General features: G+C 42.5%; 7 protein-coding genes and 1 pseudogene across 13 annotated transcripts in view; 5 read left to right on the top strand and 3 right to left on the bottom strand.

Moving 5' to 3' along the window:
• The window catches only part of LOC114783588 (vasodilator-stimulated phosphoprotein-like), a 9178-nt gene extending 2252 nt beyond the window's left edge, over positions 1-6926 (top strand). Inside the window, exons 2-13 of one of the 2 annotated variants that reach the window (XM_028969095.1) lie at positions 1497-1668; positions 2604-2784; positions 2853-2907; positions 2990-3320; positions 5366-5478; positions 5634-5682; positions 5771-5810; positions 5890-5932; positions 6019-6075; positions 6255-6327; positions 6430-6487; positions 6751-6926. In XM_028969095.1, the coding sequence (XP_028824928.1) occupies positions 1497-1668; positions 2604-2784; positions 2853-2907; positions 2990-3320; positions 5366-5478; positions 5634-5682; positions 5771-5810; positions 5890-5932; positions 6019-6075; positions 6255-6327; positions 6430-6487; positions 6751-6785 (1207 nt within the window). In that variant the 3' untranslated portion in view covers positions 6786-6926. Of the gene's footprint in view, positions 1-1496; positions 1669-2603; positions 2785-2852; positions 2908-2989; positions 3321-5365; positions 5479-5633; positions 5683-5770; positions 5811-5889; positions 5933-6018; positions 6328-6429; positions 6488-6750 lie in introns of both variants that reach the window. The other variant, XR_003748515.1, reaches the window with a different exon arrangement.
• An 832-nt stretch (positions 6927-7758) lies between these two features.
• Positions 7759-10747, top strand: LOC114783595 (NHL repeat-containing protein 3-like). Of its 2 annotated transcripts, none has more exons than XM_028969104.1 (7): positions 7759-7949; positions 8596-8739; positions 8823-8973; positions 9058-9258; positions 9348-9439; positions 9536-9648; positions 9845-10747. In XM_028969104.1, exons 1-7 carry the CDS (start codon positions 7857-7859, stop codon positions 10089-10091), a joined length of 1041 nt encoding a protein of 346 aa, XP_028824937.1. In that variant the 5' UTR covers positions 7759-7856; the 3' UTR covers positions 10092-10747. The 2 variants fall into 2 exon arrangements, with proteins under 2 accessions (XP_028824937.1, XP_028824936.1); XM_028969103.1 differs by having other exon boundaries at positions 8593-8739.
• A 1309-nt stretch (positions 10748-12056) lies between these two features.
• LOC114783581 (BRCA2-interacting transcriptional repressor EMSY-like) lies at positions 12057-23246 on the top strand. Its single transcript, XM_028969081.1, has 21 exons — positions 12057-12258; positions 13023-13071; positions 13176-13289; positions 13397-13496; positions 13583-13657; positions 13762-13937; positions 14132-14287; positions 14607-14863; positions 14949-15183; positions 15263-15484; positions 15562-15711; positions 16215-16388; positions 16473-16609; positions 17011-17187; positions 17268-17460; positions 17607-17771; positions 18025-18174; positions 19477-19619; positions 19713-20240; positions 20963-21337; positions 22417-23246. The coding sequence occupies exons 3-21, from the start codon at positions 13184-13186 to the stop codon at positions 22612-22614; spliced, it is 3717 nt and encodes a 1238-aa protein (XP_028824914.1). The 5' UTR covers positions 12057-12258; positions 13023-13071; positions 13176-13183; the 3' UTR covers positions 22615-23246.
• An 11294-nt stretch (positions 23247-34540) lies between these two features.
• On the top strand, positions 34541-45141 carry LOC114783594 (kelch-like protein 24). The gene is made up of 8 exons (XM_028969102.1): positions 34541-35377; positions 40921-41033; positions 41884-42751; positions 42957-43141; positions 43215-43333; positions 43427-43615; positions 43818-44006; positions 44510-45141. The coding sequence occupies exons 3-8, from the start codon at positions 41901-41903 to the stop codon at positions 44702-44704; spliced, it is 1728 nt and encodes a 575-aa protein (XP_028824935.1). The 5' UTR covers positions 34541-35377; positions 40921-41033; positions 41884-41900; the 3' UTR covers positions 44705-45141.
• On the bottom strand, positions 35121-40104 carry LOC114783592 (transforming growth factor beta activator LRRC32-like). Of its 4 annotated transcripts, XM_028969101.1 has the most exons (4): positions 40003-40104; positions 39758-39889; positions 39051-39141; positions 35121-38004 (listed from the first exon to the last, which is right to left on the bottom strand). In XM_028969101.1, the coding sequence occupies exons 3-4, from the start codon at positions 39135-39137 to the stop codon at positions 36157-36159; spliced, it is 1935 nt and encodes a 644-aa protein (XP_028824934.1). In that variant the 5' UTR covers positions 39138-39141; positions 39758-39889; positions 40003-40104; the 3' UTR covers positions 35121-36156. The 4 variants fall into 4 exon arrangements, with proteins under 4 accessions (XP_028824934.1, XP_028824931.1, XP_028824932.1 ...); XM_028969098.1 differs by lacking the exons at positions 39758-39889; positions 40003-40104 and adding an exon at positions 39492-39700; XM_028969099.1 differs by lacking the exons at positions 39758-39889; positions 40003-40104 and adding an exon at positions 39492-39544 and having other exon boundaries at positions 39051-39224.
• Positions 45142-48262: 3121 nt separating the features above from the next.
• Positions 48263-54510, bottom strand: LOC114783586 (myelin protein zero-like protein 1). 2 transcript variants are annotated; one of them, XM_028969092.1, is made up of 6 exons: positions 54334-54510; positions 53567-53736; positions 52619-52832; positions 52189-52318; positions 50552-50657; positions 48263-50313 (listed from the first exon to the last, which is right to left on the bottom strand). In XM_028969092.1, the coding sequence occupies exons 1-6, from the start codon at positions 54404-54406 to the stop codon at positions 50212-50214; spliced, it is 795 nt and encodes a 264-aa protein (XP_028824925.1). In that variant the 5' UTR covers positions 54407-54510; the 3' UTR covers positions 48263-50211. The 2 variants fall into 2 exon arrangements, with proteins under 2 accessions (XP_028824925.1, XP_028824926.1); XM_028969093.1 differs by lacking the exon at positions 50552-50657.
• Positions 54511-55149: 639 nt separating this feature from the next.
• LOC114783591 (proteasome assembly chaperone 1-like) lies at positions 55150-58337 on the top strand. Its single transcript, XM_028969097.1, has 7 exons — positions 55150-55352; positions 55881-55990; positions 56062-56219; positions 56357-56419; positions 56893-57091; positions 57709-57839; positions 57920-58337. Exons 1-7 carry the CDS (start codon positions 55228-55230, stop codon positions 57995-57997), a joined length of 864 nt encoding a protein of 287 aa, XP_028824930.1. The 5' UTR covers positions 55150-55227; the 3' UTR covers positions 57998-58337.
• Positions 58338-67109: 8772 nt separating this feature from the next.
• The window catches only part of LOC114783587 (protein C-ets-2-like), a 4691-nt pseudogene continuing 3156 nt past the window's right edge, over positions 67110-68644 (bottom strand).

Raw genomic sequence — 68644 nt, 5'->3', positions numbered from 1 at the left:
GGATCGGGATTCGAACCGGCAACCTTCTGATTACGGGGCTGCTTCCTTAACCGCTAGGCCACCACTGCCCCCTGGGAGTCACGTTACCACATGTCCGTTAAAATTAAAAGCCATGGCCACGCGTGAGATTAGACCTTCAAGAATGTTGCCCTGTTCCAGTCCGGCAATAACTTGCAGTGCATGTAGCAAATTTCTTGTCACATAATTCCATCCATGTGCCCGGGAGCAACACGGAGATGTGGTAACGTGACTCCCAAATTGCCAAGATGGCCACAGGCCAGCCGCTCAGTCATTGATTGGCATCCGTCAACTAGACTCTGCTCCTTCTCCATCTCAACCCGTAAGACTCACCCTGCTCGTCTCCTCACCTCTCAACTCTTCCCTCTCATCCTGTCCCTTCCCCAAATTCAACCTAAACGCGAACGACATCCGTGTGGCATTGCGGCTCATGCCGGTTCTCATTCGCATATTAAACCGGTGGAAACTTACCTGAAATTCCTACACATGTTCTTGCCAATCGAGAACGACCCACCGGATGGCAGTATACAAATTACCTGCCTCATTGCGTCCTATCGCACCGGGGTTTCTCGTTTCGTCCAACACATGCTCATGTTCTGGGACCGCGACATTCCATCAGTGAAGTTTTTTTTTGATTACTTGCTTCACTGTCTTCAGCATGCATGCAGTGCGGTCCAGTTTATGGTCCTGTGTGATTTGTATACTGACATCCGGTGGGTCGTTCTCGATTGACAAGAACACATGTAAGAATTTCAGCCGGCAACATTGGAACAGAGAAAAAAACGCATTGATGTCTGAATACATTGCCAGCGTACATTTTTATTTATTAATGGTCGTCATCCACATTTGATTTCTTGGCTTTTATGAATACTTGAATGCAGTCAAAACATGTGACAAGGGAAGGTTTTTTAGGACATTTCAAAATCACGAATATTATCCAATGTTGTCCACGTTTGCGTTCACAACATGCTGCTAATGAAAGTGAAAAATTACGGACAGGTTGCTGTGATTGGACAAAATTGCAAGGGGTTGTTAATAGTTGAGATCATGACAGCTGTATTTGCACTATTTTACTTTGCACATTTGTTATTCATTTCGCTAGTTAATCGCTGTCTGCCTCATTGTCTACATGTCTTTTGTTAAATTTTATTCTTGCACTGTCTGTGTCCCCTGCTTGCACTTGATGGAGCCCAGGTTGTCTGTTGCACACGTGCACTTTGTCAGTAACGTTGTTTAAATGTTACATGTAGCACCAGATTCCAGAGAAACATAGTTACTGTCTGTAGCTGAAATGACATTAAAACTCAACTTCAATGCAGTAAGCATCTTGTGTTTCACAGTGTCCTACCCAGTTTTAAGTCTTCACAGGATCACAAGAACATTACACCTTTCATTATTCTGATGATAAAACAGTGACTGAGTACAATGTGATGGTGACACTGAGTCAACTTCTGTCGTTCCTGTGTCTGTGACCTTAGTGAAACCAGTATTTGCCAGGCCCGGGCCACTGTCATGATGTACGATGACGCCAACAAGCGCTGGGTCCCGGCGGGCACCGGCGCCCAGTGTGTCAGCAGAGTTCAGATATTCCACAATCCTGGCACCAACACATACAGAGTCGTGGGCCGCAAAATACAAACCGACCAGCAGGTATGACGACCGTCGAGGTCACGACCTCTGTTAAACCTCTGTGTGTTTGCTGTAACAATAATCAGGTTTATGTTAATGCCACATATATTCCAAATGTGGGTATTTTTTTAAGTACACTGTGTGTCAGTGAAGATGTATAACGTGCATTTCATCAAGTATGTACAGGTATGAAAAGGCTCTTTGTTTAATGCAACTTTGCTGACAGGTTTATCTGTGAACGTGCATTGTACGCAGGGCTCTGTGGTTGTCACGTGTCCCATTTGTCAGTATGTTTTTGCTGTGTTGATTTCCATTTACTCAGTTCTCATTATTTTACCCCTAGTTCTTTCGTTCTTTCAAGAGCTGTATTCTAACACTTTCTGATGTTTGAATAGTTTTCTGATGTTCTAAATGTGGAGCTTGTTCGGTCGTGCAACATTAAAGACGCCCTCAGGATTTACAAAAAATATATGAAACATGAAAGAAACACAATGTTTCTTGTGCATGTGCATGTGACACATTAACGACATTGAAATAGCCCAGAATGAGGAAATCAGTCATCAAGTTCCTACCGTTTTAAAAAGAGAAATAATTACACTCCTGCAAAAAGGGTACATAGTTTTTCTTTTATCTATTTATGAGAACACCTTTAACTTTTCACCAGGCTTCTGGCCCTTATTTCTTCACTGTTCACATGGCATTGGTTTTCCCCTGCCTCTAGTTACCACCAGCAGCACACTGGACGTTTTTTTGACACCACGGGGTTTGTGTCTGTCTGTACTAGCTTTGCTTAGCTTTTTGCTAGCAAAAAGCTAAGCTTAGCTTTTTTTAGCTTAGCTTTTTAGCTTAGCTTTTTGCTTGTCCAAAGATGTTTATTATATTATGGTTCATGTAGAGTTCCACGTCAACACAATATGCATGATGATTAACATTTTTTTTTCTGTACTTTATGATAGGTGGTCATCAATTATCCCATTGGAAAGGGATTAAAGTACAACCAGGCCACACCTACTTTCCACCAGTGGCGAGATGCTCGGCAAGTGTGGGGGCTGAACTTTGGGAGCAAGGATGAAGCCATCCAGTTTGGTGACAGCATGACGCATGCCCTCGACATGATGAACGGAGTGGCGGAAGCAGGTACCGTGCGCAAACTATTGAACGTCCAGACAGCCTGAGCAGCGTCTGATTGAACATCTTCTCCACAGCCCCACGTCAGGTGCAAAATGGACCCTCTCCAGAAGAAGTGGAGCAGCAGAGAAGGTACCATTACACAGTACAGTGACAGAAAACACTGAGAGTGTGACAGTCTTTAAGATCCAGGCTGTCGGACTGCGTTCACCAGGCTGGAGAAACAGAGACAAGAGCAGCTGGAACGTGAGCAGATGGAAAAAGAGCGACCCATCCCTCCATCCTCACCTCCACCCACATCCCCTGCCCGATCAGGAGGCCCCCCGCCCCCCGGGCCGCCTCCGCCGCCCGGACCACCACCGGCACCAGCATGTCCGCCTTCCGGAGCCGGGCCACCTCCTCCCCCAGGGCCACCTCCTCCTCCTGGACCTGGCCCGCCTCCCCCGCCGCCACTGCCCTCTGGGGGCGGAGGTGGTGACGGAGGAGGAGCCGGTGGTGGGCTGGCCGCAGCCCTTGCTGGGGCCAAATTACGCAAAGCAGCCAAGGTTAGTACAATGTAATTAATATTAATATTAAGTGTTTTTAGGAGCCATTTAAAGTTCTTATGCTTCTTCACCTTTTTATTGATGTGATATCAGTGAAGTAGTTGCAAAAGTAGGAATCATTTCCAATGTACTGGAAGGGTTTCAAGGACTAACTGATCTACAAAGTCATGGTTTGGTTTAGGGCTGCAACAACGAATCAATAAAAATCGATTACTAGAAGAGTTGGCAACAAATTTCCTAATTGATTTGTTATGTCGCGCGCCGCGGAGATGTTTGATTATTTTAAAAAAAACTTAATTTGAGTGCGGAGTGGAGTGAACACACTCGGTCTCTCTCGCACACAGATGCTAGCAGAGTTTGGCGCCTCAAAAAAACAAAAAACAAAAAAAAAAGCGGAGGTAGAGGACATATACATGGCGGAGGCAGAGAAATCTGCGCGAAAATATGCAAAAGCGACATGGCATGGCACAGGAGCACCACGGCAATGATCCAGCACCTGAAACGCAAACATGTTGGAGTGTTTGAGGAGGAAGAAGGGAGTTCAGCAGCAGGGGAAGTCGCTACAGAATCCTACTTTTTTCCGTTTTGAAGTGAGGAACGTAATGTCCCTGGTGCTGGTGTTTAACTCGCCGCGGAGGAGAACTAGATGGGGACTTACAGCGCCACCTACAGGTGTGGAGGGAGGATGAAACAGCGTTCGGACTGTTCTCTGCGTCTCCGCGTGGACGACTCGCCTATTGTGTCCCTGAGCAAGACACATAACCCTAAGTTGCTCCAGGGGGACTGTCCCTGTAACAACTGATTGTAAGTCGCTCTGGATAAGGGCGTCTGATAAATGCTGTAAATGTAAATGTTTACCCGTCATCCAGCTTGACAGGCATGACAAGTTAGCGTTAGCGCGTTAATAACAGTAGTAAAGCAGGGGTGCTATAGTTTTCTTTGCATTAAAAGACTAAAGACATGTTTTTATTCACTAGACTTTTTTGGACCATTCATTTTTCTATCTGTTGTCATGCATACACTGCAAAAAAAGCTTTTCTTACCTAGTAATTTTGTCTCATTTCCAGTCCAAATATCTAAAAAATCTTAAATCAAGATTACTAGACAAGAAAAATGGCATGAGAAAATTAAGTGATGCTTAAAACTTCTGTTTGAGATTATCTCATTAAGATTAGTTTTGTTACCCCATTGGCTTAATTCTGAGATATTTTATCAGAAAACAAGACATCACTTCTTATGTGTAGTAAACACATGATTTAAGATTTTTTAGAGATTTGGACTGAAATCAGGACAAAACTACTAAGTTAGAAAAGCATTTTTTGCAGTGTGTGTGTGTGTGTCAGTGTTTGTGAGTTTATGCGTCTGCGAGTGTGTGCATCTGCAGTGTAGTGTAGAGAACAAGTTCTGACATTCAAACAAATCCTCTTAAATTTTCTGATTTGTATTGTTCTTTTTTTTCTTTTTTTTATCATTCTGGCAGCTCATGTGGCACTTTATTTAAAAAAAAAAAGTCTATATTTGGCAGATGTAAAGCATACATGTGTATGTTTTTGTGTTAGTCCATTTTTTTTTTATTTTTATTATAACAGCTCAAGGAGCAACATGTTTGTGCACTTTCTAAAGATTTTGGTTCTGTTTTTGAATAAAAGGTTGAAAATAAATGATTGACAGATTAATCGATTATTAAAATAATCGTTAGTTGCAGCCCTAGTTTGGTTGGAGTTTCTTAGTGGGGTTCTGGGTCTTATTAAATTGAATTGTAAATCGAGCAGATAATGGACTTTGGTATGGTCCCAGTAGTGCACAGGATCTTGAGGAGTCCACTGAACAGGCCATGATGTTGGCATACACGTGAAAGTGAAGTGATTGTCATTGTTAAACACAGCACACAGTGCTCACAACGAAATGTGCCCTCTGATTTTAGCCCATAATCAGTGGGCAGCCATGAAAGGTGCCTGAGGAGCAGGGTGTGGGGACCTTGCTCAGTAGCACCTTTTATGCCGCTCATACTCTTAATAATATGCCCTATCACTATGCCTATGTAGGATGACAGTGGTAACAGCACACCGAAGCCAGACACCAGCAGCAGTGGAGGAGGTGGTGGAGGAGGTGGAGGAGGAGGCCTAATGGGAGAGATGAGTGCCATTCTTGCACGCCGGTTAGTCCTTCACACAATACAGGACCCACAGCGAATCATATTTATTTAATGAGCACATTTATAATAAGATTAACCACAGTAACAATAGTAAATATAATAACTTTTGCACATAGTGTGTGTGAGAAAATGTGGAAAATTATATTGTGTCCCTACAGGAGGAAAGCTGCTGATATCCCAGCACCCAAGAAGGAAGAGCCAGCCAGTGTAAGCAACAAAAAACAATTCTCTGTAAAGTAAATTTGCCACAATGCCAATTGACATGTAAATAATTTGGGTGGTTGTATGACTACAGGATAGCAAAGAATCCTCAGCTCCTAAACCTGTCCAAAGTGGTGAGTGGTGATTCATTTTTCCAATCCACTATCATCACATCAGAATAAATTGTTACATTTTCTCACTGTTTTATTTTAGATTCTGTTAAAAAGCCATGGGAGAAATCGGCCACCTTGCCAAGGTAAAAAAAAAATGCAATATTTTATTTTTTCTTATGCGTTAGTATTTCTTGAAAGGTTCCCCCAGATGTCTCACCATTTTCAACAGGTCTAATATAGCCCCCCGTGGTCAGGAGGTCACATCATCCACTGCCCCGGGATCCAGGTATTCCTCCTTTGTGTTGCTGCCTCAGGGTTCAAAATGCCACATTCTGGAAACCATTCTGGATGCTTATACTGTTCGCCTTGTAATAAAAAAGTGCATTTATGCACGTATGTGTTCCTCAAAGTCTTCTGCTGTGTTATTTTCTTGTTTAACCTCACAATACTTCCGAACACTGACAGGGTGAAGCCGTCAAATCCGAGTGCAAATGAAACAGGCACAATGGATGAGTCTCAGTTGGAGGATTTTAAACAGGTAGGTGACATAACTGGAATGGTATTATCTTTTTCAGTATAGTAAGAAGCATTTTATTCCACATTAGTTGTGGTGAGGCTCAAACAATGTGTGGTGTTGTAGAGTATCCTTGAGGAGATGCGCAAGGAACTGCAGAAAATAAAGGATGAAATAATTGAGAGTAAGTATATTTTTTTGCTTCACCAAACCATTATGTATAAACCATATATGTATACTTATATAGATACATTATTAGCAGATAGGTGTTATTGTTTTAATTAGAAAATCATGAAATTTTAAAATCTACTACTTGATTGGGACTGATGGGCAAATATTTTACTTAGATTCTAAAAACAAATGACTTTTTTTCTTTATATTCTATTTGTCTAGATGCTCCAGTGCATTTTAAATATGTGTTTCTTGTGTTGTTATCCCTTCTTCTAGCCTTAGTTCAGGAGCTGCAGAAGACTGCTGTGTAGTCTCTACTTTGCACAGAGCAGACTGGCACTGCAAAAAGAAGTAGAGTTTTATGACATATTTACATCAATTGTTCTGGAAGTTTTATTTAAATTTAAAATATTTGGAATTTGTTTTGCAATAAATTGATGCCTTTTTCTGGACGTCTGGGGGTGAAAATTACTACTTTCTTTCAGCATGGATTTTTTTTTCTTTCATGCTTGCATAAAGTTAGTTTCTACAGTTGTGTGGGTTCTCTCTTTAAATTACATTATATTTATTACAATTTGTGTATTATGAATTGTAAAATTGTCATACTCCTTTAAAATGCTAACATACAGAACTAACATACACAGTATATAGTTATAAATGGTAAGATCTTATTATACAGAATACACAATATTGTAAACAAGTGAATTAAAGTGAGGTGGTTGTCATTATGATGTACAGCACACGGTGAAACATGTCTTCTGTATTTAACTATCACCCTTGGTGAGCAGTGGGCAGCCATGACAAGCAGTGTGCAGTGTGTGGGGACGGTGCTTTGCTCAGTGGCCACCACTACCCCACTGTGACAGTGACAATAGCACTAACACTCGCACAATTATTTTTTTTCGACTAGCACTTTACAATTTCTGAGTTCTTTTTCTGACAAGTTAGGCCTTATCAGGGCTCTTAGTTTTGTAAACTCAAAATCTATAGAAACCGAACGAGAATAGCTGGTGTATTCCTCTTTGGGTAAAAGCGTCTGCTAAGGGAAGTAAAGTAAATAGCAAACATCTACAACCCCATAGCATGGAAAACAGCTTGACATTTAAATGTCTCGCCATGGTATGAGACAAATGAACAGATTATTTTCCTTTGCCGACATATGATGACTGACTCTGTCCTCGCTATTGCTTTAGTAAAAATAGATTCGGCTTTTGCATTGCGAGTCGGTGTTCTCGCCGCAAACGAACGTCTCTGCGGATCAATGCAACGTGACCGTCACGTGATCAAAACAGGAAGTAACGAGAACCGCGGACGCGAAGAAGCGGTGGGCTTGTGTCAGCGTGGAGTGACGTAGAAAACCGCTTTTTATACGGAAACCTTGAATGAAAAGGAAGAACCACTCGAGTTTAATACTGCTCATGATGGCTGCAGTGTTCTTGTTAATGGTAGTTTTATACAGCACCATCTTTTCACCGGTAAGCGTACTTCTTCCTCATAACACGTCTGCCATTTTGGTGGATACCGGTGCTTTTTGTGTTTGATAAAGTGTTACAGTGTTGGCCACTTGATATGTCTGCTCCATATGTCCTCTATATTTAAATTACTCTATCATTAAAAAAAACAGCTCTGCCCGTTATCATTCGCTAACTCGAATGTCAAGTGCATGTCTGGAAATTCTACTACGTACTTGTGGTTAGAAATGTGGACATATCAATGAGAAAGACGGATATATTTCGTCAGACTGCACATGCAGGAACATCAACCTCATCGCTAAATGCTGAAAGATCGCACGTATGCAACACAGTGGCCATTCACTAAAAACGAGGTGCAAAATAAAAGGGAATAACACTATCAAATACAATTTGTGTCTGTCTTTTGTCAGATTGATGAATAGTTTTAGTTTCCGTTGTGCAAGTCATCTGTAAATTATAAGTAAAAACAAAATTGGGTGGAGCTGACAGGGCTGCATTTAAGTGACTGTAAAATATATAATCTGAGGTTGCATCAAATGTTAAAAAAAAAAACGAGTGGCCTCAACTAAGTTTGCTTGAGATAAAGTGGTTCCAGATCTGAGTTTTGGATTAGTGCAGTAAAGCAGAGCACGATCCTGTACTCCAGCAGACCACCACTGCAGCACTGAAATCTGACGCCGGACAGATGGGGAAACCTCTGTACAAACTGGACATCGCTTGGCCTAAATACACAGAATACTTCACTGGTCAAGTGTTTGGAGTGGCGGTCGACCATATCGACCATGTTGCACAGGTGAGTGTCAACTCACATAGCCCTCAAACTGACATATTTCATCTGCGTAGAACAATAGTAATAATAAGTGGGTTTCAAAACAGAGGGGGGAAAATGTACCAAAAGTGCTTGTCTTCAGCACCGATGGTGACTTCCTGCAAGCTTGGAACACCAGTACATTAGAAGAACCCCATGGAATATTCCTTGCCAATGCAACTGCAAACCCCACGGTGTGGATTACTGATGTGGGAAAAGGTATTTTCTTATGGGAAAAACTGATTTATGTTTAAAAAATCCATGCTGTGCACATTTCATTTTTTTTCTCTTAATTTCCCTTAGGTGCATATGGTCATACTATCAAGCAGTACAGCCCTTCAGGAAAACTTCTGCAAGTTCTGGGCACGCCTGGAAAGCCTGGATCTAACCTGAACCCGCTTCAGTTTGACCAGCCTGCCGAAATTTTCGTCCACAGTTCAGGGGAGATTTATATAGTTGATGGTGATGGTGGCATGAACAATCGTCTCATCAAATTATCCAAAGGTTCTTATAGATGTTGATATTTATCATGATTACAATTTAATTTTAAAAGTTAATGCTCCTGGTGTTTTCTAACTGGATGTCCCTCTCAGATCTTCAGGTCTTGTGGATGCATGGCGAGAAGGGCCAGGGCCTGGCGCAGTTCAACATTCCCCACAGTGTGGCCATAGATTATTATCAGCGTGTATGTATCTCTTCCTCTGGAAGCTATTGGAGTACATTTTGTGCAATTTTCTTCCATGCATTTTCACCTAACATTTCCCATTTTTTTATTTTGCAGGTGTGGGTTGCAGACAGAGGAAATAAGCGAATACAAGTGTTCAATTCTGTAACAGGAGACTGGCTTGGATCATGGGGCAGCTGCTTTGATGATGATGCACCTTACTCTGTGAGGTAAGACTAAAAAGGCAATGAAGTTGTTGATGTGTGTATGAGATTATTTTACCCGCTTCCTTTTATTAGTGGAAAAAAGGAATACTATATTACTGAAAAGTGCTAGATTACACATACTAATACTATGCTTATACTATGTATATAACTATATAAGAGCAGCTTGAACTAATAGGGGGACACCCCTCTGATTTTCCAGGTTGACTGCTGACCAGAAGTATTTTGTTGTGGCTCAGTTAAACACCAATCAGGTATCCCTGCTGGAAGCCCCTCCCGTGGGAGGGATTGGTCAGTGTAGGGTGACCAGTGTCATACAGCTTGCAGAGGACATTAAACCCCACCTAGTGGATGTTGACCTCAAAACTGGGGCATTGTATGTTGCAGAAATTGGAGGCCAACAGGCACAGAAATTTATACCGTTGACTCGTGGCAGTAGTTTCCTCTGAATGATTGTTACGGTGAGATACATTTTTCCATCATGGTGGCAGACAAAACACATGGGACAAGAACCATTTATGGGCACAGGCATTGTATGGCAAAATAAAAAAATGCAGTATTTGCACAGAGGTGATATGTATGAATTAAAATAAATGTTTTTTTTTTTTTTTTTTTTTCATAATTAAATCTACCTGTTGAATTTGTGTAGTACTCTGGATTCTTGCTGTAATATTGTGTTAGTGTTAATGAAATGCACATGATGCTGTATTTTATATTGATTATGCAGATTCCCATCACACTGCAGCCATCATGAGCAGTATTAAACACGAGTGGTTCTTCCCATCCCATCAACTGATTGAATTAAGTTTGACGTTGTTGTGCAAACTTGCTTTACTATAATTTTTATTGCTGTTATTTTGAATCTGTGAATTGCTTTTCATGCTATTTGTGAATACTGTGATTGTGCAGTTCTTTTCATTTAAATTTGATTTACAGAATCATTTATTTAATTAAATAATTACTCACTATTTTACCTGCAAGTGATGAAGTATGTGGTGCAGATTTCAACTATAAAATTCAGCTTATTATACACCAAAGACATATCAAAGATATCTATGTATACAACAACCAGATTTTCTGGAAATAAATAATGTTTTAATGCAGACATTTAAGTTTGGACTAATTTAACTTATCCATGATTAATGTGCATTTTTAAAAAGAAAACTTTCCCCTGAGATAATAATAGTGATAATAGTGAAGTGATTGTCACATGTGATACACAGCAGCACAGCACACAGTGAAATTTGTCCTCTACATTTAACCCATCACCCTGAGTGAGCAGTGGGCAGCCATGACAGGCGCCCAGGGAGCAGTGCATGGGGATGGTGCTTTGCTCAGTGGCACCTTGGCGGATCGGGATTTGAACCAGCAACCTTCTGATTACGGGCCCGCTTCCTTAACCGCTAGGCCACCACTGATGATGATGATGCTGTTTTATCATGTCTTATGATTGATGTTGAGAATAATTTATGTATTTGGTGACATTCATCGTTTCTGTTGAAGCAGTTCCTAAGACTTCTGGGATCAATGCCATGTTTAGAATAGAACAGAATGCCATTTATTGTCACTGTAGGCATGTACAATGAGATTAAAAGCAACTCCTTCAGTGCAGACATGTATGTAGAAAAATACACAAATTGCACAAATTACAAAATGACGGAATAAATGACTAGGTAAGGTTTTATATACAGTGTGACGTAGTGAGGATTGCACATTGTTTCAAAAGTAATTCACAGTAATGCTGAACAAGTACAGTGTCTTTAGACGTGTTTGTAGTTTCTTGTGTATTAATAACGTTATTTTTTTAGTTTACCGTGATATGCAATAATAAAGTTTGCTCATCTGAATAATTAATATAGCCTTCGTATTTCATAATAAGTGCTTTAGCTGAAATGCATATATCTCAGCATTTAACAACAGCAACTACATATAACATGGCAATGATCAAGTTGAACGAATTTGTACATTTGTTCAAAACCGCTGGGGCACTTTGTACAGTTACAAATACCAAATGTAAAAAAACAATAATAATCAAACGTACCACGTTTTCGAGGTTTGAGTGGACTATATACCCTATGGCACAAGAGTTTCTTGCGAATTATTAAATGATCACTGAATCATTTAATAACGTGCATAAGTTATTCGAGAAATCTGCGAAGCTCTGACACAACAACAGAACCCGTACAAAAGCGCGTCAACAGCGCTACTGGGGGTCCGTGCATTGATTGTAACAGAATTGCCCAAAACATAATGAAATAGAAATACGTAGATTACAGATTTTTGCATTGTTTCTTATATGAAACTATTTAAATTAAGCTCATCGCACCTCTTCATAATTTTGTATTCATTTTAATTACACCCATATTTTGAAGGAAGTGTAAGACACAGTCAGGCACATTTGTGGACACCTCTGTTTGACTCAGGCCCGAATGTTTTGGCGTTCATTGATCATGGCGGAATTGTAGAAGAAATAGAAGATGATGCCCAATAAAATGGCTAACATGACCTAATCGGTTTAAATACAGCTACCCGCAGGAACACATTAATGGACTACAATGTTGTTACATCTGGATATTACGGTTTGGAGCTGTTGTGACAACGGAACTTCAGTGACCTGTAAGATAAACCTACCTAGCCTACTGATTAGCTGACTAGCATTCTTCTGCATTTGAATGTCAGTGTTTACAGACAATGTTCTGCTTAGACCTGATATATTTTATTCTTGTGGGCAAATTTGAAGACGTTTGTGACTGTGCTCTATAACTAGGACGCGGCGGGGATTTTTCACAACATGCTACCTAGCCCCCGGTTCGACTGATGCAGTCGTTTCGTGAGAGAAAAGCCACAGCATTTAACCTCTTAGATGGAGACTCACGATGTGCATCCTGAGAATGAGTTTACATCGTAAGATCCATCAACGAACCTGCATGGTGGGCAGGAAGGTGTCTGCACAAGAGCCTATTAGATTTTTTATTAAGCGGTCAAACGCACATACACTTGTCTACTTTCTGGACGTCTCAATCTGCCTTTTAAAGTTCTTGAACGTGTGAAATGGTTCGTGCAAGGTGCACTCCACTCCAAATAAAGAAAACCGAACCTAATTTAAAGCACTGTACTGTGCCTTACGAACCATCGGTTGTCTTGATCTCGGCCCTGTAAACAAGGGAGCTACTGAGACGTGGTTGCAGCGTCGCAATTCATTCTTTCCACGCAGGTCGTGTTCATTTTGTGGAGGTGATATGGTTTACTTGTAGTTGTAATTTCAATATCTGAATTGCAGGAATAGCCATTCGTGACTGTAGTTCTAATTCGGTTGCCCTCGCGACCTCTGTGCTCCCCTATAAAGTGGAAGTTTTTAACTGGTCGTTTCTCTTTTGAAGCCTGAAGCAGTTTCTTACCACCTCGCTGAGCAGCAGCGCCCTCTGAGAGGTGAGCGACGCAGAAGCTCTTGTTCAAAACTTCCAATTCCATCTGCCCACCAAGTTCTGGTTTAAAGAGAGCAAGCTGTTTATTTGCATTTTCTGTGTTCTCAGACAAGTTGATGATCCAGCAGGAGAAACCCGAGCTGGTCGGCACTATGCCTGTAGTGTGGCCCACCCTCCTTGACCTTGGAAGAGATGAGTGTAAAAGAATCCTCCGCAAGCTTGGTAAAATATCCATATTGGCAACACCAGTTCACATTTCAGTCTGTTGCCATGCTGGATTGAAGGAGCTAGGTGTTCATGAGAAATTCAGTTGATCTCTCTGTCTGCAGAGTTGGAGGCATATGCAGGTGTCATTAGTGCTCTCAGGGCACAAGGAGATCTCACAAAGGATAAGAAAGATCTTCTTGGGGAGCTCACAAAAGTTCTCAGGTACAGGTCGTGATAAATGGTGTAAATGGTATAAGAGAATGCATATGCTGATATGACACATCACATCACCTTGCTTCCACATTTAGCATCTCAACAGAGCGCCACCGTGCTGAAGTCCGCAGGGCTGTCAATGATGAACGCCTTACGACCATCGCACATCAGTGAGTTATAGCGTCTTTTAATTTTATATATGGGAAAATGTTATAGGGAAAGGGTAGATTTCTTATATGTTTGTTGTCTGTTCTGTTCTTTTACCTCTTTGTAGTATGTCTGGACCAAATAGTTCTTCTGAGTGGTCCATTGAAGGGCGGAGACTTGTCCCTCTCATGCCCAGGTTGGTTCCGCAGACGGCATTCACTGTCACTGCCAACACTGTAGCCAATGCAACAGCTCACCAGAACTCATCCCTTCTCCTGCCTGCGGAGACGGGCAACAAGGAAGGTAACTAATTCACGCAAGTGAAAATATCTGACTTCCTGACATGGTAGTGTAACCGAATACGAATGCATGGCCTGAATGTGTGTGGAGCACTTAAAGGATAAGAAATTTGTGTCTAAAGCTGGAGAGCCCCTCCTGTACATGATGTATTTAAATTGTGTGAATGCTAAAACTTTGATTTCGTTCATTGCTTGCAGTGGTTGTTTGCTACTCCTACACAAGCACTACATCCACACCCACTAGCGCCACTGCACCAAGCGGAAGTGCAGCTGCAGCTCTCAAGTCTCCCCGGCCAGCCAGCCCTGCCTCCAATGTGGTGGTGCTCCCCAGTGGCAGCACAGTTTATGTAAAGAGTGAGTGGAACTCCTTTAAACTTTTTCTCATCTGCCATATTCCTGGTTGTCTCTATCCTGGAGAGGGTGAACTCACTACCCCCCCCCCGGCAATTTTTATTGCTGTGCAATCATCTCTTGACACCTTGAATGATGTTTTTATTTCTTTATATGAAATGTGAAAAGGGACAGAGCCCACTAATGCCTCTCACACTACCTGCTTCCTTATTCCTCCCTTTTTCCGTCATTCTAAACACTCCTAATAACTCTTGTAGAAAATACAGCCCTTTGTCTTTATTGTATTTCCCTTAATGGTCATTTTCTCTGTAAACCTGGTCAGGTGTGAGCTGCACAGAGGAGGATGAAAAGCCCCGCAAGCGTCGGCGCACCAACTCTTCGGGCTCGTCACCGGTGTTGTTAAAAGAAGTCCCCAAGGTGGCCCCTCCCATCTCCAAAACGATCACTGTCCCAGTCAGTGGCAGCCCTAAAATGAGCATCATGCAGAGCATCGCGAACTCCCTTCCACCGCACATGTCACCGGTCAAGATCACCTTCACCAAGCCCACCACCCAGACCACCAACACCCCGACGCAGAAGGTCAGTTCATAGCTCATGCAGCGAGAGAAGATGCGCCTTGCTCTTCAGGAGTAAAGTGTCTGTGTTTTTTTTTTCCCCCTTCTAGGTGATTATTGTGACAACGTCTCCCAGCTCCAGCTTTGTGCCCAACATCCTGTCAAAGTCACACAACTATGCAGCAATGTCCAAGCTGGTGTCCACCTCCATTCTGTCGTCCTCCAGTCAGAAGCAGACTGTGGTTATCCCAGCCAGCTCCAGCCTTTCTTCAAACCCCAGCACAGTAGCTGTGACCTCTGTGGTGTCCTCCACGCCATCTGTGGTCATGTCAACATTAGCACAGGGTATGTGTGCTAGTAAGTTTGCCATTAAATCTGTTTAAAAGCACTGAAGAGGTGTGTGTGTTTGTGTGTGTGTGTGTAGGTGCCACCTCTGCTGCGGTCAAAGTGGCCTCAGCAAGGCTTCCCTCGCCGAAGACCCTGGTGGGTTCCCCGACTCAGATCATCGCCCAGTTTCCCAAGCAGCACCAGCAGTCCCCCAAACAGCTGCAACTGAGCTCACCCATCTCCTCTCCCGTGGGGTCTGGCCAGACCTCGACAACGCCCCCCGGCAGCAAACCCACCATCCAGATAAAGCAGGAATCTGGTGAGCATTGCCGGCCACGCCCCGTCCCTGCATGGCCCACCGTACAGGGCAGTAAATGTAACTTTAACACGTTTCAGGAGTGAAGATCATCACCCAGCAGGTGCAGCCCAGCAAGATCCTCCCAAAGCCTTCCTCCACCCAGCTGCCCAGCAGCAGCACCTCACCCATCATGGTCGTCAGTAGCAATGGAGCAATCATGACCACAAAGCTTGTGACAACACCCACAGGTGCGATGATCACAGTTTCAGTTGGGGTTAAATGTCAAAACACTAGTGAGCAGCACCACTCAAAAAAGTTGTTTAGGACTGCTTGATGCCACAAAAGCCAAATCTTTGCTTTTATATCGGTCTTGTTGGTCCCCTAATACTGTATCTGAAGTCTTTTGTTTCTCTCTGAACGATGAAGCAGAATGGCCAAAGCTCTCTACACCTATCACTGTTTCTAGCCACTGCAGGACCATAGACAGGGAACTCATATTAATGTTAGGGGACCTTTAAACTCCTGGTCAGTTAATGAAATGTAGTTTTCAATCAATTGCCTTATCTTCATTTTGCAGTTTAAACTTGCAAATTTAAGTCTTAAGATTTGTGTACATTAGCATTTCATCATACTTAATCTCCCATTGAGAAATGGTTAAAACATTTCACTGGAGTACACAATGTGTTTTGATGGTCAAGATGAATACAGATTTGGAAGACATCATAGCATCATTTCATTCTTTTTCCTGAAGGCACGCAGGCAACCTACTCCCGACCTACAGTCAGTCCTACCGTAGGAGCACGAATGGCAACTTCAGCAGGTGGGGCAACCTATGTGAAGACCACCAGTGGCAGCATCATCACCGTGGTGCCCAAGTCTCTGGCAACACTTGGGGGAAAAATAATCAGCAGTAATATAGTGTCTGGTAAGGCCATCACGCTTTTCCATTATGGAAATTCTGTCTGAATTTTGAACTTCACTTTTTTCCTCCCTCCATTCTCAATTTCAGGGACCACCACAAAAATAACCACTATACCTATGACATCTAAGCCCAACGTCATAGTGGTCCAGAAGACAACAGGAAAAGGAACTACAATCCAAGGCCTGCCTGGGAAAAATGTCGTAACAACTCTGTTAAATGCTGGGGTGAGCAAATGTCGCCATGTCTGCAATAGATGAGATCCAGCATGAGCAACACATGTCATGTATAGGGGAATGGTAATAAAGTCTATACAGTCTGTATAATTTTATACTGAACCCTGTCTGGGTGTTTTTGTTTATTCCATTTCCAGCTTTGCAACTGGCTTTGACATATCAGCCATACATTTAACCAGTGGAGGTTTTAACTTTTATGATGCTTCACCATTGTATTTTTTTCATTTTATCTATTTAGCTTTATTTTTTCTTCATTTTTTTGAACACTTGACAGTAGAAATGCATATGAAAACATGTCACAATTTCCTGACACAGTAGTACTCCTGTACGCATCATGCAGAGCATGTTAATTATTTTTTTGTCATTTGTTTTAAATCTATCCCTGTGAACAGGGTGAGAAGACGCTGCAGGCAGTTCCTGGAGCAAAACCAGCCATCATCACAGCCTCTCGGCCCATAACCAAAATGATTGTCACGCAGCCTAAAAGCATGGGCTCAGGGGTACAGCCTACAACCACCACCAAGATAATCCCTACCAAAATAGTGTATGGACAGCAGGGGAAGACGCAAGTAAGCTGGACGTCCTTCGCCTCATCAGACACACAGTGGTGAATCGAGCGCTTATCAGCATCTCACCGTGTTTCTTCCAGGTTCTCATCAAGCCCAAGCCCATGACTTTTCAGACGGCCGTAGTGAGTGAACAGACCCGGCAGCTGGTGAGCGAGACGCTGCAGCAGGTTTCTCGAGCGGCAGAATCAGGCCTTGCCTCTGGCCAGGAGGGGGCGCTGAAAGACGATTCTACCACGGAGAGCAGTTCCCCATCTGCCGAAACGCTGCAAAGCGGTAGCTGACCACAGGCTCATTATTAAGCAACCTATTTATTGGTTCAGTTATTAGTTATTCCTCAGGCCTGTTCACCTTATAATTTACTTAGGGTCCATTATTATTATTTATTAAGAACAATTTTGGGGGGATCTTTAATGTTACAGAGCTTCAGCCAGTGGTACATGTAATTGCATCCAGGGGCCAGGAATGGCCTGAGCATGAGGTTGCTATGGAAACAAGCCCCACAATTATTTACCAGGACGTGTCAGGAGAGTCCCAGTCTGCCACTTCCACAATCAAAGCTCTGCTGGAGTTGCAGCAGACAACAGGTACAGTTTAGTTTTCCTCTGCAGATTAAAATGTTTGATTGTAGTAACCTTTGCCTCTATTACGTGTGTGTGTGTGTGTGTGTGTGTGTGTGTGTGTGTGTGTGTGTGAGTTTGTTTGTGTGTGTCAACACTACGTTACATCATACTGATCAGCTGTGGAGCTTTATTTCGCACCAGGAAGTACGGGGCTTTCCCTGCTATTCCCCTTTCATTTGTAGATTTTTCTTTAATAAAAGCCTTGTCTTTAATACAGTCAAAGAGAAGGTGGAGCCCAAACCCCGTCAGCACACAATTGACTTGAGCCAGATGGCTGTCCCCATTCAGATGGCCCAGGACAAAAGGCAGTCCCCTGAGCCCCCAGGACAGGGGGAGTCAGAAGCCTTGCCGGACCACCCATCAGCCGGTATGAGCCCTCCTTTTCTCCTGGGTTAGGTACCAGCAATTTGTGTGTTATGGAACTGTTAGCATGAACAGCAGGGATTTAGGTGGGCTTTCCACCAGGAGTCAGCCCACATGACTTAGGAGGCTGGTGTCATTTGATAACATGTAATCTTGTAGGGTTTTTCTTTTTTTTTTTATTTTATTTTCGTTTTCGTTTTCCTCCTTTGTGCCAACCCTGCTGGAAAGAACAGAGTGCATGCAATTTAAATAATATTGTTAATAGTGAAAGTGAAGTGATTGTCATTGTGAAGCACAGCACACGGTGCACACAACGAAATGTGTCCTGTGCTTTTAACCATCACCCTTAGTGAGCAGACGTGACAGGCGTCCGGGGAGCAGTGTGTGCCCTTACAAATCCATGTCAACCGATATACTTGGCTAGGGCTGTTTATGTCCTGAAATAAACATATGTAAGCACATATTTTGGCTGTGTTAATGTTATGCAAGGCTATGTATACATGTTGTTATGTATTAATAGTGTTTCATATGAAACATTAATAATGTTTCATATGTTCTAAAATTATCCTTTCGGTCTAGATTACTGCCTTCAGTTTCTTTTTCTTAATTTTCTGCCATCTGGTATTATGAAAAAGTACCTATTATTTTCCAGTTCATAAGGTATTTTTATACACACACACACACACACACACACACACACACACACACACACACATATATATATATATATAAAATATATATAAAAGCATATTTATATATATATATTAGTATATATTAGTTCTGTTTTCAATTATAGGAACTTGCATTTTCTAGAAATGTTTATTAAATGTGTTTTTGGACTTGTCATAAAGAAACAGAAAAAGTGTCACCATGTAAACAAATGGGTACAAGCAATGTTTTGGGAATTGGCATTTTTCTAAATAATCAATTTAAACAGTGTAAATGTACATTTACTGCAGCATTGAGCATCATTAACCCTAGAAGCAAAAATGTATGTGTCTTTTAACTTGTGTGTTTCAATCATTTTGTCCAATAGATGCTATGTAGGTCTGTAGTAAACTGAGAGTTTTTCAATATAAACCTTTTATTGGTGCGGATGAGAATACAACATGATAAACAGCTAACTTTAAAAATAAATAAAAGGATTGTTCATAATCTTTAAAGCCAATCAGCAAGTATGTATCCAGTCTCGACATTTTTAATTCTTATTTCATACAGTTTTAGAGGCTGAGCGTTTGGACAATGACTAATATTAATGATTTCCAACAGTAAAATATTGCATTTTTTTTCTCTTCCTCTACTGCAGGCAAGACCTCCACAGGCAGTCCTTCAGTTGGCACTGTGGTCAGCGAAGTAACTCTGTCCTCCAGCCAACCACAGGTGGTTTCGTGCCAAACCACCGGCCCAACGTCCTCCATTGTGACAGTCACTCGTCTAGTGCCACCACAGGTGAGAAATTCCCCAGAGAGCTCTCTGCTGGTGACCAGCCCTTGTTTTCTGTTGCCCGACACCAAGCTCATTAGGATCTCTTTTCTTCTGCAGGTTGGAGGAACCGCCGTGATGCACAACAAACAGACCGAGGAGCAGGTTGTGGAGGAAGGGGAGCTGGAGGGTGACACTCTAGATCCCCAGACAGGGCTGTTTTACAGGTCGTCACAGCCATCTTCCCAGCCTCCGTCTCAGCAGGGAAGCTCCCAGGCAGCCCAGCCAGAGCCAAGCCGACCCACTCCTCACTCCACACAGCCTCAGCAAATCAAACCTCCACCCTCCTCCTCGCCTTCCACCTCTTCTCCATCCTCAGTCAAGAGAGCTCCTGTACCTCATGAGCATCCACCACCCAAAGCCTCCACACAGCCGAGCGCTTCTGTGAAGGAGAAGCCACCCCTGGCCTCGGGTGGGCAGCCTGTGGTCCAGGTCCTGTCTGTGAAAGCTCCCCACACCCCCCAGCTGCCCAAGCTGCAGCAGGCACCCACCTCACACAACAGGCCCAACATCCACACTCAGCTCTCCCAGCCACCACCCCTGCAGGCACACCACCCCGTGGTTTCGGATAAGACCTCGTCTGGCCAGGTTAGTGCATTTATGATGCCCCCCGCATTCACTTGAACTCGAAAATTTGGCTCCTCAATGAAATTTTCACTGAAGGATGAAAAGATTTAGATTTTGCCACTCCAAGGTCACGATTATTCAATTATTTATACTCATTTCACACGGATTAAAGTTTTCAGTCACCGTGACAACTGAGTCCACTACAGACCCTCACAGGCCAAACACATCTCATCGTTTTAGCGACACTCCACAAGCATCTGCAGAATATTGTTGAACTTTGACCTCTGACTCATTAATGCGCAACCCACGGTTTTGGTTGAGTTTTCGGTTTACAAAAAAATAAATAATACATTTGTCAGATATTTTTTTGCTTAATCCATGATTTCAGCTGATTTTCTTGACCTCGTTTTAGATTTACTGTAGTAGTATTTAACTGGACGTAGCTGCATCAGTGCACTGGGACACTAAGCAGGGCACTCAATACCAGTACAGTTTAGAGGGGTGAAACTTCATTTGATTATGATTATTAATGCCTCAATAATTGATTCATTATGATGTTCAACCGTCCACCAACCGTCACGTCTCCATCGCAATGCATCAATAATGCAACGATTTCAACACTCCATGTACAGTTATTATATGAGACGGCAACAACGCATGTAGTAGAATGTTGTTGGAGGCATGCAAGTGCATAGTGGCAATTTTAATGCCACCAAAAGTCATTTTTTTATTTGCCCTAACAGGTTCAGCAGCCCATCATCACTCAAGGAGCCACTGTGACAAAAATCACTTTCGGCAGCCACCAGTCACCCCCTGTCTCCAGCAGCGCCGAGGCAGCAGCCAAACTCCTCCCTGAGTCCAGCTCTGGCATGAACCCAGAGAAATCCTCTGTGTCCGACATCCTCAAGATCTCCATGATGGAGGCGGAGATTGACCCCAGCGCAGAGCCCATGGTGGTGGACTCGTCCAGTGACTGTGGCTCCTTCAGCTCCACCGCCGCCTCGTCACTCATTAGCAGCTCAGGGTCGGCCCTCCACCACCCCAAACAGCAGCATGGCCAGTTTAGCCGCATACAGAGCCTCACCGCCCAGAAGAGCAAAGATGTGGATGTCATAGAGGTACCAGTGACCCTCAGACCCACTTCAGAACCTGGTGTTCATATTTTTTTTATAAACAATCTTGCCCTAGTTTGGCTTTTGTAGATGCCATAATATACATACAAAAAAACACAGCACACCACCTTTCACGCTCACACTATTCATCAAAACACTAGAGTACACAACATTTATACAATTGTTAAAGGTCCCCTGTCATGACTATTATGACTACACCAGCCATTAATAGGAGTTCCCCTAGCCTGTCTATGGTCCTGCAGTGGCTAGAAATGGCGATAGGTGTAAAGAGTGTTTTAGCCATTCTGCTTCACTGTTCAGAGAGCGGCAGCTCAGACGGTCAGATCTGGAATTTGTCCCCTTATGATGTCTTAAGGGGAAAGATTACCTCCCCTTTCTCATGCTTTTTCCTCCCAGAGAATTTCCTACCCCTCCCCTAAAAAAATCTCCAGTGATAATCACGGCTTCCAAATGTGCTCTGTGATTGGTTATAAAAATGAACACAAATGTATTTTTTTAGAACCAGTGGTGGTAAGAGTGGTAGTAGCCTAGTGGTTAACACACTGACCTATGAACTAAAAGACCCAGGTTCAAACCCCACTTATTACCATTGTGTCCCTGAGCAAGACACTTTACCCTGAGTGTCTTTAGGGAAACTGTCCCTGTAACAACTGATAATTTATTTTCTGAAAAAAAATGTTGACACGACTTCCTGTCTGCAGCAAACATTGTTGTTGGTGGATGTTGATGATGACCTAATTTCTGTGAATGCCCACTCAATTTCTATAGGCTGCTCTCTTCATTTCGCCCGTCTCCTCCTCATTAGCATTTAAAGCTACAGACACCAAAATGGTGTATCCTGAGAAATCTAATTGTGGGACTTGATCAAAGTGGCTGTAATTCTGCACCAAGGCTGAATCTCAGAAAGAGACTTCAGATACGGTATTAGGGGACCAAGAGACCGATTTAAAAAATAAAATAAATTCACAATAGGGGATAAATAATCAAACACTGGTATTGAATTAAAAGTCAAGTGATGCAGATTTTGGATGCATAATATAAAAAATTGGGTCCTCTTTCTCCAGGTTATCCCACAGTACTCCATAATGCCCGACTCAAGTCAGTCGAACGTTGTGGTGGAACCCAGCGGCTTCCTGGAAATCACTGACTACACCAGCCAGCGTCTAGATGACGAGAGCATGATGGAGCCGGAGGTGGACAGCAGCAACGACGAGGGAGCGGCTGCCAGCCCGATGGAAGGCTGCGCTGACCAGTCGCAGTGAGCGGCTCTACGTTCACAAAGACCTTATTCCCACTTCTGTAGAACATTGACACACGGTTGGTTATTTTTTTAAGCTTTTATGACACTTGGAGCCTTTGTGATGTCACATGGTCAGAAGAGCTTCACAATTGCATTTTGTGAAGGGAAGGAGCTGCTGAACAGAAAGGATCCTGAAGAGACGAAACAGGAAACTTAACTTCAGAGGCATTTAGAAAAGAGGTGAAAACATGTTAAATATCTTTTTGTACTTTATTGCCTTTTAGAAAAGCAGTGTTCATAAGGAAAAAACGAAAATACACTTTTTGTGGTGGCTTCTCATTAGTGTCCACGTCGCTCATCCATTTATTTAAGAAGACTTTCGATTCATGCTGAAGTGCCATAGGATGTTAAGTGGTAAGGCTACTTAAATTTCATTTGACGTAGACAACGTTGACGATGGATATTTTTGCTGTAATTATGCTCACTCACGCAATTGTTTTTTTGTTTAGATGAACTAATGTTAAAAAACTAAAAGTTACCCCCCCCCCCCCCCCAAACCCCCTGCCTACCCACCCCCAACATCTCTCGTTTTAAAGGATCTGTAACCCAGGCCGTGGAACAGCTACTATTGTTTAACTCTATCTACGTTGAGTATATCTTTTGGTGCAGACTGTGTGTTTTTTTTTTTTTGTTTCCCCCTGTTGGCCAGTTCCACTTAAATGCTTGTAGGCAAATCATTCTCAAGTTTGTTTAAAAAAAAAGAGAAAAAGAAAGAAAGAACAGAAAAATGACCATTTTGTTCTAGTGTTCTAAACAATGTTTGTCTATCTTGATGTAACATTTTGAATTTTAACTGTATAAAATTTACTATAAAACCTTTGTTTTTGTTCAGTTTTGTGTCTGTGTGTCTGTCTGTGTGTGTGTGTGTGTGTGTGGAAGGTTTAATCATTTACTTGTATTTGCATCTTTGTGCAAATGAATCCTCCTATGGTTGAGGAAAGTACCATTCTGAAATCGACTCTAAACACAGAGCAATAAGGGCAGAGACTTCTCGGTGGATCCCAGCACCTGCCTTTTCTTCCTGAGAGGTGTCAGCGCTGAGATGTGGTCATCTTGGTGGGAGACAAGGTGTTTGCCCCCCCCCACCCAGCCTGTTGGGCAGTGGAATAAGACAAGCAGTGTTTTTGTGTAAGACAAGTCCTCTTTAAGCACGTTAATAACTAGTTTATCTCCATGTAATGAGTCCGCGGTGGGGCTTTCCTGCGTCCTGGGTTGTGTTTGAAGCTCAGCTGTCATTATACTGAATAAGGAAAGTTAGCTGGGTCATTTCTAAATGGCTTTTGTTTGTGGGCGTAACAGTCTAGACTTTATCAAGACGTTTCTCTCATTTTCAGTTTCATAAAAACCGCTTGAGATGTCATGCAATCGGGGTTAAAGACCAATGGAAACCCCCCCCCTTCTTTCAATCGAGGCATATATGTGTGTGTACTCCTCTCATGACGCCTATGAAACTGAACATGAATTACGCTCCGTGCACATCAGGTAGTTTTATGCTTACAACGTTGTCTGTCCATGCATGCGGGGCCTTGGTCGTCTCGTTCTTGTTAAGGCTTAAATAGTAACCAGAACATGAAGGTGTTTCGCTCTCGCTGCCTGGGTCAATATACAAACATTTAAGGCCTCAAGTCGCATATTTGAATAGAAGTCTTCAGATGAATGGAGGCCCATGCCTGGGGTCTGTTCTGGAGTTAATGGGGAAATATCCCAGGAAACTCAACCTTGGGTTCACCTTGCTGAAAGAGCTGGTGAGTGGGAGCTCCTCGGGTGAAATATCTTTGTGGGAGTAAACAGAGACGCAGAACGCGGGAAACCTGATCCCAGCATCAACACTTTCAGTGACTTGGCTGTTTCTCTCCCTTTGTTGTCGCAGCTCTGTGGCATTCGATAGCTCGCCATTCTTCTTGGTGTGACTCTCCCAGTGGCGTTCTCTCACAAGAGAGCAGCAAATGGGAGATTTTGTTCTACTTCCAGACTTGGGATAGCTGAGTCAGTCCTAGGACATATGGCTCTCTTTAGGGACATGCTGACGTATCAGCCCTCTCTACACGCAGCCTGTGGCCAGCGACTCCTGATTAATGAGCCAGATTGGGGTACGTGACATAAGATTATAAAAGCAACAGTAAAATTCCAGATGGGTGTTTTCTGCAATGCTGAAGGTCTCCTGCAGATAGGAATTTTTCTAAAAAGGAAATTAATATACGGGGGGGCGGGCTGATGTTGAACCTCCATTTCTTCACAGTGCATATTCATTCATTCCTCCCCTGGGAAAAAGATATCCAAGTATGCTGTAGCTTTGGTACCGGCTGTGAGTTGTAAATCGATTATGTAAATATTTCTTTTTTTTTATTTCAGGGTGAGAGGATCTTTCTCTTAAACAAGAGCAATTGTGATGTTCAACATGCCCAGCTGTTAAAAAAAATACAAGACTATTTAAAGTGCTGGAAAAACAGTAAAAGTAGTGGCGCAATAGAGTCTGACTTCCAAAAGTGGTCGTTTTGGCCCCAGATACAATGCCATTAAAACACCGTATGAAGAACATGTGAACAGGGATATACGTGATTTCCGTCACTGCCTTGTAGGTTTTTTACTTCCTAAAAACCAGTTCACTTTCAGGTAGTTGTCAATTACATGGCGGACAACCACATTGATTACTACAATCAAGGTGAATTCTGATCTTTAAAATCTGATCTTTAACCCATGACCACTAAAATGTTATGTTGAGACCGAGTGAAGGTTTGCACCAAACATGAAGAAGATTCCTCGATGTGGTCTTACACTTTACAGTGAGGTCACAGAGACCTCAAGCTCGGCTCGAATCGGCTCATCCTTGCTTTGAAAAAATCCACCAAAGGCCATCTTAACTTTTCCTTCACACACGAATTTAGCAAGAATCGCACCAACAGCAAATAAGTGGTCAACGTATAAAAAAGGTACTGTGCATAGAATATGAACTAAGAAGTAATGTAATATGTGGAAGTCTGATAAGACAAAATATTTGCCAATATCAGGCTGGCAAACTTTGGTATGATTAACAATATTTCTTACATCATGGAAAGCAGGAATCAAGCTTAGTTTTTATTGTTTTGTTTTTTTTAGACTTCTTGTCAGTCAGGATTATTTCTTTGATGTGGTGTATAATCTCACACATTGTAGGAGCCTACGTTAACAACTAATTGTATTCATTCTAGATGTTAAAAATAGTTTTTTTTTGTCCGTTGAGAGTATACATTTTCCCATTTCCACTTGTGTCCTGAGAGGTTTCACTAAACATTACTGTCTCTTCCAGGCTCTTTGATGGATTTTACGCACTACTTCAGCAACCAGGTACAAGAGTTCCATAGATAACTTCCTCCTGCTCGTTATTTATAACTACATTCATTTCTGCATTACTTTTAAATCATTCATCCTTCTTCTCAGTTATCTGATCACCTCGGCCCATTTGAGAGGACTTCAGAATGAAGAAGAGCTATTTTGACCTTAGTGCATAAGCAGCATTCAAACCACCAGGGCATCGTAACGCTGTCCATCACAGGAGGGAAGGGGGCCGTAAATAACCCCGGCTGTGGGACCCCTTTAACCCCAAATTTTCCATGTCGAGATGCAAGCAGTGTGATGGGAAACATGCTGCATGATGTTGACCAGAATACTGTATTTACATTACAAATGAGCCTGGTGGGGAAATTAGTACTCAGACACACCCTGGCTCATGCTCTACAACTGCCTCTCCTGTATATCCACATTAGTTAGTATGTTCCGCCACAAATGAACCTTGTGTGCATTATTTTGCTGAAGTGCAAATGAACTGTACCCCCCAGAATCATTAGTATTCGATTAGCATTCAACCTCTCTACTCATTACCACCCAGTTCTTGAGTTGAATCTATGCTGTTGTGTGCTACCTCTGCTACAAAGACAATGACGTCTATGTGAATATAAAATCACATAACCAGACAAAACCGCAAGCAGAGGGTGTGCTGTCATGCGTTTCCATTGCACAGCAGAAACCTGCGACGTCACAGATCTCACAAATATTATGCGGAATTGACTGACTCATATTCACTCTTATGAAACCCTCAAGCGTAATATGTGTAGGAGAACTATTTTTGACTCTGAAATGAAGGAAATACTGTATGTATTTTGTTCTAACTAATCCTCCAGTGGGCTGAAATAAGTCACTGAAACAATGACGCTTTGCTCTTAGGGGGAGTTGCAGATGCTATTAATGAGAATGTAGGGGCTCAGCATGGTGGGTAACCGGCCAGATGAGAATGTAGGGGCTCAGCTAACCAACTAACCACATGAGTAGCCAAGTGAGTGCTTGCGATTTTTACAACAATGTACTTGGAATAAAAACCTGCCCGATAGAGTAATGTAATAACACAGGACTCATTATTACATATAACACGTTACCAACTTTTTGAGGCATTTTTTGTAGTTTGCTCAAATTGCTCAAATTCCTTTGCCAACATTATTTTTGTTGTAAATACCTCTAGTAGCTGGAAATGGAATATCTACATAAAGGTAGAAAGATCCATTATCAGCAATGATTATCAGTTTAAATGGATGCTGTGTTCACTAATGCAGGTTTGTCGCTTTAAAGCTTAATTGTTCTTTAGAACTGACATCTACAATGCACAAGGTCTGCTGTGTATTCCTTTGATCTAAGAATTTTTTTTTCAAACAAATGTCATTATTTCTAACTATGTCAGTGACTATTGATTTTGCAATATTTTCAATTCAAATTAATTTAATCTAGTTACTAAATTATTCTAACCTTTTGAACAGTTGTGTTCTTTAAGAAGTTTTGTGTAAAGGAACCAGTTCAAATTCTATCTCTAATTCACTGAATTCATACCTTAAATTTACTGAAAGCCCATGCATGCAGAGTTCAAGTAAAATAATGAGCTGAAAGGGAACCAGCAGATTTCAGTTCTTGTCACACTTGGGTTGAGGTTTGGGCTTCTGAGGTTTAGGATTTATTTAGAAATCAGACCACTGTGGCTTTTCCTCTTTTCTCCAGGGCCCTATTAAGCGAATAGTTCCCCCATGTACATGTCTCTCGTAGACCTCTCTGAGATTTACAGCACCGGCAGCCATGCATTATACAAGCTGTCCAGTGTGACATGAGTTTGTCTGAGTAGAAATCACCAGAGGCCCGTTTGGATCACAAAACATGTTACTGATTCCTCTCTGTGCTTTGGAATAGATAAAACAAGAACAACACACGCTCATTAATAAACAGTCTAACTGGATATATATTCATATAATTTCGCACATGCAGGATAAGCCTGAGACGCCCACTTCCCCAGATACCCCAGTATGGGTGGGTCATGGGCCCTGGGAGAATGTGGTTGAAGTTTGACTAAGGGGTGCCATGTCCTCCTCATGCCACCTCACAGCTTGGTCCCATTAATATAAGTAAGCCTGTCCCACCATGGGTTGTCAGCAATGCTGGACTGGCATTTAATACTATATCAAAAGACCTTTTTACTTGGTTAAAAGCAGTGTTTTACAATGACAATCACTTCACTTTCACTGGTTCAACTCACCTCCACAGCAGGATTGCCAAAAATGCAGACTGGCAGTCAGTGTGATCCTAACCCACTTGAGACGGGTACATTGTGCACTTGTCTGGCATTCGTCTGGTCTGGCACCTGGGGAGTCTAAGAATGAAATCACGCCATCCAGAGCTCCGCTTCTAATGAAACACCAGAATAATTTACGCACAAACACCTGCCGGATGACCTCAGATCTGATAGCCGTTCACTAATCTCTGGATTGCATTTAAACGCGGGCTTTGAAATAGGGATTGAAATAGTTTCACTGTTGCTCAAGGCATCGGTGCCATTGTGATTGTGTGTCTCTCTTGGCGATCATCATGAGGAATGATGACACACAGTCGGTCTGCTTCATGTCACTAAAGTGCCTTGTGTGTTTATGCGGCCGTATCTGGATCTCCACTCACTAGGCTCTTACTCCCATGTAGGACTCACACATTCTGCAGATGAAGAGGATATGAGTAAAGAGCACATCATTTCACACGCTCCCTTCCCGCAGCCCATCCATCAGCTGGACTGCCATGCTCAGGCCAGACAGATGGGAGATAACGTTTTATTCACATTTAAAATTCCACAGACATAAAGAATTGGCCAAAACCTGCTCTGGGTAATCAGGTAAAAGCCAAAGCAGTAGAGAAGCAGCGGAAAAATAGCTTGACCAACTGGGTAAGAGGGTTAAAGACCATGTAAAGAAAATTCCAACACTTTACTTTACTTACTTAGCAGATGCTTTTATCCAAAGCGACTTACAGGAGGAATACACCAGCAATTCTCGTTCGGTTTCTATAGATTTTGAGTTAACAAAACTAAGAGCCCTGATAAGGCCTAACTTGTCAGGAAAAGAACATGCTCGGAAATTGTTAAGTGCTAGACGAAGACAAAAAATCAAAAATTATTTTGTGCAGTGTGTGTGCATGTGCGTGTGTTAGTTTTAGACTCGTCTGAAATACTTTTTGAACAACTGCTTCTTAAAGGTGGTGGTAGTCTCGGCTAGTCGAATGGAGAACAGAGGAGAACAACAAAGGAGAACAGAGTCGATTGGGATCGGAGACCCCGTGAAGAGGGTACCTACAGCTAGCCCTGTAGGTAGCATCAAGGATTTAAACTACCAGAAGCAGCTACCGGGAGCCAGTGAAGAGAGGTGAGAAGAGGCGTGACGTGGGTGTATTTTGGCTGGTTCAAAAAGAATATGATGTCTGGAAAAGTATGTGATGTGTACAGCTATAGTGGTAAACAGGTTTTCAGCGTATTTGTGTTTTGGCTTGATGATGCCAGAGTCACCGTTAAACATGATCCCTAACACCTTTTCACTGTAAAAGTTGTATCACTTGGTACCAGACCCAAACTCAGGTACATAGGGCCATCCAGCATGAAACTTTTAACTCGGGTGTTCCACTGTGACGACCCCGAACGGGAACAGCACAAGCGAGATGACGACGACTTTAGCATCAGTAGCCTCTCTCCAGAGGTGGGGTTTCAGTGACGCCACTCCAGCGCTTCTAGCATCTTATTTTAAATCTTATTTTTCCTCCTTTATGGTTTGATCCAAGGTTTGATTCATATCTGCGCACCCCAGACATTTTCAGAATATTTCCAGTCACCAAGCACTGGATCTTAAGGCAACTCACAAATGTCTTTTGAACTTGCTTTAGAAGTCTTATAGAGGACAAGCACTTCTTGATAATTGCAGTTTTTTTTACACCCACATAGGTAAAGTTTGAGCTGTGTCTGAAAGTATTAGAATATAATATTACTGATTCGTATGATTGGAGATATTACACTGCGTAATCATGGTGCTAGATTTACGCTGGAAATGATGGTCAGTGCTGGCTGACCCATGGTTGGCAGTATCCCACTTGGCCATTTCTTCCTGTTTCACTATCATACTTCATTGCGTTTGAAGGACTCTATACATTGATGATGAGTAATTTGATTCAGTGTAACCGACACCATCAGATATGCCAGAGATCAGCTGATGTGGAGTACTTTTCGACACAGAAGTAGAGAAGTACCTTGTGAATCCGACCCAGTGTTTGTTCCTCATAAAATGTTTGCTTGCAGAGGAAACCAATCGCATCAGCCTACAGATATCATCTTTTAGCTTTCAGAAAGTTCTGAGAACTTGATCCTTATGAAACCCAGGTTGCATCTGTTCCTTGTATCTAGCGCTCTCACGTTGTCAACGTTACTAATGTGATGGGTCTGCTTGCTCCTGGTGTTATTATTGTATTGGATTTATGGTCCCTCGGACCGCTGTTCGTGAGAGAAGGGCTGGCATGCCATGCCGCTGTTGTTTAGAGCTCATGAAAATGATGGCCTGACTCAAAAATTCCACGTAGCTATGTGTAATGCCCCTCTGGCGTGAGGCTTGCGAGGGGGGGTGTATATAAATTTGCGTGGAGGGGGTGGGGGGGGTTTAGCTTTGATGTCTGAGGCAGGGACGTGTGGGGGGAGGCGTCTTCCTTACTCAGAGGTGAGCGGTCATCTGTGAGTCAGCAGTAATGACCGCCGAGGAAAGTGATTGGGGTCTGCTTCCAATTAGTCCGCCCCAAACTAGCAGCGCTTCGCTCTTATCTGCAGCCACATCGTAAACACCATGAACAGGGGAATAAAGCAGGAAACTGAGATCAGAGGAAATGAAAAGTTTTTGTTGCCACTTTGGTGCCAGAAACAGCAGTGCTTTGATCAAAGCTCCTCTCATTGGTTGGCTCATTCGTTCTATGTTCTATAGCTCTATGCCATTCTTACAAAAAGTTCTCTAAAACAAAATGAATAGGACCCCATGTGTACTAGACTTGATATTCAGCTTGGAAATGCCCTCACTCACCCTCACATGGAAAACACATCAGTGCAGGGTTGATTGCGGCCACCTTCTTATGCAACACCTTGTGTAAGAGACAGTAATTCATCTCCAGCTGTTGGGAAAACAAGCCATTTCACTCCCTTTTTGGCCCTCTTCTCTCCAGCATTGTCCTGCTTAGAAGGTCTGCTGTCTGCCCTGGAGCTGTTAATGTCTGTAGAGGGACCAAATGGGACACTGAAAAATATGCACAGGGGTGGTCGGTGCTTTTTTTTGGACCAAGTTCAAGCGCTGTCTCGCTGGGCTCCCTTCCCATGGCTTAAAAATGTTGAAGATTTGCGTCTCTCCAAATCAGGGAGCTTTGGCTGTGATGGCAGCATTTCACACTCTTGTCTTCTCTCCACCTTTGGAGATCGCAGACGGTTTCCTACAGTCCTGAAGGTTTATGCTGAACATTTCTTATCATTCATTCATGTTAATCTGATGATGACAATAGTGAACAAAGCAGCCATGAAGCTACATAGAGGTGACTCTGAAAAAACATATTCATCAGATTCAACATACTTCACTTTCTCTTGCTACAAAAAAATAATTAAATCTGTTTTTAGCATTGGATTCTTCAAAATGGCTCCATTATAACCACCACAGAGTAGGTGTGTCCAGACTTCTGACTGGTAGTATATAACTAATGATTGGATTGAGGACAAAACAATTCCTGTTTTTTGAGAATATATATGTTTTTTTTGTAAAGATGTTGGTGAATGGGGGGATAATCTAATCACAGTTCCCTTGATATCAACTTTAAAGACATCTGTCAAAACATGGCCACATAAACTGTGTTCGTACGACGAGGAAGGAGAAACATTTCACAGCCCTTGAAAGGTCATGTCTTGAAAGAAAAATATATAAATCATTGAGAACACTTGCACTGGATGGGCGGCATGGGCAGGATTAAGTCAGGGGAACAGGGTCTCCTCATTGTAATGAGAGAGGGCGTTGGCCTTCCTACCGAGTCAATAGGATAATGTGTCTTCCTCTGAGGAATGGAGGTGCAGGGGTGCTCCTGTTTTTGACCACAACGGTGGCAGGGGTATAGCTGTGTACAGAAAGTCATGTGCACGACGTCGCCGGAGTGGTCCTGACCAAACCGAAAACTGCAGAGACACAAACACCAACAACCAGAGACCGAAAAAAACACATCTGTTCCACCAAAACCATTTACCCATATCTCACACTTTCAGTGACTCATGAAAACAGTGATTATCAGTATAAATAATCCGCTTTGGCGGGTTTAATCCCGCCTCACAATGACCACTAAGCGTCTCGTAAACAAGGCAGATGGCAGCTCTGCGTGGTTTTCATTTTCATTTCAGGAATCCCATGACTTTGCTTCACGCACACAGGCTTTGTCATTGGACAGCCTCATCCGTTGTCTTTCTGTGAAAAACGAAATCTTGCACAGTGGGTGACAAACACTGGGCACCAACGTATTTCCTCCAGAAGCACAAGAAATAAATGCGAGCTGTCCAACTTTTGTCTGACCTGGGCATGGTGCATGGTGCATGGTGCATGGTGCATGCTACTTAGTCATAATCTTTCAAAGTTTAACATCAACAGGAGATTTTTGCCTCAAAACTGAATCCAGTTGTTGAAGTTTTACAGGGAAAACTGCAAACTATACACAAAACAAACATTGCTATTCTGATGTGGTGATGATTTTTAAAAGTGTAAATATACAAAACTTTTATTTTATGTATTAATATTTCAAAATGAAAAAAATCCACTTCATAGTGCCTTGTATAACTTTTGATATAGAATATTTGGGGACATTTTGGGATTTGTTCGTTATGATATTCATTCATGGTTGACAGCCTCTGAAGTATGTCTGTGTGCAAATTAGTTTGGTTGAAACTTGGAAGATACCTGTACCAACACAGGACAAGCATGCAAACTCCGCCTGCACAAGGTCCGAGTTGGGAATCCAACTCACAACCTTGGAGATGTGAGGCCACGTCACTGAATGAAACTTTAATACTGAATTCTGATACAAGATAGCCTCTTAGAAGAGAGGAAACTAATATTTAATTGTCATGTTTCTGAATAAAAAAATGACAGATAAGCACTCTTAACTCTAAAATAACAATCACATACCCTATCTGTGGTACACTCAATAAATGTTTATGTAAATTCAAGTTAAATCAACAATATTGCTCTAATTATACTGTGAATAATTAATACACTTTTGCAAACTTACACATGATTATTTGTTACCGTTTCACTTCCACAGGAAACAGCTTGCTCTCACAGCGCACTCCTTCACATTGCACATCTTAATGGTCTGACTGAGGAGGACATGTTGGTTCTGTCAAGCATGTTTTTCCAAACTGATAAGCAGAACACACGGGTGGATGAAAGGACGAAACCCCAACAGCTGAGAGGTCTCATCCAAGAAGATCTTGGCTGGAAACTTTTCACACAGCGAACACGGAACCTGAACTGTCAGGAACCATAAACCCAGGATCTCTTGATCCAGAACAACAGGTTGGTGACAAAACAGTACGTCAAACTCAATCATCATGAGCCAGGGGATGAAGAGTAAGTGAAGTGTAGATCTTCATGTGCACATGTTCGTTGGAGTTAGTTTGTCTCCTTTAGACACATTCATCACGTGTCGATACAAGGGATTTCACACACCATCTTTGTTTGTTCTTTTTTGGAAGGATGGGATTGGGGGATGTTACAGACAACAGCAAGCAAACATTTTCTTTTTTTCTTTTGCAGATTTCCATTACAAGAACAAACCAAATTATGGGAACTTTGTTCGCAGTCATCACTGGAGCTCAACATCTGCTTATATGTTGAATGATCCCAACAGAAATCACTTATTAACTTCTAATCATATTTTTCAATTTTGCAAGGAAAATGCCACTATAACATGCCACCTCCAGAAAACAGAGAACTTCAATTGCATGGCGCTTTATGAGCCTTACTCATAAACAAAGAAATCAATTGCACATTTGTAATATGTTGGTGCTTGACGTGGTTCAGCCAAATACCAAGAGAAATTACCGCATTATCTACTGAGGGTCTTTGTAGACCTCAAAAAAATGTGTTGGACACTTTATTACAAACAATGCGTGGAATGCTTTCCGTAGCGTAAAATTTCAAAGCTCTCAAAAAAATTGTGTATAATTTCTCGGGGAAGAACGCTAATGGCACATTATAGCGTTATTTAGCTTTGTCTTTGAACAGACGTTGAGGTCTTGTTGCAGGAACAGGGCCTGTGGCATCGCCAAACAAAAGCCTTAATCTGACAGACTTTGGACAGACAATGGACGTTTTCTCCCCCGTCATGCAATTCTCTTCTTGTGCGGTGTAATTATCCAAGCTTTTGAACCCAATTGTGAACATTTCACCTGAAACTCTATCTACAGCTGAGATTTGGCGTCATGTAAGCACCGGTCCTGAGCGTCAGAAACTCCATATCATATGTCCCATAGCAAAGTAACGCCCAAAAAAACGTTCTATATTTTCATTTTTATTTAGAGGGTGGTTAAGGAATGCATAGCAGAGGCTGTCCTGCTCTGGCAGACCTGGCTCAGATTGTCTCTAATAACTTGGCAGTTTATATTTATGTGTCCTGAGGTGTTTCCTGTGAGCCTGCATCCTGTTTTCAGAGGTCAGCCTAACTGCAGAAAAACAGAGCGCCCCATCCCAGGGGAGACCATCAGAAACTCATCCTGGCAGCAGACAACAGAGGACATTACTGGACAAGAAGGGGGGTTGTGAGGGAAACGGACAATCCCAGCCCGTCTGTCCCAGCTTATGACTTTAGGGTCCAACGTTTGAGAGCCAGTCTGGGTGCGGTTTCCACATCTTCCTGGTTTCCTCTGGGTACTGGGGCTTCCTCATAGTCAAAGAGCCCAGAGAGTGGCAAGTTAGCTGGTTTGCGACTGTATGTCTTTATCCACTTTTTTTGTTGCAGACTTTAAACATTTGCTATGCTCTAAACTGAGATTTGTCCTAAAATCGACAGTCCTCAGAGACACAACCATGGTTCAGCAATCAAGATGCAATCAGTTGTTACAGACACGAATTGAAGACGGAAAACTGCGTTTGCAGATAATTTACTTATGAAAATACAAAGAGAACATAATTACATGAATTTACATCATATACACAAAAATCCTTCATACTTGTGGGACACAAAAACAGTTTGTTTCAGTTTCTGTGAGGACCAGGTGACCTGTCACTTTGATTTAATGTGACCTTTAGGGCTTTCTGGTTGGCCCTCGTCATGTGAACTACAATGAAAAGCAGAAGAGGTGATCGTCATGAGTCAGTGTGACCAAGAGGAAACAGGACAAGGTGAGTTTTTACGCCTCTGAATGACTAAAAATATGCCAGAAGACGGAGAACTTCCCTCACCGGGGATCTTCCTTCATCTATTTTAGAAGGTCTTGTTAATATAGATGAGAACACACTGTGCTTGTCCAAAAAAAAAAAAAAAGACCAGTGAATTTACTTGACGAGCCATATCAGTGTTTTAGATCGGAGTTTTGTGTACCCAGCCAGCAGGACACGCATTCTTGAAATGGCTGCCGATTTGGCAATTTTGACTGAATTACCTCTTAATCACTCCCGGCCGACCCTCAATTTCAATCAGCGGGCCAATCAAAAACAGGAAACGTAACTATAGTGCCCAGCAAGCTGTAAAAACAAGGCTTCTGCGGGCGTCCCATCGGCTTTACTTCCTCGGGTCAGATTTATAAACCAGTCGGCTGATATCTTACGCCACTGCATAGGAGAAGTCAAAGATCCTGATAAGCGTCCTCTCCGTAGTCACGGTGGATGGAAACGAACGCACGTGGAACATATCATAGGTCCATGCAGCTATTCACTGTCCGTTCCATAGAAATAGTGTCTCCGCTGGAATCTGTTCATATTCACATTCAATAGTTAAAGTGCAAAAGAAAATAAATACAAAAGATACATGTAGTGTCTACAAAACATTCTTATCCAATTTTTCAAATTGACCCTTAAATGTTGATGCCTAGTATGATGTCTATGTATAAATATATCCTAAAAATTTTCCATTTCTTCACATTTCTCACGCCATAATTCTTCATTCGAATCAGTTTGGTGTTTCACGCCTTAAAGCTGTCGTTCAGCCTGCACCTCTTGGAGTGACACAGTTTCAGGAGCAGCATCACCACCACGATCAGCCCCAGCAGTGTGGCCACGATGACGATGACGGCCAGCCGGCTGTTGTTCAGGGTCTGGCAGGGTTCCTGCGACGCGCCCCTGATGTCGATCTGGCCGAGCTCGGAATCTCGCTCGTAGGCACACGTCACTGCGTCAATGTCGGCAATGTCCACCTTGAACTCCTGGACCAGGGCGGGGAGCCACGAGTTGCTGCAGCAGTTGAAGGGGTTGGAACTCAGGTAGAGAGTTTTCAGCCTCTGTCCCAGCGTGGACACCGTGTCCTCTTCCAGCGTCACCAGACTGTTGCCTTGAAGGTTCAGCACTTCGATCGACGACTCTTTGTTCCACAACGGAACTGCTGTTAGTTTATTGAAGGACAAGTCCAGATAAGTTAAAAAGTACAGGTCCGCGTCCAAGGAACGCAGGTCGTTTTCTTTGAGGGACAGACGCGTCAAGGACGTCTCCAGACCAGAGAACGCAAGCGCGTCGATTTGCAAACTGGGGTTCCCAGACAGGTCCAGGAGAAGTAGAGGACTTCCGCGGAACGCGTGGGCCGGCACTGACGCCGGGCTGCTTTTGGAATAGTACAAGTAGTTCAGCGTCCTTATCGAGGACAGCGACACGCACCCGGGCGGCTCGTCCCCGCCTTCGTGGGCGCAGACGCTCAAGTCGTTGCGCTGGAGATGCAGTTCCCGGATCTGGGGCAGCCGGCGGAATATGTCGGGGTCCAGCCTGCTCAGATAGTTCCCTTGCAGGTACAGGCTCTCCAGGGCGCGGAGAGTGTCCTCCCCGAACGAGACGTTCCGCAGCTTGTTGAAGCTGAGGTCCAGGGTTCTCAGCGAATGCATGGGGACGTCTCCGCTCACGCCGAAGTCCCTCAGACAGTTGCTGCTGACGTTGAGCGTCTCCAGCTTCTGCATGCACTGAAAGAAGGCGGCCGGCAGAGCGTGGATCTGGTTGTGGCTGAGGTCGAGGTAGAGCAGCTCGGAGAGGTTCTGATGACCTGCGGCCTCCTCCTCAGCCGTGCCGTTAGTGTTGACGCTCATCAGGCGGTTCCGAGACAAGTCGAGAAAAATTAACCTGTTCCTGCAGGGCAGGACGGGAAAGTAGTGGATCTTGTTCTCCCGCAGGTCCAGGTAACGCAGCTGGTACTCCACATCGGTTTCCACCTCAGCTTCAAAGAGCTCCAGGCTGTTCTTACTGAGGTTGAGCGACCTGAGTCGGTGCAGGTTGAAGTCGGCGATGCAAGTTATGGAATTCGTGGACAAATTGAGATCGGAGAGATCTTGCAGCGCGTCGAAGGCGTCCTCCTCAATCTCGAGGATGACGTTGTTCTGCAGGTCGATGCTGCGGAGGGCCGAGGATCCAGCAAAAGTGTCCTTGTTGATTTTGGTGATGCTATTGCTGGCTAACGACAGGCTTGTGAGTGCTGGAGCCTCGCGCAGGAAATAGTCGCTCATGCCGGTGTACAGCCCATTACTGGAGAGGTCGAGCCGCCGCACCGCGGTGAGCGGCCCCACGTCGGACTTCTGCAGGGCGAAGGCTTCCAGGTCGTTCTTCGACAGGTCCAGCTCCTGCAGGTTGGTCATGTCCTTAAAGAGGTGCGGCTGAATGAACTGGATTTTGTTGGCGCGGAGGTTCAGGTGGCTCACGGCGGCGAAGGCCGCCAGCAGGCCGTGGGTGAGGTTTTGGAGGAGGTTTTGCGACAGGTCCAGCTTGCGGACGTCAGGGGGCAGCTCATCTGGGACGGCCTCCAGATTCATGCCGTTGCAGTACACAGCTGTATCATTCTGGTGAAAGAAGATCGAAAGGAGAATTAGAAGCTTATCTTCTGGCAGTGGTGGCCTAGCGGTTAAGGAAAGGGCCCCATAATCAGAAGGTTGCCGGTTCGAATCCCGATGTGCCAAGGTGCCACTGAGGTGCTGCTGAGCAAAGCACCGTCCCCACACACTGCTCCCCAGTGGCTGCCTACTGCCCACTCAGGGTGATGGGTTAAATGCAGAGGACAAATTTCACTGTGTGCTGTGCTGCTGTGCATCACAAGTGACAATCACTTTACTTTTCACAACTGCAACTGTTTTCAGCTTTACTGAGATTCCTAATAATCAATCAAGCTGATAAAGTGAACACAGCAGCCATTAAAACCCAAGAGTAATTGTTGCTGATGACGGAACGCTTTACATTTATGCAGATATTGCACTCGTTAACAGCCATTTCCAGCAACCAAGCACAATATTAACAATGTCTGCACAAGGCTGTACATCATTTTGATCGTATTTTAATGCAAATAACAGTCTTTTATCTATAGAATCTACTGCTACTAATACCAGCGCTTCGTGACAGATCCACACTGGAGACGGTTTCAAAAAGACCAATCTTAATTTGATGACTTCATTTTTTAATAATGCAGTATAGCGCACGCAATCCTGAAAATGTTTTCTCACACAGTCCTGTTTTCACTCCGGACGAAGCAGATCAACAGTTAAAGTGAGACGATTACAGCTCCAAGCCTCCCACATTTCATTTATTGTTTCCAGACTTCACGAGCCCCTTGGCTCTTCCAAATATGGCGCTGGAGCAAAAACATGCATTTGTTTATGTCCATACTTCCACCAGACAAAGCCAAAGCCAGCTGGGAACAGAAAGTGTGTGTGTCTGCTCCCAATTACTCAGACAAACAATGATGCTGTGCGCAGCATTCTTAGAAGAGCTGGAATTCCTTCTCTCCTCGACTCAAAAAGCGGCTTCCACGCTCCTTTCTCAAAGCAATGTACATGAAATTGTTTTATGATTATGTGTGTATGATCTGGCTGTATCTGGTCGCCATCCAACTTACCACTCGGCAACGGGAGAGCTGCTGCGGGTGTAAGGATGAGGCTGCTGCATCCATAAGGGCCAAAATCATCCAGAGGCGAGCTCCCATGGTGCTGTGAAGAGTCGAGAAGCATGTGGGTGAACCTCCTGATCTTCTGGCCCCAGTAAACTACTTCTTGTGGCAGGGTGGAGGAAGCTGCTCGCCAAATAACAGTCTGACCTATGACTGTGCACTTCAACATGATGCATGCAGAAATGTGCTCACGGCTTATTTTTTAACATTAAAATTTGACGTGGAAGGAAACACCCACAGACAAAAGTCAAAAACATATCTGACACAGATCTGACAATTTTGCAGAAATGTCTATCTTCCTGTCGTACGAAAGACAACACAGACCAAAGATATTAAAGTTACAAAGCGACAGATGCAAACTAATTTTGTCTGGAGAAAGCACTGTTTTACCTGTGCTGGGAAGCGCAACTCTCTCCAGCTGCTCCTGGGACCATCTCACATCCTCAATGGCTCAAGCTACCACCTTCCATCCTGCAGCATTGTTCCCCACCTCCTTTCCTATACTCCCCCTTTTCCTTATTTGGGATCGGGAAGGGAATATTCCCTCTCTCAGGAATTCCCCCTCAGATGACCACAGGTTGTGTCACGGCACGAAGGCCGATGGACAGGACAGGACCAGACCCCGAGGAAGAGGAGGAGGAGGATGCGGAACGTACCTGCAGGACCCATGTCGCGCGTCACGGGGATTCCCTTCTTCTGGCGTCGAATTCCTTCATGAGCGGCCACGAGCTTTTACTTTCTTTTCGCAGCATAACGAAGTCCGCGACAGGACACGGGCTCGTCCGAAACTTTAATCAAATAACAAGTGCAAAATGTCGAAACATCGATATTATTAAATCTATCTTTAAAAAACAATAAAATACACTGGATGAATTAAACGTTAATTGGATTTTAAACTCACCATAATTTATAAATTCAGTATTTTTGGAGCTGGTAAACAGTTTCCTTTAAGCCACCAGGAAGAGCAGCTGTACGGGTCTGTAGCGGGCAGGCAGGAGCCGACAAACCCGCTGGCAGGAAGAGCGTGAAACGGCGCCCCCTAGCGGCGAAAAGATGTAGAATTCCAAAAAAGGGAGCAGATACTTTATTTATTCATCCGTGTTTCTTTTCATTTTGTTATAAGAATGCGAGAATTAAAAACGACATCAATATTCGCCTGTTGAACAATAGAAATGCAGAAATGCGGATTTTTGATCTAACCTAAAAGCCAGGTAGCAGATCTATGACTAAATTCTCCGCTCAACTGGTTGGTTGACGCAAAATCATGTCCTGGAGGTCCTTAGAAAATTAATCAGGAATAATAAATTGTTAAATTTACAGCACAGCATGCAGCACGCCACAGTGCCACCTAGTGGATGTCATTTTAGTATTGAAGGGACAGATATCTACATTCGTCAATGTACATAAAGAATACTTGCTCTTGGAGGGCTATGGAAACTCGGTCTGTTTTCCACTATAAATATTCTTCTTTCCACATTCCAGAATTGCAATAATATACAGGATTGTTTTGCAATCGCAAACTAAAAATGTACGTACCTAAATCTCCATCAAATCTGCAGTAAAAGAATAGTATTGCAATGTGCTCAGGTCAAGTGTCAATTGCATACCAATTTATAAAATATAGAGTTGAACGCTAATTAAAAATGTCTGGACTAAAAAAATTAACATTTTAAAATTCTTTTGAAAATTTGTTCCCAGTAGGTGGCTACTTTGGCACATATGTAAAAAGTTGCTTGTCTGGGTTTTTCTTTGCCTCCACATTCTTTTCTGTGATGATGGGCGGTCCCTAATTGAACCACGCCTTTGTGTGGAAATGGAGCCAAGCTCCGCCCCCAACAGCCGTACCCTGCATATTAGACGGAAGTGCGTCCGTCTATAGGCTGACATGTGTGAGGGCTTTTTACATCACTTCAGACCATCATCTGGACAAAGGTGAGTCCTATACAACATACAAGGTTTTTATTAAAGAGTGTCCAGCATCAACCCATTACCAATGCTTATCATTTATCATTGCAATTCTTTATTCATCTCACGTGAAAACATTTTTAGAAAGCTTTGTTATGCACAATTTGTCTGCTGCATTCAGTTTAATGAAGTTTATTTTGTAAATTGCATACTTAATCAATACAAATGGGTAAAATTAATTGCACCGCTGTAAATGTTTAGTAGGTAAAATGTTTTTTTTTATAATTTGACGATCCACTTTAACACGTCGGACACTGCCGTAGTCCTTCTGTGATTCTCTCCTTCTGCATTACACTGTGTTGCCAGATCCGAGATTTTTCCTCGGACATGGCATACATTTAAACATATATATTTTTTGTTCCGTGAAATCACAGATGGTAATTACCTATAATAATAAAAATTACCTATAGCAGTAAAAATATATACAATCCACAAAATTGTCCAAAATAATTATTTATGAATAGAAAGATTTTTTAATATTTCTAACCAACTGAACCTCAGATCATCTCAATAATATGCTGCCATATAAGAGTCTGAACACAATCTTTATTGTTCTTCACAACTGAGTGCTAATTGTCATGATAAAGTGCAAAGCCTGTCACTTTGAAGCATTTTATATGGTTTGAGGGAGATTTTTCTGTTTTGGTGTTTGGTGTACTGTTTTTCAGATCTGGCAACATTTTAGGGCCACAGCTGCTGATTCTATTGACTGGCACTCATGTGCATCCTGCATGTCCTTATTGTCTGTGTCGATGTTATGTTTATGTCACATTTAGTCATGGTGATTTTGATTTTAACATAGAATTCATTTCTTCAGCTGTACATCCTTCCATTATGGGGTCTGGGACCATTAAAGAGGGACAAGATGACTGCAGAATAAAGGACAACTTCTGCAGCGGACCCTCTCATGCAGAGCAAGTCTTGCAGATCTTGAACCTCTATCGGCAGAGCGGCAGTTTCACTGACGTGGTGCTGCAGGTGGAGGAAAAGGAGTTTCCATGTCATCGTGCTGTCCTCAGCGCCAGCAGCAGCTACTTCCGCACCATGTTCAGCAGCCAGCTCCAAGAGCAGCACCAACACCTGGTGCAAATGAATGGCATCTCTAGCACGGCTCTGGAGGTTGTGCTAAATTTCATGTACGAAGGACTGATGAACATCAATGAGGGCAACGTGGCCATGGTTTTCCAGACTGCAGATCTTCTTGATGTCACTGTGCTACGGAAGGTCTGCATCCAGTTCTTGGAGAAACAGGTGGACCATTCCAACTGCCTTGGCCTGATGGATTTTGCCAGCTTCTACACCCTCACTCCACTGGCTGAGCAGTGCCAGAAGATGCTGTTTCAGAACTTCACTCAGGTTTATCAACACGAAGAGTTCACAAGCCTCCCCAAAGATCGAGTGAAGAAGCTGCTTTCCTCTGAGCAGATGCAGGTGCAAAGTGAGGAGGTGCTGGTGAAAGCCGTGCTCAAGTGGGTCCACCACAAGCCCACCAGTAGGAAGGGAGAACTGAAGGAACTGCTGGAGCTCGTCCACCTGCCTCTGCTGGATCCCGTGTTCTTGTTGAACTCTGTAGAGAGTGACAGCATCGTCCAGGACTGCCCCGAGTGCAGGCCTCTGATTCTTGAAGCCAGGAGATACCACATGTTTGGAAGAGAGGTGCATTCTCACAGGACAAAGCCTAGAAGGTCAGCACGAATGTGGATGTTGTCTGCTGACATTTTTAATATATTTTACTGACCACCAAAAAAAAAAGCAATATTATCTGATGGAAAAATAAACACAAATCCATCGTTATTTTTTGAAATATATATGAAAATCTATAACAATCAACTTATTGTTGCTGTTGATTAATTCATGATTATCAGGCAAAACTTGATCTTTCCTGTCTAGGTCATCAGACAGAGCAGAGATGATTGTCGTGATTGGTGGCTGTGACCGAAATGGCTTTTCAAGACTGTCCTTCACAGAAATGTTCAAGCCCACCTCCAATGAGTGGATGTCAGGCGCCTCTATACCCGGATACTCCAAGTCTGAATTTGCATGTTGTGAATTTCAGAATGACGTCCTTGTCTCAGGTAGCGCCCGGCACCGCGCTGACCTCCGGCCCGAATCCCTGTTGTTTCGTGAATAAATCCTCTGCTCTGCCAGGTGGTGCCCTGAACAGCGTGGATGTCTGGAGATACATGTCCCAGCTTGACCAGTGGGTCCGGGTCGGCTCTTTGAATCAGGGCAGGTGGCGCCACAAGATGGGCGCGCTTCTTGGGAAGGCAAGTTTCTTGCCCCAGGTGATGCTGGGCAACACTTTGCTCAGAAGAGCTGGATAACCATGACTTTTTTTTTTTTTCTTTTTTAACTTGTAGTTATACGTCGTGGGGGGTTACAATGGCCAGGAGAGGCTATCCAGCGTGGAGGCGTACAGCGCCTACGACAACAAGTGGCGCAAAGTTGCCCCCTTGCTGCTTCCTGTTAGCTCAGCTGCATTAGCAAGCTGTGCCGGTAAACTGTATGTGATTGGAGGGGCGGTGAGTGAAAAAGACAACTCAGACAAGGTGAGCATCCTAAAAAGATAAAGAACATCAATCAGTGTAAATTGAGCCATCAGCCAACTGGGCTCTTGTTTTTGCACGCCTGCAGCGTGTGACATGTCAGCTCCAGTCCTGTAATAAGCGGTGTCTACAGGCTCTCCTTGTAATTATGGAGGAACTGCGCTCCGCAGACTGGTGTTCTTCACCCTCCGTCCTCCTGTTGTAGGTACAGCGCTACGATCCATCCACAGACGAATGGGAGTGCATGGCCCCAACTCCGTTTTCACAGCGGTGCATCAGCGCCATCGCCCACAATGACATCATTTACGTAGTCGGTGGCCTGCTGGATGTGATCTACAGCTACAACCCGAGCAACGACTCCTGGGGCAAAGTTGCTAACTTGCCTATGAAAGTGGTATGTGGTTAATCACCTTCATGTAGTAGTTGCAGGATCAGCACTAATTGAACACGCAAACCAATATGAGAGTAGAAATGGGACGAGTTGACCAAGAATCAGCCACAACATAATAACCACCATCCAATGACGTGAATAATCCTGTCCAAGGACAGGGGGCAGAGGGAGGGACATATTATTCAGCAACTGTTCTACTGAACGCAGAAGCATTTGAGCTTTTACTGCAGCTGGGTCATAGCATGGTCCGACCATTGGTGGTCCAAGGAAGGAAGAAGGAGAACCTACACAATGTTATTAGGATAGTCATTATGTTATAACTCCATTTATGTGCAAAGAACAAGAGCTGGAAAAACCATTACATTTACATTTCTGCAATTTATCAGACACCCTTATCCAGAGCAACGTCATTCTCAAACCTCTACTGCATTTTAAAAGCATGAGTGCCCCCATGGTTTATAGGACATTAACGTTCCGTCTGTTGATCCCGTGTGCTTGTCTCTCAGGAGAGCTGTGGGCTCACAGTCTGTAATGAAAAACTCTTCATCGTGGGCGGCCGCGATGAGTGCGCTGCAGCAGTAGACGGTGTTTGGTCCTTCTGTCCTGATAGTGGACTGCTGTCCAAGGAGCTGCCCATGTCACGGTGTGTCAGCTACCACGGCTGCGTCACCATCACCCAGCACACACCTAAAAAATCCTGATGCAGACCACTTCCTGTTCAACTGGAAAAACGTCACCTGAGCGCGTTTGCTGCTCCAACCAGGATGAAGTGTGATTTTAATACTCTATTTGTAAAAGTGCCTCTCTTTAATTTACTCTTAATATTATATAATATATAATCTAGTTATTCTTCATGCTGTACAGCATTATTCATGTTGTGCTTTAAACAAAATGTTAAGTGAAATAAGACTTTACTCCTTAATTCCATGACTGCTTCAAGCACAGACTCACTAAAGGACAGCTACTTGTTAAAAGGATGTTATAAATGTGATTTTTATGTGTACAGTAAGGCATTGTTGATTGGCTCAAGGGAGCGTAATGCCAGAAAAATCCTGACAGGCCACATCCACACTGTAAAACATTCATCCTACATTACACTGTACCCATTTCAAAATAAAACATGGCCTGTTGATGTTCAGAGTGTGCAGAAGTATTTATTTACCATTCAAGGATGTGGAGAATGTGCAGGAAACATCTAGGACAAAAAAGATAGTGATTGTGAGATAATTTGATCGTTTGTATTCCTGGGAACTCTGTGTGGGTCTCAGATGTGCTCATGAATGTTGAATTACTGTCGTGGTTTGTGCAGATGGGGCTGAGGGCCAGATGGACAAGCGTCTCCAGTGCCCCTCTAATGTTCTGGTGATGAACTCCCCAGGGGAGCTGAGGTCTGCTGTATGTTCCCCTCTGTCCTGTTACCAAAAGCATCATGTCAAACCTTTATTTAAACCAGGATCTGCTCATTGTTCTAGATTTGACTTGGTTGCATTGGAAAAGTTCAGAAAAATACAAATAAAAATTTACCTTATAATAGAGGTGTGAACCTTCACTGGTCTCACAATTCAATTCATTTACAATTATCAGTGCCTCGATATCAATGCATCCCATACATTTTCACATGATGTTTTCAAATACAAGAGTTAAGGTCTTGTACACCAGTGTGGACGCTTTGATTTTCTCCAACATTAAGAAAAACGGTCTGTGTTCCATCCAGACTCACCCCCCCCCCACATACACACACACTTATGAAAGTGAAGTGATTGTTATTGTGAAACACTGCAGTGCAGCACAGCACACGGTGCACACAATGAAATGTGTCCTCTGCTTTTAACCATCACCCTTAGTAAGCAGTGGGCAGCCATGACAGGCATGCGGGGAGCAGTGGGTGTGGACGGTGGTGCACTCAGTGGCACCTTGGCGGATTGGGAGTCGAACCAGCAACCTTCTGATTACGGGGAGGCCACTAGACCTCCACTGATCCACTTATGGGGACACACCTTTTAGCTCGATTTTCCAATCACATTTAGTTTTTGTATACAATTTAAGTATTGGATCAGTATTGCCGATACCAACCTGAATTTTAGTTGGTATCGGATCAAATGGGAAACCAGTGGTATCACACATGCCCAGTTTGTGGTGATGTGACCTTAGTTCCGTTTGGAATTTAGATGAAAGCTGAAGTGGGGATCTCCCCCCACCCCAGCATGTTGGTGTTCAGATTACCTCTCTGCCCAGTTCCTTAGAAATTGTCGTCAGGTCACAAGATTCATGACAGTTTCCAAAGAATCACAAACATTAAACATTTATGATAGAGAGAGATAGAGAGATGGACAGATAGAGAGATGCAGACCTTTCATCCACCTTTCAAGAAGCTGTTTTTCACGTGCACATTTCCACAGTACTCGTTTGAGGAAATCCAAATTCTCCAGATCTCAATCTGATGTGTGGGATGTGCTGGAAAAACGTCACCTGAGCGCGTTTGCTGCTCCAACCAGGATGAAGTGTGATTTGTAAAAGTGCCTCTCTTTAATTTATTTAAATTATTCTTATTATATAATATATAATCTAGTTATTCTTCATGCTGTACAGCATTATTCATGTTGTGCTTTAAACAAAATGTTAAGTGAAATAATACTTTACTCCTTAATTCCATGACTGCTTCAAGCACAGACTCACTGAAGGACAGCTACTTTGATTTTTATGTGTACAGTAAGGCATTGTTGATTGGCTCAAGGGAGCATGCCAGAAAAATCCTGACAGGCCACATCCACACTGTAAAACATTCATCCTACATTACACTGTACCCATTTCAAAATAAAACATGGCCTGTTGATGTTCAGAGTGTGCAGAAGTATTTATTTCCCATTCAAGGATCTGGAGAATGTGCAGGAAACATCTAAAAAAGACAAAAAAGATAGTGATTGTGAGATAATTTGATTGTATTCCTGGGAGCTCTGTGTGGGTCTCAGATGGGCTCATCAATGTTGAATTACTGTCGTGGTTTGTGCAGATGGGGCTGAGGGCCTGCTATATGTTCCCCTCTGTCCTGTTACCAAATAGGGACAGTGGTGGCCTAGCGGTTAAGGAAGCAGCCCCTTAATCAGAAGGTTGCCGGTTTGAATCCCGATCCGCCGAGGTGTTCGTCAGGTCACAAGATTCATGACGGTTTCCAAAGAATCACAAACATTAAACAGAGATAGAGAGATGGACAGATAGAGAGCTGCAGACTACTCATCCACCTTTCAAGAAGCTGTTTTTCAGGTGCACCTTTCCACAGTACTCATTTGAGGAACTCCAAATTCTCCAGATGTGTGGGATGTGCTGGAAAAACAAGTCAGACTCATGGAGGTCCCAGCTCACCATGCACAGGATTCAGACCTCTGCTTTGGTAGCAGGAAAAGGAGCTAATCAAAACTTATTCGTACTGCCGGTTACTGGTTTCAAAAATAGCTAAACAGATTTTTTATTATTAAACAGACAGTAAACTATTTGAAACCTGACACCTGCCAACATGTTAGACTATTACACAGTTGTCAGGTGACAAAAGCACAGCGATTTAATCTGATTGGATGGTAGGGTGGTAGTAGTCTAGTAATTAAAAAAAATACTTGCCTATGAACCAGAAGACCCAGGTTCAAATCCCACTTACTACCATAGTGTCCCTGAGCAAAACACCGAACCCTAAGTGTCTAACCACAGTGGTGATTAGTCAATAATTAACCTCCCAAAACAAAATGCTTTCATATATATATATATATATATATATATATATATATGTCCTTTTTAGGCAACATATTAACCCTCAATGAAACTTAATATAAGAAAATCAGACCAGCAGCAGTCATAAAGGAAGAGGTCAGGGGTTCCCCAACTGAGGAACAATGATCTGACACCATGGTTAAATACAGTTTAGGGTTAATTCTGGTAGGGATCCAATAAGCTTCACCAGCTTTGGTGAAAAATAAGAGCCAATTTGAATAAGTTCTCAACAAGATATTTAAGCATGTGGCTGAAGTTGCACTAATTATTATTTAAGTTGCTGATGTATTTATTGAAAAATGGCTGTGGAAAGAGATAGTGGATTGCTTGTTTAGCTATTTTTCATATCAGGTTAAATTACCACAACCCATGTAAGTGTTCAATTAAATTTATTTTATAAAAAAAAAAAAAAAAAAAAAAAAAAGCCTTAGGTACACACGTAGTTCATACACAAAACTCATGTACCTAAACAGATCTGCAGTGATGTGATTTTAGTACGTACAGAGCATTGCAGTTTTTTCAGTTAGTAGATGAAATGCAAAAGGCACTAATTAACCACTTTTACATCGTTCCAGTTTTAAGACACAGAAAACGCACACGCAACAATGAGTCTCTTTCTACAGGACAACAATAAGGAAAGTTGCATTTGATACACAGCAAATAGTGCAGACATTGCAACACAACATTTTCAGCGCAAAGAATAAATGCCTTTACAAAACACCCACATCGCTACCCAGTTCTCATCACTACTGTGGAATGGTTAATAAAACTGTGGTTGAAGTCTAAAACTTTCATTTTTGATCGGAATCAATGACTTAGAGGGAAAAACTCCAGCATTTTTTAGATTTGGGAATGTCAGTCATCTCATTACATATAGCTTGCCAATGGTTTAAAGCTACACAAAAATAAAATAATAACAGGATACAACCCTTTATAAAGCAATGATAAGACTCCAAAAACAAGAAAACTTGGCAAATAAACATTTAAAACCTGAATATTTAAGACTAGAGAATATTTGGCGACAGGATAATGCAAGTCTGGGTTACCCTCACCATCATCACCTGGATAGGTTTTAGAAGAACTCGCTACAGTGAAAAGAATACAGTTTGTGGAAATAAGACTACTCCAAACAAGAAGGACAGAGGGCTGATATGCAGCTGAGATGCTGATCTGCAACCACTTTTTCGGCCCCGAAAATGTATAAAATCAATAATAATAATAAAACAAGGAAATCCATAAACATCACAGACATAGGATAGGATATGTCAGCTGCAAGGTGGTTACTAAAGCCATGCGTATCATGCAGCTATCAGCTCCAGAGGTTGCCCAGGCTTTTAAGACTATATGTAGTATACATCAATGTTCACATAGCAGTCAGTAGCACCAAATATAACATTTGAATATGAATACATATCTCACATAAGGCAAATGCGATTCGAATTATCTGTCTTTGCTGAGAGCTCAAGTCAACCAGGCAGTTTCAGTGCCGTCTGAATGCAAACGGCGATAAAACTACATGAATGAGCTGAGCCCTTTCAATAGGCAGTGGTGGTTTTGACTTAAGATGTTTCTAACCATACTGTGAACTGTGAATGCGGCATTAAAATAAATCCTATTAAAAAACGATTTCTGAAAATATAATACATTAAAAAAAAAATCTATCTATATACGGTTTGATATTTTTTGGCCCATTTTTGAAGCTTAAAGCAAGGATGGTTTGATTCTTTTTCAGACATTATGAAAACCACACATTTCGAACAGTATCACATTCCAGCATTAATGCTATTAATAGTCATGGTTTCTTAATAAATTAAAAAAAGCAACATTTTTGTACAATAAATCAAAATCATTTGTTTCACATTATGCTGTGGCCAAAATTCGTATCTGGTGGTGGTTGTACCAAGTGGTTAACAAGTGGTTAGTTCTTTAGAATGGTATTTACAATTCTAAGACAGTGTCAGGTCCGTAGCTACATTAGCATACACTTAATGCTGATTGGCTGAAATTAAAACCTTATAAAATGTACAGGAGGTCCATGCTAATGTTCTAAAAATCATATTTATATGTGTTCAGACAGGTTAGACAAATTAGCAATATGTAAAATTACTCAACGGAAATGTTTGGCAAAGTGTCTGTAGTGAAATCAGGAAAATCTACATGGAGGTGTGTGTGTGTGTGTGTGTGTGTGTGTGTGTGTGTGTGTGTGTTTCTGCCTGTGAATGGATCTGGTTGTGTTATAAGTAAGCCATGTCTATAACAGGAACCCTAAAAAAAATGGGGGATAAAAGACAAATGAAGATTTATCTAGATGATTAGATGGAGTTTGTTCAATGGCATTAAGTCCGTAGGAGCCCCTCCACAAATGCAATGTTTTAATACCGAAAAAGGCCAATATGATCCATCCGGAGACAGTCTTCAAGTGCAGCCTCACAGCGGGTGGCGTCATGGTTCAGCTTTTGCGAATGTCGGCGTAGACCACTGGCTCCATCTTGTGGAATGAGTTTGCGTTTTTGGTACCGGAGTGATCGAGCTGAGCGTATATCACCGGTCCCTGTGGGAACGAGGCAGGAGGTGAGTGACAGTCTGCATTCCACTTGAAAACAGGTCTGATTCCAACAAGAAGCAGCTTGCGTGAAGTCGGCGTACAAGTCTTTGCAGGAAAGGTCTTAAACAGACATCCAGGGGGAAAAATAAAAGATCTGCCTGCACTTGCCTTTTCACCCAGATGCAAGAGAAGATACCAAACAGGAAAACAAACCAACCCCAGCAACACGTGATCCAGGTCCTACCTGAACTGGGGCCGACGGGCTGCTACACCGCGAACCCTCCGTACTCGACTCAGCCTTCTTCCCTGGCCGCAGCGCTGGGGAGCTGGCACTCTCAACCGAGGTGCAGCTAGTTAGCGCACGTTTCGGGTGGAATGGAACGTTTGCGTTGGTGGCAATGGCAGGCATTTTGGGTAGGATTGTCACAGAGCACACATGGACATACAAACAGGTGGAGACAGACACAAAGAACATGAGATGAAGACATGTGATTATGGCCCTCAGGCTCACGGCAGAAAAGAAAATGTGACCGTGGAACAAATAAGCAATGCAGGTACAAAAAAAAAAAAGCGAAATCAGCAGAAACGTGCTGTGAAGTCTCAAGAGCAAAGGTCTTAAAACCCTGACAACTACGCAGAACATCTCAGCAGAGATACGGAACTGGGGTCCCGATCACAATTCCGATTTCATGTGGCCTGAAAGAAAGTATAAACTGATAACATTGTTACTAGGGGTGTTCAAAAATATCAATACAGCAATATATCGCGATATTTTATCAATACAGGGACATCAAAATATTGATATCTTTCTATACAAAGTCCAAAACTCTGCTCTGAGTTATGTTATGTCTGAATGATTAATTTTATGTGATCAACACAGATCACACAGCATCTTGTTTTTCAGCTCTGATTCACCATTTTCAGTGAACTGTAGAATATTGCAATATGTATGATAAAAAGTCATATCGTGATACGTATTGTAATGTGAGATCCTTGCCAATACACACCCATAATTCTAACTGTATGAGAAGAAATGACATGCACGGTCATGAGATATCAGACAAAGTCTTGACAAAGGTGCCAATTTAAGTTGTGTTATCATAATGAAAACAATATAAATGGTCATATTCCTGATATTAATCTTTGAAGATCAATCTACTGAGCCGCAAATGTTAGACAGGAGAATGCAGACAGAGCAAGGCAACGTCACGATGGGTTAGCCTGTCAGTATTATTCATTAGTACCTGTCCTGTCATCCTATTTGCTCTCGGTGCTAATGTTCTTACTTCTTACTCACTTGCGATGGCCAGTTTTTGTTTTTTTTCTGATCAGAACTTCTGATGGACATGAGGACAAGCAGCATGAGGACAACACTGGCGGGACATACAGTGATGAAGGGTTAGTAGGTGGATGGAGGGCAGCAGATGGACGCGCGGGTTAGATGCTACACAGATCATTCCCCTTTTCCTGTAGTATCCATGTGAACCACTGGAATTCCAAATAAATACCATATTCCTACCTATGATTCTAATTACAACAAATTTAGTCTGAAATTTGATTGTAAACTGGGCATTTTCTTTGAAGCTCTGAATATGAATTTGACCACCACTTTGCATTAATTAAACTTGTTACAAAAGCAAAACACAAGCACTAAACACGCTTAATTATTGTTGCTAATCGGCTTGACAGTCACACGCCATGCAGACTAGTTTATAATAAAATGCAGCGGTAGTAGTAGTAGTAGTAGTAGTAGTACACAACAGAGGGTTCATGCAGAGACCCCACATCACATGATCAGACCCTACAAAGCTATGGTATCTTCACTGCAGACCTTGTGGACACCTCGCTGTATGAGTTTAGCAGTCTGAAAGCACAGCTTACCCTTCGTAGTCATGTCTCGGCTGTTGTCTTCTTATGATCAAATACGAGACAATGGCGATGAGAAACAGACAAATCATGGAACCAATCACTGCGCCTGCTATTATTCCGGCATTGTTGGGAGGTAAAGACTCTGAAAAACAAAGCAGAACAAGATCAAAGGCTTTAGAGGGCGGGAGGAAGTGAGAGGAGAGGAGGATGTTTTCTTCAAAGTGCAAAATATATTTAAACTATGTCAGATGATGTTTAATCCAATCAGGCCATTTAAAGACTTTAAAATCTTCCAATCAGGTCGTGATTTACCGATATCAGCTCTAAAACAACTGATCCTTTTTTATTCTTAAAAAGAAAAGGTTAACAAATTATTTAATTCCAAATTTCGTGAATTAGTTGATGCATGTGCAAGTTTTAGAAACCCCAATAAAAAGTTTACCTTTCATCACAACCCACACTTTGGTACGGGACGCTGTCCCTGCTATGTCAGGAGGGTTCTTCACGTCACAGGAGTACGTCCCATTGTCAGTGAACTGCATCGTGTTCACCTGGATGGAAGCATCCTTCTTGTTCAGGTCTCCTACCCACAGCACCCGCTCCTTAAACTGAGGTACATCTCCTGGGTACGGCTTTCCTCCAGCGTAATGGAAGAACTGCAAGAATCAGGACAGAATCACAGACAATTAAACACAGACAATTGATAAACAACCTTAACATGACCGCTAAACAGAACTATGGACACACCGAGTTCCACATTTTGATCAAAAGCAACTAACTAGGCCAAGAAAACTTCATGTGGCTAAGTGGTACTAATGCAATAACATTCAGCACAAAATTCAAACCACTAAAAGAAAATTGTTAACGTAACAGAAACCCCAGCGTCAAAAACTGTGTTTAATACAGAATTCCCTTATTTCCATGAAACAATGACACGATGTGTGTGTAGAGAAAGAGCCTGTGTTATCCTGTTGTTCTCTGAGCAGCAATACAATATGATTCTCCATCTGTAGACTTTTGCTTGAAGGAGATCATTCATTATCTTACAGAATTGGGACGAGATCAACAACACTCAGAAAGTGTTAACATTATTAACACTTTCACTTTTTAATCATTATTGTTGTGTGTTTTACACTTTTACATAGACCATTCCCAAACAGTTAATCTTGGGAACCTTTACAGTTTATACTATTTATAACTTGCAGAAATATATAAAAAAAAATATATATCCCCTTCCGTGACAAGCTAGTAATGCTATATGTGATCACTGCAACATGCTTAAAGTCCTATTTAGAGAGAATAATTGCGTATGTGGCAGTATCTGGGTGAAATTCTGTTTCTTTGTGGCTTTGCGAGTCAGTGGCATGGGAAACGAGATCCGGACACATACGGTCGTTCCGGATTCCGAAGAGCCCTCAGGGACGAAGGACCAGGACACTGTCGCTCCACTGCTCACCACCTCCTTGGACTTGAAGGAACATTTCAGAATGCCGGTGGTGCCGTTCTCCACCAGGAGCTCGTCTGGGGCGTACACGTCGATGGCTGAAACTGGCAGAGTACCTGGGTTTGTAGGACGAACGACATCAGAAATGACATCAATGATGAAGGCCTGAAAATTACCGCACCCAACCCCACCCAAGTGTGCCAGGACCGAGCAGCTCTCTGTACGGGTCAGCTACGACTTTATATGAAAGCAGGCAATTAAACTGCAGCGCAGCTATTCGTTCAGCCGGATATTAGCCGGCATCCAGTCGGCAGTGGACGTTGTCAGCCTGTGTAAAGGCGTGTCTCGCGAACATGTGAGCAGCATGAACGTCTCCTCACATTAACGCCTAATTAAACGCAACTGGGCGGGAATTAAACTCACGTGACTTCCCATTCGGAACACTGGACCGAAACCTGTTTGGTTACGACTCTTTATTGGGAAATATAGCAAGACGTGCTAACAAAAAGAAAGAACGAACTCGCAGTAAACCAAAGACATACTTATTTGAGTACACTTTTATATAATCCACCCAACAGACGCGAAACAGTCGCATCGTGCGGGACTGGTGGTGAGGATCCCAGATGTCACAATCGCGGCCAAAGCGAGCAGCACACACTTATTCTGCTAGCTAGCATGCTAGCTAAATACACAGGAAAAGGCCATATACTCACCAAAAATAAGGCGCAAAAAGAGCCCGCAGAGTAAAATGTTCTTGTGTGCTGGATTTAAGTATCCAAACCCCATTGTTTAGCGTTCATGCGTTTACCGTGCGCCTTAACCCGCGACTAGAGTTGAAGGTGGTCTGTTTACAACAGCCTCGCTCCTTTGATGGTCGGCCTTTCTTCCTGTATTCCAGCAGGATGGGTGGAGGGCGTACGGCAGCCTGAAGGTGGGCGGGGTCACGCGTGTATCAAAATAAAGGTACCGCAGCTTTTCTGCCACGCGGTTGGATTGGAAGGGAATACTTGAACACGTTTAAGCGCGATGCAGAAAGTGAATACTTTGACAAAAACCTCAACAGCTTCATGCACTCTGCTGTATAATTTCACTGTTTTTTCTGCATCGATTTATTACGTGTATGTCATTTAAGTCTTTCCTTAACTTTCACTTTCTTGTCACAACATTGTCCATGTCGCACACGTACCCTTCATGCCAGACCGTAACTTTAATGTTACAGGTAGCACCTGGTTCCGGAGAAGCGTAATGTCTAGCCTGCGAATAGCTAAAACGGCAATATAGCTCACTTGAACTTGAACTTGAACACAGTTCACAGTGGGCTGCTAGACTAACGAATGTTCTTGTTGTAATGGATATAAAGCTAGAAGTAACTATATAATTCAACTACTCCCGCGACCCCGAGTAACATGACTAACCGAATAAGGGTAGTGGGTGAGTGAGCGATGTTAGATTTGTTACTTTTTTTTTTTTTTTTTTTTTACTATCTGCTTTTGCACTTTTATTTTGGCTGATCGTAGCCGGAAGTAATTGAGAAGGTGCCGTCTTGAATGAAGTCGGTTTTTTTGCGTTAACATTTGCAGCTGAGAGCCGTGTCAAAGTCAGAGATCATGGCAACGTTTTTCGGGGAAGTGCTGTCTGTGTATTCACGAGCAGTGGACGAGGACGAACAGGAGGAGCTGGACGAAGAAACCGAGGAAGATATTCAAATCCGACACGAGTTACTCCAGAAGAGGTAGCTTGTTAGCCAGCCATCGTGCATGAGTCGGGATTTTGAAAAGCTCCACCCATTCTGTTAGAATATGGAAGATCATAACCGCACGTCCGAGTAAGGACAACATTTTATAATGACTCTTCATGTCCACGTTTGCGAACAACACACTTTAGCGAGTTGGCATTTAGTGGATAAACTTTCACATCACGGCGACGACGTGAATGCCAGAACTCCCCCAATATTTCCTTCTGACCGCGGCATCTCTCCTACATTATTCCACCACATTGTTCTTTGCTTGTGAGTGGATAAAAACTAACAAGGCAGAAGTAAGAAGCAAGTTATGTGTCCAAATGACAGTAGTTGGTGCACATATAAATTTTTTTACAGATGCTATTCCTATTACAGCGCATCTGCTCATGAACACAGCTGCTTTTACATTTCGTTTCATACAGGTGCCGTGTAGAAAAGGAAAAGTCAGGTCAGGGTTTACTTTCGTTCTTTCCTTTCTTCCCAGAACAACTTTTTTTCTTCTTCTTTTTGCTTCTACAGAGAGGTCCATCTAAATTGGTGCCCAGAGCTTTGTCAGGATATAGAAAGCTCTAGCGACAAGAAATTGCAGCATTCGCACCTCATATTGGCAGTTGGCCCCAATGCAGCAGGTAAGCATTGGCAGGAAAACCTTTGTGCGCTACTGTCTGGAAGGACATTAAAATATGTTTTTGCCCGTCAGGTTTTTTATCTGCACATGTTTTAACCGCCGGAGACTGGGCGCCAGTAGGCTGGTTCTCCCTGTGGAACGAGAGGAGTCGGGGAACCAGCCGTCTCTCCGACTCTCCGGCAGTGGGGGAGCCTGGATGCCTGATCTACCAGCAGAAAGGAAACGCCTCAGTAAGAGCGGTTTTAATCCAGATTTTTAGAAGATGTTGTTAGCATGTTTTGGAGATTCAATTGCTGAAATGTCGTAATGCTGATATTTTTGATGTTTGATTTTGATGTTTCAGTCAGATTGTCTATAATTGTTGCAGGTTCTGATATGCCAGTGTCTGAGTTATGTTGCAGAAGATCAGCTCTTTCAATGGACTGATAAGGTAACCCTCGTTTTGGTGGCAAAAGGATGTTTCTATATCTGGGATGGTCAATCAATTATGCACATTGCTTTCTGCATATTTATAAGCTTGACAACGGCTCAGATTGAGAGTGAGTTGAATGGAAATTAAATGAATTGTTCTTAATAGTCCAGTCATGCAGTTTTTTTTGTCTGCCTGTGTTTCAATATGGTCCTTCTCCTTGTTTGTGGCAACCGTGTTAATTGCATTCATTTATTTGAACTTAAGTAATTGCAAGCATTAACCTGTTTATGTTGATGGCCCTAATATAACCCTAAGTTACTCCAGGGGGACTGTCCCTGTAACTACTGATTGTAAGTCGCTCTGGATAAGGGTGTCTGATAAATGCTGTGAATGTAAATATAATATACAGTACATTTAATCAGCTTTAATAGGGTCTGTTTCTGGTTTTCTTAGACACCAGTGATTGATGAAGTCATGAATGTTTTAAACAGATCTTCGCATGCCTTCCAAAGAGAGGTCTCAGTGTCCTGGTGCTGTCGGACTCCCCAGTTGCTGAGTACAAGACCCCCAACTACATTAATGGAAGCAGCACACCTTTCCTTCGTGCACTGAAGACTAGTGCTTATAAAGAAGCGCTACGTTGCCCATTACTTGAGCAACCAAACATTGTCACCGGGCTAGCAGCAGCAGGTATTATACTTACCAAGTATAACATGAGTACTTCATTCAACATTAATTGTCTCTGTTTTTGCAGCACGTTCATATTAACTCCACTCTGCGGGTTTTGAAGTTTTTAACATATTTTGAAACGCACAGCAATAAAGTAAAGCTCGGCAGCCTAGCATACAAATATTGTGATGGAAGAAATCAGAAAAGCTCCAAGCTGCTAAATCATTGATGAATTATGAAATGTGCTTAAATAATTAACTGCTTCTACTAACATTTTAAGGACACATTGTTTCTGTTTCAGAGTAAGCATGGCGTTAATTTAGTGCATTCATTCAAACACTGTCAGATATATATAATCGGACATTAGGACATTTTCTGGAGTGTTTTTAATTATGATTGTTAACTTAACTGTATATGGTGATTTATAATGAAACCTAATTAGGAGAACTGTTTAATTGTCTTTATATGTATATGTATATATATATATATGTGTGTGTGTGTGTGTGTATATATATATATATATATAAAGCAAATGCAGTATTTGAATGGAACCACACACTCATGAGTAGTAGACGTATGACCTGAAGTAAGATGTGGAGCTGTTGAACAGTTGTGATTTTTCTTCCCCACGTTTTCAGTGCTTTCCCACTGTGAGGTTCAGGGAGTCCCTGCGGTGCTATACCAGTGCTACAGTGACATGATCGTCCCGGACTCGGTGACGATGGAGGCCTACAGAGTGGCTCTCATGCTACTGAGCAAGACGGTGAAGGTACGGACCATCTCTCTGCCTCTACCTGTCACTGCCACACTTTTACACAGAAACTCATGACATGTTCTGTTCTCTTTTAGCTGGAGTCTTGCCCAAATGCAGATGTCTTGCAGAAGGTGTCACGTGTCACTGATGTCTCTAGTAACCTGTACACGTAACTAAAGGGTCTGGAGTTTTTTTTGTGTGTGTTTTATATATACATGTGACCTTTAGAATATTTTCTAATGAAAATGTATTTTTTTAATGCATTGTCTATAATTTCATATCTCCACCCATACAAGGTGGCGATGCTCCATTTATAATACAACCTAACCCTCAAGAAAACCTGCCAGTACCATTATCTGTTTTTAGTTCTATTACTAGTTCTATTATAATTGCTGGTACTTGGGATGCACATTCATTAAATTTGCTTCCACCATTTTCAAAATCATAATGTCATATTAAATGTATTTACCAGTGCTGTAAATTACAGGTGAAATAAATGCCATTATGTGATTACATGTGGTTATCTATGTTGAGCTGTGTCTAAAGTCTAGTGTCACCTCCATAAAGCAGATGGTAATAAATAATTGGAGGAAATGCTGTGGAATGGGATTGATAAAAATGTTCTTTGAATGAGCTGAACTGTATGCGTCATTAAGAAATTTTGAACAGTGAAGCCAATACACAGATGTGCTGCTCTGTAATATGCGAAGGACCGCTCATATTCATGTTCCTGCCATCTCAGGCTTCTGGAATGATAAATTATTTCCACTCATCTCCATACAACTGGGCCCTTTTTCCCCTCACATCTTCTATGATGAATAGCTTTTTTCTGACCTGAATAGAATTTTTTTATTAGAATAATTTGAAGCAGCGTTGGCCAATAATAAGTATATTTGCAATAGATGATAAATGTCATACATGTGAACCATATCCAAGCATCCTGTTTCATTTATTTTGATTTCAGGTGCCTGCATCACACTCTTAAGATTGTCTGCAGGCTACTGTCTTTATAGTCTTTCTGAACTTATTAGTTCATGATTATAAATGGCAGTAACTCTCACCAGTTGTCATCATAGGTAAATTAATTCATTTGTTCTTTCTGTTTCAACATGAAATGCCCCAGGTCAATCCCCATAGGGCTGGTATTGGACAGCATGTCTTCATGTGTTTCACATGAAGCATGAAAAAGCTTAATGTTATGTAATAATTCTTACACCGTTATTTAAGATCCATAAGCATTTTGATCATTTTATGTCGAATTTGAGAATTACAGCTGTCAGCACGCAAAAGTAAAGCAGCAATGCATCTGTAGTTGCGTTTCAGCAGGGGGCGCTGTCTGCCTGCCACATCAATTCTGCAGAGCCTCCTGGTCATTTTCTGCTATCAAAGCAGCTGCAGAGAATATTCATGGATCCATCATTAATTTCATCTTCAAAATTCTAAAATATAATGAACAAATCAATTATTACCATCAAACCCAAAATAACCCTAAACTGGATAATACCATCAATAATTATTATTATTATAACATTTTCAGATATTGAGTTTTGTAAGCTTCATTAAAAGCCCATCTTGAAGATTTTCCCCAGTTGAGAAATTGTCCTGCTGCCGCTTCGCACGGAAACTCTCATGTGTAGACGTACTTGTGAAAACCTGGCGCTCAGCAACTTCCAAAGGGCTGTTCTGGTTCACACTACATGCAATCTGAGATGTGTTGGGGGTGCTAATTCACCCCTCTCCCACTCGCTGAATGTGAGAAATGCATAATCATTTAGCGGGACAATGACAACTCTTTAGCTGGTTTGTAATTGATCAGTGTTGAGTATTTTTATGGCAAATTTTTGAAAGAATGATGTGTTTGTTATATTGAAAGTTTTTTTTTTTTTTTTTTTTTTTGCATTAATCCATTATTATTGTCTCAGATAATACAAGCCACCAACACAAAATTGCCTCTCTCTCACTGGCCCCTAAACAGTGACATAAAGTTCTGTGGTGACATTCTCTGAAGGTTATGGTGTTTGGTTGCCAGGACTATAACTTATTAAGTATTTGTTTGGGTGAAATACAACATCCTAAACAGACAGGCCATTTCATGGATTGCACACACACACACACACACACACACACACACAGCCCATGTGCAATTCAAGAAGAAGTCTCTTTTGTTTATACCAGTTCCATCCAGATTGATACAGGCCTGTGTGGTAATCATTAATGGTGTAGCCGCTTTGTGGAAGACCTCAAATGAAAGCTAGAAGTGACTGAATCATATGTGTATTATTACACCGCTGAGACACCCCAAAAGTGTAATCAAACTATTATTCACACAGAAACGGATTGTATGACTTATAGCCCTGAAGTGTACAGTAACATTGGAAGCATTAAAACGCTAAAGTGAATAAAAAATCCCAGGGGCTGAAACAGGATTCTCTGCTCGTGTTCATACGTTATTACTGCCTCAGCAGTTTAGGGAAAATCTCTGTGTGATGCAATACTGGCAGCTACTGCAGCTACACGCCCTTCACACAGTGCTGTTCCCTTAATTGGTAAAGACCGTGAGCCATATTCCTCAAAGACAGGACAGCAGAAACGAGGCCTGGCCAAGTTTTTGAAATTCACAACAGATCTACCAAAATGGGCCGTAGGCTCACAAGAAGGACAAGTGAGAGAGGAAATGAGCTTTGTTTTTTTCTTCAGGCCATGTACACACACCCTGTGCACTACAGGCATGCATGCTTCGTGAGCAGTGTGGTAAAACAAATGAAAGTCAGAAGTGTAGATTTCCATGACAATTAAATATGACATATCAAGAAAAAACGCATCAAACCTTTACAGAACACAATATGCTTCTGACTTGTCACAAATAAATAAATGGCAAATAAATATTCAAATAGGGAAGAACAATTAGATGCAAACTTGGTATGCAAGGACTATTAAATGTCATACCACCCCATCAAAAGCAATTATTCTCCACTGTATCAAACACAAGGTCGACTGAAAGCATGGAATAATTCATATTTTGCGGCTCCAATTTTAATGTCATCAAATTTTATAAGGTGATGCTTTAAAGATCCTTTCATAAAACATGCTCAATACTTTATGACATCCCACCAGTAAGGCTATTGTACAAAATGTCTGCTGGGTTATCAGCATGCGCCTGCTGTAAAGCTGTAAATGTAGGTGTGTGCTCTGTAGCACCCGGGCACAAGTCAAATATTTGCTGTTTTGTCCCGACCGCAGGATAACACTGACGAATGGCCATTCACGTCTGCGAGCCGGGTTCAGCGGTCACATTTTCTCGCAGTTCCGTCTCGAGTCACTGCAGGAGTGCTGGGCCCATGCGTCATTGCAAGTGTCCCAAATAAACCACCACTGGTACGCGAGTGCATTACCTTCCGTTGCTCAAGACGACAACATTTGGTTTCAGCCTTCAGGGTCAGTTTCCTCTGTTTGCGGCTGGGTGCTCTGCTTTGCGTTCATTTTGCACCCTGCTTTCATGAGGAAGGAAGTTGCGCTCATCTTATCTTACGGCACAATATCGAAGGCCTTGGGGACTTTCTTTCTCATATCCTGCTCTGGATATTAACACCGTGCCTCATTAACACCCAAATTTGTTCTTTCAGCACAGGAGCTGGTTGGTTACGGTGCAATAATGGGAAGCATTTATTCATATAATTGCCTGGGTTGCCTCTGTGCTGCTCTAGAGGATTCAGTTCCAGCAAGTATGGGGCAGAAAGGAGTGGGAGTCACACATGATGTGGTAGAGATAAGAGAAGCATAGCAGAGGATTTCAGACATTTGATGAGGTTTAGAAACCAAAAAGACGTTTCCTGGTGGACAGTGTCATCTGTTCTTCGTGGAACTGTTTACATGCGCTGTTCATCCACGCAGGTACAGAAGATATAGAAGCAGTTAAAGAATCAGGAAAAATGAGTAAGTGTTAAACTCTGAGTGACTCTCCAGATGAGATCTAGATTCTAGGTTCTCTGGGGTGTTCCAGTGAATTAAGATAAATAATTGTATATCTGCAGCCTGCTCTGCCCTTTCCTGTAGAGAGCATCAGAGTTGTGAGTCTAGTCCAGTTTATTGCTGAGTGAAGACACTCGCCTATGACCCAGGTTTAAAATCCCACTTACTACCATTGTGTCCCGGAGCAAGACACTTAACCCTGAGTGTCTCCAGGGGGAGACTGTCCCTGTAACAACTGATTGTAAATCGCTCTGGATAAGGGCGTCTGATAAATGCTGTAAATGTAAATGTACCATGTATTGTTCAGATAAACAACAAGGTACCTTCAGTGGCTGTGGTGGAGGATGTTTGTGCCTGCGGAAGTCTACCACCAGCTCCTTGGTCTTTCCTGTGTTGACCTGGGGGCAGTTCTGCGGTCCCTGGGTCATTTGTCTATACTCCTTGATGTCCCCATTTGTGATGAGGCCAACTATTGCAGTCATCAGAGAACCTCTATAGGAGTTGTGAGTGAAGTCTGCAGTGTTGATGGTGAAGAGGAATGGTGCCAGAAGCCTGTCTGTGTCTCCGTCAGGTTGTTGTTTGGTGAGGTTTGTCCCTGTCTTGTGTTTGTGTATTAAATCCCCTGTCTTGTGAGTCATGCATATGCGTCCTGCTTCCCTCGCCATATCCAGCAATCGTGACACAATGGTCTCTTTCAGGACATTTGGTCCTGTTCAGGAATATTTTGAAGGTGTTGACTGGTACACCAAATTCCACAGATCTCAATCTGATTAAGTATCTGTTCTGGGAAACCAAATTGGATCCATACTTCACTTACAGTGTTGTTAATGACACCACAGGACACCTTCACAGGTCTTGTGGGTGGTTTTAATGTTTAGGCTGATCAGTGTAAATACGTTTCTGAAGTCAGGCTTTTGCTTTTCCTTTGTAACATTAAAACCTGCCCTATGCAGTCTTGTAAGCCAGCATTCTACGTCAGATGTTGGCCTTCAAAACAACTGGTGGGTGTAGCTTCGTCCCTCCCACTACCTGACAGGGGCGGGTGCATTTACGGGAAATCGGGCCGAGGTGGAGCAATTCCATGTGGAGCAGGTGACCTGTCATTGTTAATCCTGTGTCCTTTGTTTTACCTCATGTCTCCAGTTCAGGTGGCTCTAGAGCAAACAAAGCCATCTCCCCTTATCAGACAGCGTCAGTTCATTTGTGTGGAGGCGGTGAATGTAGGCAGGCGTGTGCTGTACACAATGAGCTCCACTCTGGGCATACCCAAGAAGTGGCCCGTTTTACTCAGAGATAATATAACCTGTTCGCATTTTCCACGTGTGTCAATGCACGTGTCTCAATGTCAGATGAACAATTTGAACTCCACAACTCCAAAAACCTAATGGACCAAGAGTGAGCAGAACACAATTACACATAAACGTCCTCAGTTGGACAGTTGGAGACTACCAGGGTACAAATGCTTCCTTGATCCCCTTCCATGTTTGCATGTTCCACCTAATCTTGCAGCGCTTCCATTTGTGATTCCAATAGGACTTTTTATGTGAGGCAGTAGGTACATTTGTGGCTTCACAACTCCAAGGTGGTGAGATTAAATCTCGGCCCAGGTTTTTTTATGTGTGAGATGTGTTAAGTTTCTCTGGGTTCTCCAGTTTCCTCCCTCCATCTGAAGCATGCAGACTAGATGGATTGTTCACTCGGCCATTGGCCACTATTGTGATAGGGTGGGTGATCAGTGTGACCTGCAACTCAAATGTGGATTAAGCGGTTATGGAAAACGAGTGAGTGTCTGAGTAATGAATTCCCAGACATACAAAGTGGCCAGTGGGATTTTTGAACCATGCTGTTTTCTTGATTCTTTCAGGAGGGTTGGAGGGCTGGATGGAGGGATTCATGGGTGAATGTTTAAATAGGTGTTTTTGTTATTTACTTAATAAATTCTACATCTTTTTGTAAATATGCGTTAATACTATTTTACATTGAAAGGGAGTTGCCAACACACAGCGCTAATCACACACAAACACTTTCTCAAACTGTTAACTCTGGGCCATGTTTCATGTTAATTTCACCCCTGGGGATGTATTGGTGTTTACAATCGTCCATTATCCGGCATTATACGGTCCACAGTGCCGGAGCCCTTCAGCTGTTGCGCCTCCCGCTCTGCTGAGAGGAGGTCAGACTCTGGGCTCAGACAGCTCAGCAGTAAAAGCCTGTTGCAGCGCTCCACTCGAGCATTTTAATGAACCAAGGAGCTGGTTGCCATAGGAGCCAGACGTCACAGGCACAGGGGATTTTATTACATTAAACTACGCTGGCTGGGCTGGTGTCAGGGTTTCTTCTTTTTGATTTGTTCTCTCTAGTTCAAACATTTAATCAGATATTTGTGCCATAATATTTGTGTCATGAACATTTAATGGAAAAACCTGTGAATAAAGAACGTCATGGCAACAGTAAAGTGTGCTCTGCTGAAGATAAAAAGGTTATTTCCCTGGTATCATAATGTTTTGTGATATGTGCATATTAAATGAAAAGAATTTGTTATGCAAGAATCAAGTTTTGGTTGAATTTTTTTCTTTTTTACTTTGCATCACAGATTCAGATTGCTGTCCGCTTGGGGTTCTGGTTCATCCTCGTACCGCCTCTCAGGATTTCCCTAAATGTGTCATATCTTAAACACATCTTAGAACAAAGCGCCTTCTATGACGACATGACAAACGGTCTCTGGCCAACATCAAATCCCCGTCACTCTCGGGAAGTTTGCAGCCATTCCTGGGGAAGGCTGCTCTGGCTCCGGGAGGAGTTGTGCCGCTGTGCCGTGACGTCTGTAGCACTGCCAGGAGCAGTTGGAGCAGGTAACAGCTTGCAGATGGTGCTGACTGCGGTTCCTGGAAGTCAGCTAGGGCTCAGCATGCCGAGGGCGACCAACACAGTAGACTCCAGTCATGCAGAGATGGCGGGTGGGAAGGAGAAGGGACCTGCGCGTTTCCATGCATATTACCCAAAGAAAGTCATCTTCCACACATGATAAATGTTCCACTGTATACGGTATTCAACTGGGAAAACAATAACTCTGCTGGGGGCCAATTGTATCTCCAGTTCGTGATTAATTAACAGTGGGAGGCTTATGTAGTCGCTTGCCAGCGGCATTCTTAATTTGGGCATCTGAATGAGAGGCAATCACCTCATACTTTCTGGAATTTGGCACTCACAATGTAACAGCTTTGTTTGCAATGATCAAGAATCTTGCTTGACTAAACGGCATTTGTTGGCAGAGCTATCCGGCTGCGCCTGCAGACAGTAACCTGCAAACAAACCGTTGGCATCAGCAGGATCTGTTTGCTTTACTTTACTTTACTTTACTTTACTTTACTGTACTCGGCAGACGCTTTTATCCAAAGCGACTTACAAGAGGAAGACACCGGCAATTCTCCTTCGTTTTTTTTTTTATAGATTTTGAGTTACAAAACTGAGAGCCCCGATAAGGTCTTCACGCAGACAGTACACATACAGTACCAAATATAAACATATAAACCATAAGGTGGTAGTAGCCTAGAGGGTAACACACTCGCCTATGAACCAGAAGACCCGGGTTCAAACCCCACTTACTACCATTGTGTCCCTGAGCAAGACAGTGGCTCCAGGGGGACTGTCCCTGTAATAACTTATTGAAAGTTGATCTGAATAAGAGTGTCTGTGGAGTGGGGTAGTGGTGGTTCAAAGTTGAAAGTTTACCCACTGAGCAAAGTGCCGTCCCCACACACTGCTCCCCAGGCACCTGTCATGGCCGCTCACTGCTCACTATGGGTGATGGGCTAAAAGCAGAGGACACATTTGACAATGTCAATTACTAAATGCTGTAATGTACAATAATACGCTATCGAAGAATCATTCCAGAATCGGTAACATCACACACCACTTAAATGCATGATGTTTTCATATGTAAATGAACCCACCAATTGTATTAATGGCTTATAAAAATGTGTTTGTGCAGACAGAAGGGCTTTGTTCTCACCTGGAAAGGTTCGCGAGCTGGCACTTCGGACACTATTTTGTTCTCTCGGCTCAGTAGCTGTGGAGGAGGCAATCTGCGATGCAGATGGACAGTGAAGGCAGATGGACAAATTAACCTTCATTTTTTACAACCATCCCATCGCAGATGCTGCTGGCCATGGCACAAGCAACACTACACAAATCATTGTGGAACACAGCCATTATGCAGTCAGTTACAGGCAAAGCTTAGGGAATTTCTTCAAGTGGTATGCAGTTTATTGTCTGAATCCAGAGCAGTGATCTGAATTTTACCCTAACATTACAACAACAACAAACAGTATAATGTATTTTTTCAATAATAAGAATTAATAAATACATAAACATTGTGACAACTGAAAATTACATTCAGATGAACTGAGACATAATGGCATGTGATTTTGAAGCCCTCTGTTTTCATTCCATGCATTTTTTAAGTGTCTTCATAGCTTTATCTTTTGTGTTCATGTGCAAGCCATAAGAAAACCATATGAATATATGATTTCCTCATACAATACACAAAACTGAAGCCTGAAACTAACCCCCCCCATCTCCTATAGTCCTAGACTGATAAATTATAAGATAAGATTGTCCTTCATTAGTCCCACAAGTGGGAAATGTATATGGTGCTATACTGTACTAAACTGTTAAAGACAATAGTAATGACAAATGTTCCACTGAATCATTGTTGGCTGTGTCTGCAACGGCGGGAAAGTGCAAGAAATGTCACCACATCTTCCTCTGCTGCATAAAGACTGTTCTGTCATTTCACTGTAATGATGTGCCCAGCTATTACATTTTTTTTTTTTATTTTAATGAAGGCCGGGTTTCCTGGCAACAGACTTCAGCTGTGACGTGAAAACGCAAAACAAAAAAAAACACTTGTAGAGACATGACCTTCGGGCAAGCAACCATACAAATTCATACTGCGTTTCAAAAAAGGAGACAAACCTGCCCAAGCCTGCATTCTATGATTCATATCATGACTGGCAGTACTCAGTATAAGGAAAGTATTTGTGGAATGCTCCTATTATGTAGTCATTGTTCCAGTTTTTTTTTTCCACGTAGTCACTGGGCTAAAGGTCCTGTTTGGGATTATTATTTATTATTCTGTTATGGAATTATCCTTCACTACTTCTAATGATTATCCCTTTCAGAAACACTGAACTGACATGCTTTTGTTGCCAAGGGGTCTTTTAACAAACACCCAACATGGGCTGACGAGTCATTTCACAGAAGTGAAGCTTTGCATAGATCATCCTCCTTAATGGTGTCAAAAGATGCAGCAAATACAGTCAACAGTATTGATTTTATTGAAATTTGCATTACAAACAATAAAATATGGCTTGTGCATTCACTGTTAGAGGCGTCAGAAAGGTGAAACGGGTAGAGTAAGATTACCTAAACCACAGTCACAATCCTGGAATTACAGAGAGAGGGATCTGACCACAGGGTCCAACAATAAAGTCAGCAGCATCTCAGCATCACATTCACTCTCATACAATCTCTTCAAAAAATACCCTATTTGTTTCTATTACAGCGCCATAAAATCCTCTGCTGTATCACTGTACTTGTACATGTAGGCTGCATAAGCAGGACGTCACCAAACGAGGAATAGAAAAGTCATATAAAAATAAAAGTTTTATAAAAACTCAACAGGGGAACAGTACAAACAGAGCAAATGATGTTGGCTCACATGCCCGGATTGTGTCGGATTTAGACAGTTTAAGACAGTCAGGTGGCGACCACAGGTTGGTGTTCAGGATACAGTCATGCCACAGTTTCAAAGAAGGCAACATGAAATTCACAACCATATAGATTCACAATTAGTCAGACTGAACAAAAGACACTTTAATTTTACACATCCGCTGCAAGTCCACAAGAAATGCACTGTAGGTTTCGTTCTCATTACATATTCATTAAAGTAAAATTAAAACAAAATCAACCTCAGCCCATGTGGGGATGCCAATATAATACAAATTAAATAAATAACAATATCTGGAAATATTAAAATATTTCATTATATACAAGCGTACATCTCTTCTGAGGCACATAATGCTTCCTTTCTTCTTTCAAGACACTTTTCAAGTATTCTAAACCCTCACTTTGGTAAAGATATAGAAAAAAATATGCACATTAAAATAATAATAATAGTAATAATAATAATAATATTGTGTACATCCAAGTGTCACTTTGGCCTGAGCAAACAAAAAGACATCCTGGCCCCAACTGAGCCTATAGAAACCAGATACATTCCAAAAAATAAGTTATTTGTGTATATATAGAAATTTCTATATGTGCGCGTGTATTTACATTGAACAAAACGACTTGTCAACTCATTTCAAGTCGTTCCAAAGTAGAAAGCTGCACCTAAAGCAAAACACAAGCACTTTCCTTCCAGCAGAGGAGAAGATACAATGGCTTGACCACATCTGACACAGCGTCTGACGAGTCAAAAAGAGACATGCTGGTAGGTTTCGAGTTACGATCATGCCTGCATTGTGTTTCAAAAAGCATCTTGCGAAATGAAAAAGGCCCGATGGAAAATATGTTCCCACTGGCTGAAGTAATTTACAGTGTAATCAGAGCACACAGGTTCGTGGAATTCAGAACTTCATCAGGTTTCTTCTTGATCATCCAGCAAGTTCCACCGCCACTTGTCTTTTCTTGTAAAGCCGATTCGTTTGGCAGGAATAATGTACTATCTTACAGCGATTGTCTACTTTCTTATCGGAATTCAAATTCACTCGAGACTGGATCAAGAAAATACACCCCCTTCCCCCTTCAACCAAAACCAGGCCAGATCAAGTATCTTCCTGTTGGCA

This window comes from Denticeps clupeoides, unplaced genomic scaffold (assembly GCF_900700375.1).
Source record: "Denticeps clupeoides unplaced genomic scaffold, fDenClu1.1, whole genome shotgun sequence".
NCBI lineage: Eukaryota > Metazoa > Chordata > Actinopteri > Clupeiformes > Denticipitidae > Denticeps > Denticeps clupeoides.
The sequence above is the reverse complement of the archived record's forward strand: the minus strand, read 5'-3'. Positions and strand labels throughout refer to the sequence as shown.

Coding starts and splice junctions, on each gene's coding strand:
- LOC114783595 (XM_028969103.1), top strand. CDS start 7,857: ATGAAAAGGAAGAACCACTCGAGTTTAATACTGCTCATGATGGCTGCA. Junction 8,974..9,057: donor GATTACTGATGTGGGAAAAG/GTATTTTCTTAT, acceptor AATTTCCCTTAG/GTGCATATGGTCATACTATC. Junction 9,259..9,347: donor TCTCATCAAATTATCCAAAG/GTTCTTATAGAT, acceptor TGTCCCTCTCAG/ATCTTCAGGTCTTGTGGATG.
- LOC114783581 (XM_028969081.1), top strand. CDS start 13,184: ATGATCCAGCAGGAGAAACCCGAGCTGGTCGGCACTATGCCTGTAGTG. Junction 13,497..13,582: donor GAGCTCACAAAAGTTCTCAG/GTACAGGTCGTG, acceptor TTCCACATTTAG/CATCTCAACAGAGCGCCACC. Junction 13,658..13,761: donor CTTACGACCATCGCACATCA/GTGAGTTATAGC, acceptor ACCTCTTTGTAG/TATGTCTGGACCAAATAGTT.
- LOC114783592 (XM_028969098.1), bottom strand. CDS start 39,535: ATGGTCCCAGGAGCAGCTGGAGAGAGTTGCGCTTCCCAGCACAG. Junction 39,142..39,491: donor AGTTGCGCTTCCCAGCACAG/GTAAAACAGTGC, acceptor GACTCTTCACAG/CACCATGGGAGCTCGCCTCT. Junction 38,005..39,050: donor AGCTCTCCCGTTGCCGAGTG/GTAAGTTGGATG, acceptor TTCTTTCACCAG/AATGATACAGCTGTGTACTG.
- LOC114783594 (XM_028969102.1), top strand. CDS start 41,901: ATGGGGTCTGGGACCATTAAAGAGGGACAAGATGACTGCAGAATAAAG. Junction 43,142..43,214: donor GAATGACGTCCTTGTCTCAG/GTAGCGCCCGGC, acceptor CTGCTCTGCCAG/GTGGTGCCCTGAACAGCGTG. Junction 43,334..43,426: donor TGGGCGCGCTTCTTGGGAAG/GCAAGTTTCTTG, acceptor TTTAACTTGTAG/TTATACGTCGTGGGGGGTTA.
- LOC114783586 (XM_028969092.1), bottom strand. CDS start 54,406: ATGGGGTTTGGATACTTAAATCCAGCACACAAGAACATTTTACTCTGC. Junction 50,658..52,188: donor CCGAGACATGACTACGAAGG/GTAAGCTGTGCT, acceptor TGCGCTAACTAG/CTGCACCTCGGTTGAGAGTG. Junction 50,314..50,551: donor GCCCGTCGGCCCCAGTTCAG/GTAGGACCTGGA, acceptor TCGTTCCCACAG/GGACCGGTGATATACGCTCA.
- LOC114783591 (XM_028969097.1), top strand. CDS start 55,228: ATGGCAACGTTTTTCGGGGAAGTGCTGTCTGTGTATTCACGAGCAGTG. Junction 56,420..56,892: donor TCTTTCAATGGACTGATAAG/GTAACCCTCGTT, acceptor TGTTTTAAACAG/ATCTTCGCATGCCTTCCAAA. Junction 57,840..57,919: donor TACTGAGCAAGACGGTGAAG/GTACGGACCATC, acceptor GTTCTCTTTTAG/CTGGAGTCTTGCCCAAATGC.